This window comes from Vicia villosa, linkage group LG7 (genome assembly GCF_029867415.1).
Source record: "Vicia villosa cultivar HV-30 ecotype Madison, WI linkage group LG7, Vvil1.0, whole genome shotgun sequence".
In the NCBI taxonomy this organism is placed as follows: domain Eukaryota; kingdom Viridiplantae; phylum Streptophyta; class Magnoliopsida; order Fabales; family Fabaceae; genus Vicia; species Vicia villosa.
The window spans coordinates 135626207-135698295 of NC_081186.1; the positions used below are offsets into that span (position 1 = coordinate 135626207).

The following is a 72089-nucleotide window of genomic DNA, read 5'->3' on the forward strand; positions in this document are numbered from 1 at the left end:
ATCACTCATTATAGGGTTTATCCTTCTTTGGTGTTCTCTTGAGGGTTTTGAATCTGCTTCTAGCATAATCTGATGCATGCATACGGATGGGCTTATTCCTTTTAAATCAGAGATTTTGTACCATAAGGCTAAGAGATATTTTAGTAAGATATCTAAAAGCTGATTTGTTTTATTTTTGTTTAGGGTGGAATTAACTATAATAGGGTGATTCATTTCTTCATCCAAAAACTCATATCTTGGATTCTTGGGTAGTTCTTTAAGTTCTAAAGATGGCTTTTTAACACACGGCATAGGATCGGGGGTAAGGGCTAAACATTCATAGAGATTGTCATCAATGTAGGGTTCCATTCTCTTAAATCCATCATCCTCCAAAATGGGGGTCGAAGTCAAATTAATTATAGATTCGTCTCGCTCAAGTTTATTTATGCATTCGTCAATGATATCGATTGCATAACATGCATCTCCAATCACTAGTTCCATTAGGAATTTTGAGAGAATGAATTATATCTTTTCATCTCCTACTTCAAAAGTTAATTTTCCTTTCTTAACATCTATTATGGCTCCTGCTGTCGACAAGAATGGTCTTCTTAGGAGAATAAAAATTTATTCATCTTCCTTAATATCCATTACTACGAAGTTGGTTGGGATATACAACTGACTTATCTTGACTGGTATGTCTTCCAATATCCCCATAGGGTATTTGACAAATATATCAGCTAATTGTAAGGACATTTTATTCGGCTGAAGTTCTCCTAAGTTTAACCTCTTGCAAACCGCTAAAGGCATTAAACTTACGTTCTCTCCTAGGTCTAAGAAAACTTTGTCGATCATATGATTTCCTAGGATGCACGGAATGGAAAAGCTTCTAGGGTCCTTTTCTTTCTTGGCAATTTTATTTTCAGAAATGAAGTTGCATTCTAAAGGTTTAGGATCGTCGATTCTGCGTTTGTTGGACAGAATGTCTTTTAAGAACTTAGCATATGATGGTATTTGGGTGATTGCTTCAGTAAAGGAATCTCTACATGGAGTTTTTCTATCACCTTGATGAATTTTTGGTATTGACTTTCTATTTTGGTTTGTTTAAGTCTCTGCGGATATGGAATTGGTGGCTTATACGGTGGCGGTGGTGTATAATCTTTATCTTTCGTTTCTACTCCTTAGTTTGGTTGCTTTTTAGGTTCTTCTGGTTTCTCTACTTGATTCGTGAGTATGACATTTTCCTTAGGTTTTTCAAGCGCGCTTGAAGTAGGTTTCTCAGGTCCATCATAAGTTATTCCGCTTCTTAAGGTAGTGGCATTTTCTTGCCCTCTAGGATTGGGTTGAGTTTGTCCAGCGAATTTTCCTCCAGGTGTAGTTTGTCAAGCATCTTATTATGGGTTATCATCTGGTCAAACTTGGTTCCTAGTTTTGCGATTAGTTCATTTGTATGAACGTTTTGGTTGTGGAACTCTTTATTTTGCTGAGTTTGGGCCAAAATAAAATTGTCCACGGTTTCCTTAAGACTGGGTTTTGGTGGTACCACCTGCATAGGCTGATTTTGTCTTTGAGCTTAAAAACCTTGCGGTCTTGAAGATCCAGGATTTTGGATTGGGTTGTTGTTTTTATACGAGAAATTCGGGTGGTTCCTCCATCCAGGATTGTAAGTATTGGAAAAAGGTTTTCCTTGGGTGTAGTTAACTTGTTCTGAGCTAGGCTCATCCAGTAGGTTACAATTAGAAGTTTGATGTCCTTAGGTTCCACAGAGTTCGCATTCCGATTGGACTACAGCTACTGTGGTAGAGTTATGAGACATATTTTTGACTTTTAAGGCTAGGGTGTCCACTTTGGCTTGCATTTTGTCCATGCAACTTATCTCATGTATTCCTCATTGGGTCTCCTTCTTCTCTACTGTTTCTCATTCTGCTCCCCATTGGTAATGGTTTTGGGCCATATCTTCAATGAGGGCACAAGCTTTAGGGTAAGGTTTGTTCATCAGCGCACCACCAGCGGCAGCGTCGATGGACATCTTAGTATTATAATGGAGTCCATTATAGAAGGTGTGTATGATCAACCATTCCTGTAGGCCATGGTGTACACAAGATCTCAAAAGGTCTTTATATCTCTCTCAGGCTTCAAAAAGTGATTCACCTTGGTTTTGAGTAAATCTAGTGTCCAAGTTCCTAAGGACAACGGTCTTGTTTGGGGGAAAATACCTAGCAAGGAATACTCTCCTAAGGTCTTCCCAAGTTCTTATCAAGTTGGCAGGAAGAGAGTCTAACCAATCGTGTGCTTTACCTCTAAGGGAAAAAGGGAATAGCCTTAGAAGAATTGCTTCAGGCGAAGCACCATTTGCCTTCAGGGTGTCGGCTAACTGGATAAACACTTTTAGGTGTTGATTCAGGTGCTCAGTAGCGAGACCAGCGAATTGGTTTTGTTATACTAATTGTAATAGTGAGGGATTTAGTTTAAAATTATTAGTTGTTATAGCAGGGTTTACTATACTAGAACTAGGCTCCTCATTAGATGGTTGGGTAATTCCTTAAGAGGTCTTTGGTTACGGCCTTCGACCATAGCTCTTCTTAACCTCCGGATAAAAAGGCGTGCTCGAGTGTAACGTTCGGGTTCCACTAAAGGATCTATGAAGTTTCTGGTGCTACGATTCTTTACGCATCTACCGGTTAATAAAGCCTTAGTCTAAACGGGATAACAACAGGGTACAAAATTTGATGAAGTTTGGTCCCCAGAAACGGTGCCAAAAACTTGATGGGTCTGTCTATAGAGTCTAAAATAAAATTGCAAGTGCACAGCCTATCGAAGTAATATATAAGATTATCTAAGGCGGATGAGAATAGTTGATATGAGTGCAATGCAAGAAAGTAAATGGATAAAAAAAGTGCAGATAAAAGCAACAGGTTCGAATGTAATTCATGTAAATCAGACATTGTTCCAGTCATATATGGATAGAATTACTTATGGGGAAATATTTTCTACTTATAGAAATGAACAATTTAACGGGAACTTGTCGCTTTCGCGTACTAAGAATCGAGTTTACTCTTCAATCCTATCCTTTTATTGTCACTTATAAAAGGTGCCTCAAACCTTAAAGTAGTAAACCTATTTTTAAGAAATTAGTTACTTGTCTTAGTATAAAAGTGATTTTAACTTGGAAAATTTAACTTAAAGAGATTCTTGGCTTTTGGCCAAGAATCAGATTTCAAACCCAGAAACGCGTCCAAAAATAGTTTCAAAATCATTTTCTAAAAATGTGTCAAAGATTCCTAATTAACCAGGCAAATTGCTTTCGCCCTTTTTGTCCGGTTAAAAAGTAATCATGTTTAATCTTAAGTATGGACGGCTTTCGATCTTACCCATAAACATTTAAACATAGTAAAATTGAATTAAAGGTTAAAACATCCCCAATAGTATTTCTATTAATATAACATTTGGAACACGATCGTGACAACGATACTTACATTCTAACCCTTATAATTTATCCACACATGGAAATAAAAGTAAGCCTATCAAAGCGTGTAGGCATGGTAAGAGCGGGAAATAAATAAAGTAAAGCAAGACAGTAGAATAAAGCAATTAAATAAAAACCTTCTCCTATCGGAGTCTTTAAATATGATACAAGCGGAAAGTAAATGGCGAGGAAATATAAATGACGGTATGATTAACTTCAACCAAAGTGCTCCAAACTCGATTAGAGACTCAATCTACACTGTGACAACTCTTCGATTTGAAGGGATTTTCACACTACATAAATTGATAGTATATGGCTTAAGTAGTAACTAAGCTTGGATGAAAACGAAAAATGAAATGAAGTTGCTATTTATAGAGGTTCCTTGGGCTGTGTAAAGAAAGGGATGCCCCTCAACTCATTCTGAGCGGGAAAGAAAATACAAAGACCGCGCCCGCGGTGGGGGGTCATAGGCTGCGGAGCAGGCCAAGGTGGAGATTGTAGGGACGTGGCAGTTATCCTCCTGGTTAAAGCGGGACACGTCACCGTGCTCCCTTCAGCAGGCGCTGAGCTAGACGCCATGTGTGCAAAACTACAGAAAAATCTCGATTTTTCTGGCTTTTTCGCTCGTTTTCTTCAGAAGAGTGAATAAAGGGGAAATTACTTGCAAATGAGCCAAGAACAGACATAACACAAAAAAATAACCTAAAAACTAATGAAAAACATGTGCAAATCGAGTCAATTATATGGTGCGTTTTAGTGTGATCACTAATATAGGTTGAAATAATGTTTGGGACAATCAACTTTTTGCCAATTGGGAAGGACCTTATAGGATCAAGACTATAACAGGTAATGGAACATACACCATGGAGACCTTATCTAGGGAATCATTCTTAAGAACATGGAGCGCTACCAATCTCAAACGATATTTTAGCTAAAATATTCTTCTTATTTGCGCCCATGCAGATAGAAAATAACTCTCTAGTGTAATAATACATTTGAAATAAATAATTCAATAAATCCTAATGAGGCATATGATTATCATTTTAATATAGAATACGACACACGACCAACACGAAAAAACCCAAAACTAGGCGAAGGAATAAGCATTCAACACCCCTCCTTTTGGTAGCTAGCCACTCCATAGCATAGGCGGTGGAACCCTAGATATGTCTGCCTTGAAACTAAGTTTTTACCTGGGGGCAGAGAAGGAGAAACGACCTTTGGTCGGAAACGGTCCTTAGAAATGTCAAAGAAAAATGGACGCTTCGCTCGTCTAATGCACGAATATGATGAAATAAAATCATATAAGAAAATATGATGAAATAAAATCATGAAAGACTATATGATAAAATAAAATCATGAAAGACAATGTCATGAAACAAAATCATGAAATACTATATGATGAAATAGTCATGAAAGACGATATGATGAAATAAAAGAATTTAAGTTGTGAAACAAAGATCATGCAAAGAAAAAAATGGCATTAATCATGAAATGAAATTACATAATATTCATTGGAAAGTATTGTTACAAATACATAACATTTAATCCTCATAAGCGATCGGTTTCCCATCTGTAACTTCTTTCTCTGCATCTAGTTGATCCCATGGAATCTTAACACCAGGAAACAAAAGATCCACCTAACTCGGGGTGTTTTAGAAGGAAGCATGCATGGTGTTGTTTTTTATTTCAAAAGACTCTACATGTTCCTTCCACAAATCAGCTAGACCGCCCTCGTAAGCTTTGGCCTTTTTTGGGGCAGACGTCTTTCTCCTTCTTTAAGACATCTTCCATCTTCTCCATCTTGGTCAAGGAAGAAGCAAGGGTACCCCAGGCATCAGCCAAGTCTTTCTCATCCCTACTAGAGCCTTCTCCGCTTTGGTCAAAGAAAGATCTAACCTCCCCATGGGTCTAATCTTTTTCTGCATAGGTCTTATCTCTTTCTACCATCGACCCTCCAAGAGAGTCACCTTATTAACAAGATCAAATGGGACGTTGTGCTTCTATACATCCTCGTGACTCTGCGGGATGGCTAGGAAGTATCTATCTTTTAAATTTTCCATGCTATCAACATAAACATCAAACACTTTCTAAAAGGTGACAGAGCGAGAGCAACCTTTGCCTCTATTCTGCTCTAGAACAAGTGTGTGTTACACTGAACAAATTGAAAACTAACTTTGAGGGAGAAACTCCATCCCGGTACTTCCATTAATATCGAAATATCTTCACATAGGCCCAACTCACAAGTTGCACTTGGGAAGGGAAAATCCTTAATTGGTTCAGCACTTCTACTTCAAAGTCATAGAGAGGAAGCTAGAATCCCAATCTAGAAAATGGACATCCATGGAAAGGCTTGAAACACCCGTCGAAGGAATTACACAACCTTTTGTCGGATTCGATATGGGAGATCGACCAATTAGAAGAAGGTCTGACATCTCGTTAAGTACTATCCAACTTATATGTATCGCCAAACACTAAAGCGGTCCCCACCACTTCTAAATCTACCAAGTAATATTGAGGAGCATATACGGGAAACTCAAGGTCTTGTTGGTCTTTACAAAATTTAATCTTCTATGAATCCACCACCAAAAATCCTTCACGTGAGATAAACCAATTTCATTTAAAAATTGGAAAAGATTGTCTACAAGCTCAAGCTCTTAAACCAACTTGATATTTTGAATGTTTTTTAGTAAAATTATTTTTAAGTAAAAGTTATTTTAATTTGTAAGTTTAGTTTGAATATATTTTTCAATTTTACTTATAATAAAAATTAATTTTTGATAATTAATTCATTTAAATTTTTCATATCTATATATATCTTTGGTTTGAACATGAAACTCTTCACTTTCAACTACTTAAAATGTCTGAGTTTAAACGCTAAACTATTTGACTAATAAAATATAATTTATATCATGGCAGAACAAGCACATACTCAAATACCTCTTGCAATTTATTTATCATATCCCGTTATTAGTACTTTTCCATTCACAACACATCAATATCAACAAAATTTTAGACTGCTAAGCATGTGATTGCTCTCAGTGGCAGATGGGATTCTGATGAAAACTTCCATGTGGAAGAAATTTATTATGGTGAATTGAATGCTGCTTACAAAGAATTATGCATTAAAACTGAAGAGTTATGTCAACTAGGAGAAAAACAACAAGAGATCATAACCCAGCTGCAAGTTGAAAAAGAGGATTGTCTAGCTGAAATTTGTGTTCGGCATGATGAAGTGACTTTGCTAACATTTAAACTTGAGAATATGACCAAGTCCATAAGGATGTTGAACAATAAATCTGATGTGCTAGTTGAAATACTTCAAGATGTGGAAGGAGTTAGAAGATCTACTGGTATAGATTTTAATTATCAAACTTTGAAGAATAAGAAGAACTCTGCGATGAAATTTGTTTCTGCTGAAGTAAAGGATAAGAGCAAAATGTCTAACCAAATGTTACAACATCATACTAGGTATCAGGAAACTCAAATCAGAACCAAGCATCAGTCTTGGAAATGTCATCATTGTGGGAAATATGGTCACAAAAATCCATTCTGTTATAAATTGTATGGTTATCCAAAACATTCACCTCAATCTAGGGTTATTCCTGTAAGGATTAAAACTAGAAAGGAATGGAGAGTGAAGAATGATGTTACTAGTCTCATATATCATACCTCTCTTAGGGTATCGTCTAAAGAAGATTGGTATTTTTACAGTGGTTACTCCAAGCATATGACAGGAGTGAAAGACTTCTTGGTGGACTTAAAAAATCCCACCACAAGTTATGTCGCTTTTGAAGATGGTACAAAAATATAAATTAAAGGAGTTGGAAGAATGGCTTGTGAGGTATCTCCTAAACTTGATAATGTTCTTTTTGTGAAGGGCCTTACTGCTAATCTGATAAGTATCACTAAGCTATGTGATTAAGGTTTTAAAGTTTATTTCACTAAGATTGAGTGTGTGGTGACTAATGAGAATAATGAAGTTTTAATGAGAAGAGGTAAGTCTAAGGATAACTGCTACATGTGGATACATCAAGAAAATATTTGCTCCTCCACATGAATGATGTCCAAGGATGATAAAGTCAATTTGTGGCACCAAAAACTTGGTCACTTACACTTGAAAAGTATGAAGAAAATTAAGTCTAGATAAGCTACCAGAGGTATTCCTAAGCTCAAAATTGAAGAAGGAAGAATCTGTGGTGAGTGTCAAATTGGGAAGCAAACCAAGATGTCACACCAGAAGACTCAAAATCTAACCACCTCAAAAGTTATGGAACTGCTTCACATGGACTTAATGGGGCATATGCAAGTTGAAAGTCTTGGTGGAAAAAGTTATGCTTATGTTGTTGATGATTTTTTAAAATTCATTTGGGTGAGTTTTATCAAAGAAAAGTCAAATATTTTTTAAAACTGTAGTAAAAAGGGAAGCGGCACTCAAGTTGTATCACAAGGACTCTAAGTTTAAATTAACCAAAATATAGAACAAATTGGGGGGGGGGGGGTTAGGTTTTTGGACAATTGAAAATAAAGAAAATAGTTACAATTATGATTGACGGATTAATCTACTGGTTAGGTAATTTCAAACCCAACATTGGTTATTATATTATCAATTCCCTTAGAGGATTCGATTCCTATTTGATTATAGTATCGATTAACAAGAGTGAACAACACTATGTGTATTATATTCCTATTTACCACATTAACCACGGCGGCTGAAGATCGGGCGAAGCTAACGAATAAGCTAAGTTAACACGCAAAGTTAAGGAACATGCATCGATCAAATTTAATCAACACTATTATATGCAACTCGAATTAAGCATAAAAGAATACACAAAATAGAATCGAAAGGAATTGAAGAAAAACTGATAGTATAATAACCCCTAAGTCTTGATGAAATTATGAATCATTAGATTAACCTTGAAGTTTAGCTGACCATATAATTCTAATGCTCTCTCTAAATAATATAAAATTGAATTCATGCCCTAAGGCCTCTAAAATTGTTTAAATAAAATAAAGCAAATCGGGCCCTAAGAGTAACTGACCCATAAAACATGAAAATCAACCCAAAACGATTTATTTTATTAAGTCTGGAAGTAAAATGAATTATTAGATACACTTTTAATCCGAAATAAATTTTTAATTCAACACAAAACTTGTAGATCTTTATCTTAGCTTTCCAACGCATATTAGAACGCGTCAAATCCGATTCTCGTAGCTTAAGTTATGGTCTGCACAATGAGAAGATAATTGCAAATGCTGAAAATAAAATAAAAAATAATAATTAAAGGACAAAGATAAACTTTATTATAAAAACATGATAAAATAGTAAAATAAAAAAACTAGGAAAAGGCCTAACTATAATAGTAGAATAAAGTGCATCAAAATGCACTAATCAAGTCTTCAAAGAGTTATGTCAAAAACTTCAAAAAGAGAAGGAAAGTGTTATTGTAATGATTAGAAGTGATCATGGTAACAAATTTGAAAACAGCCACTTTGCTAAATTCTACTCCTCCGAAGGTATTAGCCATGAATTTTCTTTTTCCAACACCCCTCAATAAAATGGAGTTGTTGAGCACAAGAATATAGGACTGTACAAGAATCAGCTAGAGTCAAACTTCATGCTAAGCATTTGCCATATCATTTTTAGGCTGAAGCTATGAATACTGCCTGTTATATTCATAACAAAGTCACCTTAAGGACTGGTACTTCAGCTACACTCTAAGAGTTATGGAAAGGAAGAAATCCTACTGCCAAATACTTTCATGTCTTTGGAAGTAAGTGTTACATCTTGGTTGATCGTGAGAAAAGAAGAAAAATGGATCCCAAAGGTGATGAAGGGATATTTATGGGTTACTCAGAAAACAACAGAGCTTATAGAGTTTTTAATTCAAGAACCAAAGTCATGATGGAATATATAGATGTTGTGGTGGAAGACTCAATCATAGAGAGTGGACATGATGTTGGAGCATATGTTGGAACATCATTACAGATGGATAATGAGTCAAAAAATGAGGTGAATAATGATACTGATGTTAACACTGCAGATGTTGAGCCTGATGAAAATAAAGTTAACAAAGGTCCCTCAATCAGAATTCATAAAGATCATCCTAAATAACTCATTATAGGAAATCTTAATGAAAAGATTACTACTAGATCAAGAGAGGTACTTTAAAATTCTTGTTTTGTCTCTAAGATTGAACCCAAGAATGTGAAGGAAGTCTTAATTGATGAATTATGGATCAATGCAATGCAAGAAGGACTGGGTCAGTTCAAGAGGAATGAAGTGTGGGAATTGGTTCCTAGGCCAAATGGAACAAATGTTATTGGAATAAAATGGGTGTACAAGAATAAATCTGAAGAAAATGGAGTTGTCACCAGAAACAAGGCTAGACTTGTGGCTCAAGAATATACGTAAATTTAAGTATTAGATTTTGATGAGATTTTTGCACTAGTTGCTAGACTTGAATCCATCAGACTACTATTCGGAGTGGCATGTTTACTAAAGTTCAAGTTGTTTCAGATGGATGTGAAGAGTGCCTTTCTAAATAGATACTTATATGAAGAAGTGTATGGTGAAAAAAAAGGGTTTATTGGTCCTACTTTTCAAGATCATGTATTCAAACTGAAGAATGTTAGAACAAGAAATGTTCTGATCCATATTCTTAGTTTTGATGATAACATTAAGTATGAATTTTGTATAAGACAATATGGTACTCTAATCCTTTACGTTTTCCATTTCAGGAAAAGTATAAAAGAGTATGCACAAATCAGCGTTCAGAAGCACTGACTCAGAAAGTTCTGGATGGCTTCATCAGAACATGCTCTGGCAAGGCATTAGAAGATGGAAGTCAAAAGTAGAAGCTCTAAAGCTTTGATGGTATCACGCTCAAAGCTCTTCAAAGTCAGAAGACAGAAGATGCTCTGCACCAAAGCTGATGACTCTGATATTCAAACGTTGTTATCTACAAATCTGAGTCCAGAAGATAGTATAAGATGAAAGGCTGTAACGTCAAATCTCTGACTGACAAAAGGAACGTTAGAAGCTACAAAAGGCAAAGTCAGTAAAAGCAGCAAAAGCATGGCTCGAGGTAGTTGACAAAAGTGTGAAACATTAAAAGCAGTGTTGTACTATTCACGCAAAGCATTAAATGCATCCCTGTCATACCTCAAAATTCCCCCCCTCTGTTCATCTTCACTGGCTCAAGGTTCAAGGGTTTATTCAAGCAACATGCTCCTAATCGAGGGCCTCTCAAAATTAGGGTTTGCAGTTTATCAAAGGATTTCGAATCTCTGAGGCCTTAAATGGATCTCCAGGTGTCACATATGTATCAAAGCATATCCATGTCAAAAGTCAAACTTCAATTCCAAGGAATTCCCACTCAATGGCTCAGATGACCAATAATCGACTATGTTGACCTAAAAGTCAACTATAGTTAAAATACAGTCAGACTTCAAGATTTTTGGTCGACATCAAGTACGTGAGGTTATATCCATCATTTGATCAAAGTTTGATCATGATCCATCAATAAAAACTCAGAAATGAACAAATGCAAAGGTTCAAATTATGGTTTTTTATAGGAGAAAGTCAACGCAACTTTGACTGGTCATAACTTCCGCATGGAGCATCAAAAATTTCCCAACCAAAGCCTATTCTCAAGGAAATTTCATCCTCTACAACTTTGATGTTGGGCCCAAGATCAAGAAATACACCATTTGGGAGATATGGACAAAAACATTACAGGTCCTTTTGAAAGTCGGTCAGAAGTCATCTTTTTCAAAAGCTCATAACTTGAGCATAGAAGCTTCAATTGAGATGAAACCAGAAGGATCATTTAGAGGACACTCTGAGCTTTCTAAAATGATAAAGAACATCTTCATACGACCAAAATTGAGAGAGATACGCATGGTTGAAGTTGAGCAATTTTCAAGAGATGCATGAAACCCTAAATGACCAAAACTTGATTTTTGGGCTAATGGGCCTAGAATTTTGATTCCAAACACACTCATGGCCCTAATGAGAACCTATAAATCCATTCATTTATTTTTGTAGCTTTTATTCATATTTATTTGGATTTTATGCAAATAAAAGCTAAGTAAATTAATTAAAAGTACAAAACATTTGAATTAATTTTCATGGTTTGGTTACTAATCCTATAAAGGCCCATATAACATCATAAAATAGTCAAAATTTCGTTTGCATGGTCCATGAGGGAGATTTACCAAATTTAGAAAGAAACTATATAAGTTTCATGTCAAATTTTCTCCCTTGGAATGAACCTAAAGATCCAAGCCCAAAGAAACCCTAAAGACATCTACATATATTCTAAAGTATTCAGAAAAGAAGGGGGACGGATTTTTGGAGGAAAGGCAACCAAAGAACTAGGGTTTGCATGATCAAAAATTCCAAACTAAATTGCACCATCGAATTTCAAGTTTGAGCCATCCATAGGCAATTCCAAGCGCTCAATTGTCCTCCTGAAGTCTCCAGGATCTGATCCCTATCTTCATTGAAGCCCAGAGCACGTAAAGGAAGTGCATACAGGGACAAGTTTCTCACTCACTTTTTCAGAACCAGCGCAAGAATTACAGTGCACCATTGTTAGGGCACTGAGATCGGGAAGCATCGAAACCCTAGATACAGGGCGTTTCAGCCTAAAGTGACGGTTCCATTGAGATCGCAGCCCTTCATTTGGTGGGTCTGGGTATTCTTTTTTTGCGTTTTGATCGATTTTGCAGGAATTCGTAATACACCCTTGCCGGAGAAGATGACCGGTTTTATTCCGGCCCGGCGGCCTTGATTTGCAGGTGTTTTGGGATTTCTCTCCGCATGTGTGGCACCTCCTTAGTGGATAGTCAACAGAACCATCTTCTCTCTCAGCCAATGATTGGTGGTAGCAAAGCCAAGTGGGCCCGGTTTGACATCGTTTATTTAATTTTTCAATTAACGCGCATGTATAATATTTATTCGTATGGGTGGATTCCACTATCAATTATCACGCGCAGCATAGTTGGTAGTAGGCAAACAAATGAATCTCAAGGGCCTGGGTTCGATCCCCAGGTTCCAACATACATTTTTATGAATAAACATTTTCTTGATCCAGTGCATAGTATCAACAGGAGACATACGATGCACCTCTAATCTGGGCCATAGGATTTCCTTCGGCACAGATCCAACACATCTAAAAAGGAGGCGCATGCTATAGATCCATAGAGCTGCCACACAAGATAAAAAACCAGGTTTCTTTTATATTTTATATTATTTACATTTTATTTACATATTTGTTTATTTATCTTAATATATTTTTAGTATATAGATATATATAATTTAATTAGAATTAGGATTAGAAATTAAAATAGGATTAGGCTAATAATTAACATTAGGATTATTTCCCGACTATTCGATTTAATTAATTTAATTATTTTTAATTACCAAAATCACAAAAAACCCTAGAATGGTTATATGCATTAGGGTTTGCCCAATCCCACTGCCATTTGGCAAAACATTAACCCTTAATTAATTCTCTTCTCGACCCGACTAAACTTATTAGTCGCATTAGAAAAGAGATAAAAAATATGAAATTTAAAATACATTCAATTTGCTGCCCGCGACGATCGAATCTATCGATCAGAGTAACCAGCAATGCCCATTAATCCGTTAACTATAATGATCAAATCTATTGATCATCGCATCTAACGGTGACATATCAAACCAGGGTTGTACGCCCAAAACCTTCAAAACACACACTAAACCACGACACTACAGATTTTGATCTCTTCAATGCTACGATGTTCAAACTACGATAAGGTAATTCAAAATACCTTGCGAACATTTGCATTTCAAAACTACGATAGGCCATTCAAAAAGCCTTCCAACACCTCCATAATCAATTCTAAGGCGTACAACCCTGTGCCCGAACTACGTTGACTCTGATTCTCCCTAAGGAGATACGTAGGCACTTGGATAACCAAGGCGAGTCCCCCTCCCTAAAATCTCAATTGACTTAAAATCTCAATTTTTACCCTTTTCACTTCTTTAGCTATTAACCTTAACTTTTAGCCATACACTGTTACCTTAGATTCAAAGTCATAGGAAAGGGTTGAGGGTGCCTAACACCTTCCCTCGACCTGATTATAATAATCTTACCCCGATCTCTTAACTGCGTAAGGTTTCCTATTCGCCTTGGTAGAATAGGTGGCGACTCTAAAAGTCTAATTTTTAGGGCAGGTTGCTATAATCCCAACGGTCATTTCCTCTCAAAGCGCCTATATATAGAAGTTCTGATCATAAGCAACTTACAACACTTGCGCAAAACTTACAAAAACGCTGTCAAATTCAAAAGCTAAAGAACTTCATCTTCAACCTCACAAACTTTGTAATATTTAGTGAGTGTTAAGTTTAGAACTTAAGAGAAATATCACAGTTGTGATTACTGAAGGATAGAAAAAACATTTAGAAAGGGGGGGTTTGAATAAGAGTAAATTTAAAAACTCTTAAGATAAAAACAATTGCACAATGATTTTTATCCTAGTTTGTTGTTAACGAAACTACTCCAGTCCACCCCCTTAGAGTGATTTACCTCACCTAAGGATTTAATCCACTAATCAACCTTGATTACAATAGTTTTCCACTTAGATACCTTCTAAGTCTTCTAGAGTATTTTGATCACACCTTGATCACTCTAGGAACCTTTTACAAATTAATGTAAACAAATTCTTACAAGAGTATTACAATGCTTCTTAATAAGCTATAATCACAACTGTGATATTTCTCTTAAGTTCTAAGCTTAAATCTCACTATGATATTACAAAAGTAATGTGAGGTTGAAGATGAAGTTTGAGAGCTTTTGAATTTGACAGTGTTTCTGTATTTTTGCGCAAGAGTTGTGTTTTCAGCTTCTCATTAGAACTTCTATTTATAGGCGTTTTGAGAAGATGACCGTTGGGAGCATTTAATGCGTTGCGTGATTCGTACAACATTGCATTTAATGTTTCACTCTTTTGTCAACTACCTCGAGCCTTGCTTTTCCTGCTTTAACTGACTTTGCCTTTAATAGCTTCTAACGTTCCTTTTGTCAATCAGTGTAGCCTGCCATCTTGTACTCGCTTCTGATCTGATCTTTATAGATACAATGTTTGAATTAATCAGAGTCAAACAGCTTGGTGCAGAGCATCTTCTTGTCTTCTGACTTTGAAGTGCTTCTAGCGTGATACCATAAGAACTTCAGTGCTTCTGCTTCTGAACTCAAGTTCTTTTGATGCTTCAATAGACCATGTTCTGATTCTGCTTGACCATCTTCTGATGTCTTGCGAGAGCATGTTCTGATGTTGCAATCCTGAACCTTCTGAGTCAGTGCTTCTGAGCGCTGAATTGTGCATACTCTTTATATATTTCCTAAAATGGAAAATGCAAAGGATTAGAGTACCACATTGTCTTATACAAAATTCATATACATTGTTATCATCAAAACTAAGAATATTGATCAGAACATTTCTTGTTCTAACAGTTTCCCCCTTTTTGATGATGACAAAAACATATATATTTGATATGAATTTGCTATCAGAATATCAGATGACTAAAGATAATTACACGGTTATAGCATAAGCATATAAACATAGTGTGTGAATATATCTCCCCCTAAGATTAACAATCTCCCCCTGAAATAAATACTGGAAGAATTTATAAATAAAAGAATTCCCTGAGTATTTTCCATTTCAGTCGAGACATTCACATTTTCCTAGAACTTCAGAACATTCAGAGCTTCTGCTTCTTGCTTCCATAGGACAGCTTCAGAGCTTTGAATTTCTTCTTGAATCATAGCATGCTTGATTGTATCAGAACATTCTTGAATGTATTAGAGCATCATCAGAGCATCTTTACATCCTGAAATGTTTCAGAACAAACTAGACGACAAAAGTTAGAGCATGAATGAATCAGAACATTCTTTTAAGAAAGAACATGTATCAGATCAATGCTAGAAAAAACTATCAGAGCAAACTTTGATAAGTTCTTAAAAAGAATATGTATCAGAACATATGAGGGATAAGAATGTGTTACAGCATATTTTGCCACGAGAATATCAGAACATTCTTTCTTCTTGCTTCTGATCTTGAAGCTTCACAGCACTAAGCTTGCTTCAAATTCCAAGAACATGTTTCTTTATAGAATTGCTTTTCCTCATGTATTTGCTTCTCATGTTGAGCTTTTTCAGAATATCTTCAATCCTGCAAAAAATCTCAAAGACATAGAACTTGAAAATATTGTTAGGAATGTTGAGACTTAATCCCAGCAACTGATATAGTAAACCAAATTAATTATCATGTTTCTCCCCCTTTTTGTCATAACATCAAAATGCATATAAAAGATTCAGATGAAAAACAAACAATATGAGAGAAGAAGATAATATTTCATTGATTCAACAAAATATCAGAAGATACAAAGATAGAAGCAGATGCAAGAAACAGATGCAAGAAACAAGAAAACAACTAAGACCAAAGGACTACGACTAGCCTAGCTTAGAAACTATTTTGGCCAGAAGGTGTTGAATCTCAGAAGTGCTTGCAGACTGCGTCTTCATGAATGAGCGAAACTCATTGTGAGTATCTTCATGTTTATCCAAATGAGAAGCAAGATCAGCTTGATTCTTTTGAAGAGCCTTCATGGCGTTCACCAGAACAGAAGGTTCATCAGAAGAAGCTTCACAGCTATCATCCAAAGGAATAGCATGCTCAACAGCAGCATCAATCATGAGAACATCATCTTGATTTTCCTGAACAGGAAGTTTCTCAGCAGGATGATTCTCAGCACTTTGCTTCTCAGCATCAGCTTCTGACATAGAAGCATCTTCAGCATAATCTGGAGTAGGGATATCAGAATCTTCATTCTCAAGAGCCTGAAGAATCTCAGCCAGATTCTTTGGAGGTGTAGGAGCAGCAACTTCTGAAGGATATTCAACAGCTGGATATACCATATCTGGTGCTTTCTCTAAGGGATTCTCCCTTAGCCAGTTGAATAAAGACTGAAAGTCTCCAGTCAGAACAGTGAATTGAGGCTTCCACACAATCATAGCAAGGCATGGTTCATCTTTCATCTCGTCTACAAACTTTTCCTCCTCAAGAGATCTCGAATTTCTAATTGGATGATAGTACTTACCATCATCAAGCTCCAAGCAGTAACCAGAAGAACCAGATGCCTCAGCCATGCATTTCTTCTGGATGTTCATAGCATCAAACTGAAAGTCCTTCTTAAAAATTTTCCATAAGCCTCGAATAGCAACATGATCCAACTGGGAGTCATGAGCAGCTCTCAAAGTTTCCATCCTAGTTCTCAACTTGAGCTTGAATAAGTCAAAACAGACATCAAGAGAAGGTTCAGGAGGATTAAAGGTGAAACGATAATCAGGGTACAGAAGGCAATAGGGTTTGGATTTTCTTGAAGGTAAAGAATGAGTTAAAGGAGATGGATTCTTCTTACGTTCTTCATCTCTTGATTCTTCAATATTTGTCTTCAAATGTTGAAAGAGAATGTTAGAGAGATTAACTTGTATACCTTTTCCAATGCAGAAAAGTACATACTTCTGATCCTGGTTTACATATGTTGCAGTAAGAGATCTCTTTCTATGATAGAGGGATCCCAGAATAATCTCAGCCCAAATTCTATAGGAAGGCTTCAAAGAAGTAGTTTGATGAGATGCAGATCTAGAAGAAGACAATTCTCTATCAACTTTCTCCCATTCAACTCTACCAGGAAGAGCTCCTGTGATTCCATCTGAGTCATCAAGACCATACAGCTTCCTTATGATCTTCTCAGTCACAACAACTTCATGCCCTAATACGAAGGAGATGATAGCAGTTGGAGTAACTATTGCATGAGTCCAGAAATCCATAACCAAAAGAGGATAAACTGGTCCAACCAATCTTTCAAAGTAGTTTGACCAACCTTGCACCAGCATTGCAGCCTTGGTTTTGAAATCATGCTCCAACAGTTTTTCAAAATCCACCATTGTTTCACATAGAACTTCCAGTTCATCATGTGGAATAGAACAAGTCTTCAGGGGATGATATCCATATTTGTGTTGAACAAGATGTGCTGAAGACATTTTGTGTTGAGTACTTGAGGATGAAAGCATGAATTCACTCTGAGATTCGATTTAGAAACTAGGGTTTATGCAAGAACGAGAAGGAGAGAGAGATGAATGAAAGAGACAATGAATGAAGAGAGAGAATGTAAAAAGATGAATTGTTATGAAGATGAGTTTATATAGAGACGGATTTGAAATGGAATGCAATATGCGTTTGAATGAATATGATTACAGAAAAACATAGAATCAAATGATTTAATGAGAAATGAAGTTAGGAGAGATAATGTAATATTTGAAATGATTTGCACAGTTACCTAGGGCGGCGTCTCCTCAACTGCACGCGTACTTGTCCAAATAGAGTGAACACGTGTTCAACTTCTGGAAAAGTTGGTGACAACTGTTTTGCTTTAAAATAGATTCTGAATCAACTTAGATAATGAAACGTTAGTAATAACAGAATCAGAACTTCTAATTGATCAACATCAAAACTTCTTATAAGAAGATAAAACAACTTCATTTCAGAACTAATCCATGCGTCAGAACTTCTCATCTTCTCATTCTGGGCATAAATCCATACTGATATTCTTCAGAATGAACTTAAACCTATCTTCAAAGGGGTTTTGTAAAGATATCAGCCCATTGATGGTCTGTATCAACAAAGTTCAAAGATAGAACACCCTTCTGAATATAGTCCCTAATGAAATGATGTTTGATCTCAATATGTTTAGCTTTGGAATGCAAGATTGGATTCTTAGATAAACAAATAGCAGAAGTATTATCACAGAAGATAGGAATTTTACTCTCATATATCTGATAATCTTCTAGCAGACTCTTCATCCAGAGCATCTGTGTACTACATCCAGCAGCAACAACATATTCTGCTTCTTGCTGTACCAGGAGATCAGATGACTTCCAAGAAATTGACAACTTCCAGAAGTACTCTTTCTTTCAATTCTATCTCCAGCGTAATCGGCATCACAGAATCCTACTAAGTTGTATTCTTTAGATCTTCTGTAGACTAAACCAACATTAGTAGTAACTTTCAGATACCTCGGAATTCTCTTAACAACTGTTAAGTGAGATTCTCTAGGATCTGATTGGAATCTTGCACACAGACAAACACTGAATAAAATATCAGGTCTAGAAGCAGTGAGATATAGAAGAGATCCAATTATACCTCTGTACAACTTCTGATCTACCTTCTTACTTACCTCATCCTTACCTAAGACACACGTTGGATGCATAGGAGTTTTTGCTTCTTTCCTTTCAGAAAGATTAAACTTCTTCAGAAGTTCTTTCACATACTTTGTTTGATGAACATACGTTCCTTCTAATGTTTGATTGATCTGGATCCCAAGGAAATACTTGAGTTCTCCCATCATGCTCATCTCAAACTCAGCCTGCATAGACTTAGCAAACTCCTTTCCAAGTGTAGCATTAAATGTTCCAAAGATAATATCATCAACATAAATTTGGCAAATTAAAAGATCCTTTTTAAAGGTTTTACAAAAGAGATTAGTATCCACTCACTAGTAGAAAAAACGCTTGTTAAGTCGGTTAAAATTGACTTGTTAAGTCGGTTCCGAACCTGACCTAAGAACTCCTGACATAAAAAGCTTTGTCTTCTTAAGTCGGATTTAGACCTGACTTAAGAAAGCTTTATTAGGTCGGTTAAATAGCACCCGACTTAATAAGTCAAACTTTCAGAATAAATTTAACCGACCTAACAAGTTGTATTTTTTTTTTAGTATTCTATTATTTGGATTATATAAATATTAAGACTAACATCAACAACAACAAATCATCACACAGATCAATGTAGCACAGAAAATATTAATAACACAAACGCCATATAATCTTTTTTTTCCATATATTTCACCCATACTTCAAAATAAAACCATAGAAGTAAATATATTATCAAAAACATCATTGTAATCAAAATCAAAATAGGTACATAGTCATTGTGCTAGCGGGAAACATCATCTGTACTAAAATGTAAACTCTAAAGAAATAACACTATACTTATATACAAGAGTAACTAATAAGATGGAACAACAACTGCGTACTTATCAAAATACAATTAAAACAAGAAACCTTAAAGACTAGTCAGAAAAGCTCATATCATCGTCCGAACAACCAACCGCCAACATCCAACACAAAATTGCACCTAATTCATATCATTGTCTGCACTTGCTTCAGTATGTTCCAATATCATTTTTGCACAACATTCTTGAACGTTTTTAATTTCATCTTTTTAAAATGGATTTGAATTCCAAAATATCTGAATAAATAAATATTGACATAACATTAAAATATTATATCAAGATTTAAATGTAATCCAAACATACAGTACCAAATACCAATTAATAGACAAGTCATCATCCAGTGGCTAACTTAATATTTCTAATGTCAAATCAAGATCAACGGATTTATGTAAAAGAAAAAGGCACCTCGTGTTCTGGCTCTATAGTCTCATCCAATCCAGCTTTGATAGTATCTGTTATTTCGGTTGATGATATCTTGAATTCGGTTACACCAACTCCTCAATGTGAACGTTTTTTTGGAAAACAAGAAACAATTTCTACAAAAAGGGGTGCAGAAGGCTTTCCAAAATCAGCTATAAATTCTAACACCTGAGTACCAAAAAAATTAACCTTTGCCAAAATACATTTAAAATCAATAAATATAAGTTACACAAAAAATTTGAATATGAAGTTCTATGAAATAACTCATAAATATGCTAATTAAAGTAAAATCAAAATATAATATATTTACCTCATTTTAACTAATTTTACAATCTACAGAAAAATGAAGCCCAAAACAACCAGAATACCAAAATTGTGATAAAAAATAGCACCTAATTTACAACACACATGGAATGCAGAAATCATTAAGAAAAGGTAGAGTAGTTGATCTTTCTTATCAAGATAATTGAAATGGTTGTACTAAAAATTATAAATTAAAGAGATATTCTACATAGCACTTTGCACAAGCTAATGTTGTTAGAAATATCACCATTGTCTCCAATATTCACATGAGTTCAATTTCTCTCACATTTATTTCTTCAACCTATTAATCTTTAGAAGTATTGACAAAAACTAATAATTTTTGCAGCACCATTGGGTACAGGGGAATAATTGTAAATAACAAAGGTGCGGGACAAAAGTCTTTCCCCAGAGGAATTGAACCATACTAGTATTTTACTTATACCAAAAAATATGCATCAAGTGCATAAATATGAGATATCGCATAATGGATGCTATATGAGTTTTTACAGTAGACATTTAGAAACATGTGATCGAGCATAGTATTGTAGCAGAAAAGAAGGACTTCATCTCACCTTATATCTTGTATTTATACGAAAATGAAGAGCTGACAAACATATTCTTTTCATCAAGACAATACACAAATCTCGGTATGTTTGAACCTTATTCACTATAATCTACATAAGATTTCAATAAAATGATTAATGGAAAGAAACAGCACACGACACTATCTATTTGCACGTACTAACTAACACAGTAGAGGATACCATGGTAAAAAAACAATTATGAAAGGTAGCAGAATTAGAGGATAATCCCAGACAGCAGCATGGTACAGTAGATTATAAAATGCCAATGATAGGATGGATGCTTTACCAATGCTTATTGATGCAAAATATATAGTTTATACACAAAAAGGTCTATAAAACCATCCTTACAACAAATTGGTGAACTCCAAAATAAATTGACAAAAAAATATAAAGGGAATATGTTAACAATAAAACTAAATCTCTTCATACCTTGCAGAATATATCAATTGAAATTTTTTGAAGCAACTCATGTTGAAATATTTGTGGTGGCTCCAAATTTGTACTACTTCCAAAAAGTTGGAAAAATAGAGTGAAGTAATTTTCTGCAGAAATATCAGGTTGATTCTTGAAGATGTTCTCAGATCCTGGAAATCAACCTAGTACTCTATTGTGTTCATAATTTGAAGCTCTGAGAGTATAGCACGCCATTCTTTTTCAATTCTTGATGCAAGGAACTTTGGGTGGAAGATTAACTGAATGCAACAAAAACAAAAAGGTGTGAGAAAATGCCAACTTTAAATTACTGTAGCCATCTTTTTACCATAGTATCCACTTAACTGCCTCTAAAGATGGCTCAAGTAGGTTCAAAACAAAAGTATAGTATCTAGATCATATGAAACACCCAGTCACATCTAATATATGCATTTCTACAAAATTGTAAGTGGCTTATACGATAAGGAAATAAAGAGTACCTCATTCAGGGCATCCATAACAGATGGAAAAAGATCATCAGAATTCTGACATACAAGATTCACCAATGAATAAATAAGTCTAAAGAATCACAGTGCCTAATCACAAGTATATACAATAAAAGTGAAGGATACTCGTTAGGAAATAGTATGCGCGGTTTGAAAATGTTAATGAAGAAGTTTTAACATGGATATTAACTTGATAAAAATGCAGGAATAGGGAATACAAGTATACTATTAACAACAAGCAACATTAACTTGATAAGATTATACAAAGAAGTATTCTATCAATCACATGATTATTGTTATGTCATATTAGCGAGAATTTATTAAGGTTGCAAAATCCCTAAATTAGTTACATTCTCAGTCAAAAAATGTCACGAAACATAGTTAACCAAACAAACGCGTTAAAAATATCTCTGTAACAAAAACTACAAATACCACAGGAAATTGAAGAATTGTCGCTAGCGTCTTACTTGTATTTTACCGATGTCTTTAATAAATATACCAGTGCTGATTAAGCTACGCAATTACGCAGTTACATAATTTCAAAATTGAAAAAATGACTTACTAATAATGAAAGGTTCGAAAACCCTTTTGAGGTTTGAGAAATTTTGAACAACCAAAGTCTTCAATTGTTAGGGTTTGAGACCTGCAAGGAAGAAAGGGTTAGATTTGTAGCCAAAGAAAAGAGAAAATCGAAGGAGATGAAGCTCATATGGTTTGGAAGAATGGGTCAGGGTTAGAGTTTGTGGAAATAATCGTACCCAGTAGAGCTCTCTTTTGGTTGAGGGATTTTTCAATTTTTGATAGGGTTAGAGTTTGGGATTTTTCAATCTTTGAGAATCACAACTACTTGGCCACGATTTGGACGAGTTTGGGGGAGAAGAATTTTCTTTTCAAGGTTTGAGAAATACATAAAGGTAAAAACCGGAAAATAATTTGTTTAAACGTGTTTTTGGATATATTTTTTTACGTGTATAGTATATGTGCATTTTTTTACATTGTTAATTAATTATTTATTTTATTTTTGATAAATATAATTTAATATAAAATTTTTATGAAGGGTGTCGTGTTCGATCTCTCATGATACTCATTAGAATTTAATTTAATAAAACTACATAAAATTTCTTAGGTCAGGTAGACAACACATGACTTAATAAATAGATTTCCTAAGTCAGTTAATAAACACAAGCGACTTAATTTTTTTAATGTGAATTATTTATTATTATTTAATCTTTTTTAAGTCAGTTTTAAATGCACCTGACCTAATTAAGTTATAAATATTTACGAAATTGCCACCGCATCACTTCTTAAGTCAAGTGGCAAATGAACTGACTTAAAAACTTCTGCTAAAAAGATATTTTTGTACTAGTGACTTTTCCTCTAGTGAAACCATTATCGAGAAGGAAAGAACTTAATCTTTCATACCAAGCTCTAAGAGCTTGCTTCAATCCATATAATGATTTCTTTAATTTAAAGACATGATCTGGAGACTTAGAGTCTTCAAAACCAGGAGGTTGGTGGACATAGACTTCCTCATCTATATAACCATTTAAGAAGGCACTCTTAACATCCATCTGATATAGAGTGATGTTATGTTGAGTGGCAAAAGAAATCAATAAGCGAATAGATTCTAACCTGGCCACTGGTGTAAAGGTTTCTGTATAGTCAATACCTTCTTGTTGACTATAGCCCTGAGCCACCAGTCTGGCTTTGTTTCTTACAACTTCTCCTTTTTCGCTTAGCTTGTTTCTGAAGACCCACTTCATACCAATGATGTTAAATCCTTTTGGTCTAGGAACAAGATCCCACACGTCATTCCTTGTAAACTGATTTAGTTCTTCTTGCATGGCAATTATCCAGTCTGCATCTTCTAGAGCTTGATCAACAGAAGTTGGCTTGATTAGAGAAACAAGACCTAATTGACATTGTGCATTGTTCTTAAGGAATTCTCTTGTTATGATAGGATCATCCTTCTTTCCAAGAATGACATCTTCTGAGTGAGCAGAGATGAGTCTAGAAGATCTTCTGAGAGTTGGTTCTTCAGAAATTCTGAGATTCTCTAAAGAAGCAGCAACTTGATCTTCTGATCCTTTGCTTCTGGGTTCTTCAGCTTCTGATACTTTGCTTCTTGGTTCTTCAGCTTCTGAAATTGAGATATCTATATCTGCAAAATTCTCAAACTGCTTTGGCTTTTCAAGACCAAGCTTATCATCAAATCTGATATTGATTGATTCTTCAACAATCAATGTTTCAGTAATTTATACTCTGTAGCCTTTAAAGCGTTCAGAATATCCATGAAGGAAACACTTATGTGCCTTAGAATCAAACTTACTCAGATGATCTTTAGTATTCAGAATAAAACACACACATCCAAAAGGATGAAAATATGAAATGTTGGGCTTTCTGTTCTTCCAAAATTCAAAAGGAGTCTTATTAAGAATAGGTCTTATAGAGATTCTATTCTGAATATAACATACAGTGTTTATTGCTTCTGCCCAGAAATTCTTAGCCATATTGGCTTCGTTGATCATGGTTCTGGCCATTTCTTGTAGAGTCCTATTCTTTCGCTCTACAACTCCATTTTGCTGTGGAGTTCTAGGGCAAGAGAAATCATGGGCGATACCATTTTCTTTGAAGTAAACCTCAAAGAATTTGTTCTCAAATTCGCCACCATGATCACTTCTGACCTTTATGATTTTACACTCTTTCTCAGATTGGATCTGAGTGCAGAATTCAAAGAACACTGAATGAGACTCATCCTTGTGTTTCAAGAACTTTACCCATGTCCAGTGGCTATAATCATCTACGATGACTAATCCATATTTCTTCCCTCTGACAGATGCTGTTTTGGCTGGGCCAAACAGATCAATGTGCAGAAGTTCTAGCGGCCTAGAGGAAGAAACAACATTCTTAGACTTGAATGCAGGTTTGGAAAACTTCCCTTTCTGACATGCTTCGCAAAGAGCATCTGATTTGTATTTCAGATTAGGGAGTCCTCTGAACAGATTTAGTTTGTTAATATGAGAAATCTTTCTCAAACTAGCATGGCCTAATCTTCTGTGCCAGACCCATTGCTCTTCGCTAACAGACATAAGACAAGTTACCTTCTGATTCTTAAGATCCTGAAGATCAATCTTGTAAATGTTGTTTTTTCTCTTGCCTGTAAATAGGATTGAGCCATCCTTCTGACTTACAGCCTTACAAGACTTTTGATCAAAGATTATGTCATAACCATTGTCACTTAATTGACTTATGGACAATAAGTTATGAGCTAATCCATCTATCAAAAGTACATTAGTTATAGAAGGAAAGTTACCAGTACTTATGTTTCCTGAGCCAATTATCTTGCCCTTCTGATCTCCTCCAAACTTAACTTCTCTAGAAGATTTAAGCACCAGGTCTTGGAACATAGACCTTCTTCCCGTCATGTGTCAAGAGCACCCAGAGTCCAGGTACCATGACATGCTTTCCTTTGTCTTTTTTGCAGCCAAGGATATCTACAACGGGAATAATCTTTTCCTTAGGTACCCACATTTTCTTGGGTCCTTTCTTGTTAGTTCTCCTCAAGTTCTTATTGAACTTGGGTTTAGCATTATAATTAACAGGAGGTACAGCATGATATTCCTTAGGTTGAGCAACATGATATTTTCTAGGATGTCACATGCTTCTTAGTGTATGTAATGTGAAAGCTTTTAGCATGTGATGTGAGCCTAATATCATGGGAGTGGCCATACTTGAACTGATCATACAATGGCTTGTATGTGATTTTCATATCATCTATAGGTTCAAGTTTGTATGGGGTATCACCCTCATATCCTATGTCAACTCTCTTGTTTCCACTAACAGCATATATCATAGAGGCAAGTTGACTTCTTCCAATACCTCTAGATAAAAACTTCCTAAAGCTCAAGTCATATTCTTTAATAATATGGTTCAGACTAGGAATAGACTTTTCTGAGTCAGAAGGAGATCCAACATCTTTGGATAATTTTAAAAATTTTTCCTTCAGTTCAGAATTTTCTACTTCCAGCTTCTTAGTTTCAGATTCAAATAGATTTTTCAGCCTTTTGTATTTGATACTAAGATGAGCCTTGAGTTCCAGAAGTTCTATTAAACTGGAAACTAACTCTTCTCTAGATAGTTCAGAAAATACCTCTTCAGAATCTGATTCTGATGTAGATTATGATCCATCATCAACTGTGGCCATCAGCGCAATGTTTGCCTGCTCGCCTTCAGAGTCTGATTCTGATTCTGATGAATCTGAATCATCCCAAGTTGCCATAAGACCTTTCTTCTTATGAAACTTCTTCTTGGGCTTCTCCTTCTGAAGCTTTGGACACTCACTCTTGTAATGTCCTGGCTCATTGCATTCAAAGCACGTGACCTTCTTCTTGTCATATCTTCTGCTTCCAGAAGATTCTCCTTTTTCAAGCTTCTTAGAACCTTTGAAGTTCTTGAACTTCCTATGCTTGCTTTTCTAGAGTTGGTTTACCCTTCTGGATATCATGGACAGTTCATCTTCTTCTTCTGATTCTGATTCTTCAGAATCTTCTTCTTCAGCCTGAAATGCGTTAGTACATTTTTTATAATTAGATTTTAACGCAATAGACTTACCTTTCTTCTGAGGTTGATTAGCATCCAACTCTATTTCATGACTCCTCAGAGCACTGATCAACTCTTCAAGAGAGACTTCATTCAGGTTCTTGGCAATTTTGAATGCAGTCACCATAGGACCCCATCTTCTTGGCAAGTTTCTGATGATCTTCTTGACGTGATCAGCCTTTGTGTATCCCTTGTCAAGAACTCTTAATCCAGCAGTTAGATTTGAAATCTTGAGAACATTGTTTCAATGTTTTCATCATCCTCCATCTTGAAGGCTTCATATTTCTGGATTAAGGCAAGAGCTTTAGTCTCCTTGACTTGGGCATTTCCTTCATGAGTCATTTTCAATGATTCATATATGTCATGGGCAGTGTAACACCCCAAATCTACCCCGTAATTATAAGCGAAAATCAGAGTGCATTTAAAATATTCATCAAAGATGGGATGTCACAATTCAACTTGACCAAACAAACATACTTATATAGCATTTAATAAAGATACATAGCATTCGGAACAAAACCTCATTCACCACTTACAGCTTAAACTTATAAACATCTTTATTATTCAACTTAACACAAGTGTCATCATGGCATACAATAATCAAGTAATAACGACTAATCCCCCCGGAGTGCTACGTATCAGAGCAATGGACACCGACTCAACTTGCCATAAAGCAACATCAAGACTTCACATCAATAACCTTGAACATCCACGACTAATCTTAAGTACCTGCCCATTTCCCATGGTAGGGGAAATATCAGCAAAGGGGTGAGATATCTTACAATATGAAGGAATGCATGATAAATAATATAGGAGATATAGATCATACATAATTTCACCACTTCGCATCACATAACATCTTACAACAAGTTTCACCGTAAAACAACTTATCAATATAATACAACTTTCAAAACGGCAACAATATCATTAATCAGTTAAGACAACATATTCAAATTCACAATTATGCTATCATCATGTCACGACAACAGATCATCGACTCAACAATTCAAATAACATAATCAACTTATGGAATGGCAACAATGTCAACAATCAACCATGACAATATATGCAATTCACAAGTAAGATCCCAACACATCACGATAAACATCTCATCATCAAGTCAACACATCACCACAAACATAATAAAATAAGACTCAAATGCAATTCACATGTGACTCGACTTATGCAAATGCATGTGGTACCATTGGAGTAAAACTCCCACCGTCTCAAAATTTGCCATTAGGCACACCATCGCTATTTGCCATCAAGGCCACCGTCGCTTTTGCCATTAAGGCCATCGTCTCTTTATGAAATGGATGTGACTCAATAAATGTAACATCCACACAAACACAACACACATAATTAATACATCACAACATCATTTAAATCACCATCGAACATTATCAATATAATGTCGAACTTCAACAACAACAAAATCATCATCATTCATAAGAATGCATCACTTCTCAACCACGTCACTCTGTTGCATCATCATACAATAATAATTCACCTCACAATACATCACAATACAACTTATCAACATTGACCATACGGTCTACGACAACAACAACAATTTCCACATACTAGCGACAACGACAACAAATTCATCATGTTAACAACAACAAATTCATCATGTTATAACAAACATCAACAATTCATCATATTGCCACAACATCAACACATTCATCATATTTCTTAATTCAAGTAATCATCATAATACGTTATATTCAATTTCATATATATTGTTAAGTCATCGCATGGCATCATCGTCGACTCATACATATCAAATACGCACAATTAATTGCATATAGCATACAACATCTTTATTAATCATGCATATCATCACATACATCATAATCTCATTCATCATAAGGAAGATACTTATCATCATCTCAATAACATTGTATCATCATAAGAAAACATACAGCAAGTTATACTACAACATAGTTATGTCAATTCATCGCAAGGAGTATACTTCATATATTAACACAACATAGTTCATCACTTAATCCTAATAAACATAATAGGAAACTATATCATATGGATCATTTTATTACATCATGGTATATTTCATTGCGTTAGCTTTCCAACGCTTCGAACGGCGCCTAAATCGGAGTTACGGATTAAAAGTTACATCATTTTAAAGTTTAGAAAAAGTTCTGCAAAACAGGGCTCGCGGCGCCAACAAGGTTCGCGGCGCCAACTGAATGAATCAAATATTCCCAACTTTCTGCAAAGCAGTTCGCGGCGCCAACAAGGGTTCGCGGCGTGAACTGAGCGAATCCAATTTTTTCTGAGTTTCTGCCAGGGAGTTCGCGGCGCCAACAATGTTCGCGGCGCGAACTGGCGATTTTCAGAAAACCCCAAACACAGAAAACAGCATACGAAACCCATCCCAAAACCCCTAAACTCAACCCAATCAAGTTGGAAAACACCAAGCATCACGAATAACAATAGAATACATGTTATAAACACAATTATAACACCTATTATGGGTCTTCTAACATCATAACATCATCAAACATCAATTAAAACACATATCAAATCATAAATTCATACACTTGTTCATAAACCCTAACTTTTCTAAATTCTTGAAATTGAAGAATAGAAAGCATACACAACATTATCAATTCCACATTCATCAACATTGCAACACAATCATGGATTTCAATTATGAAACCTAATCTCTACCATACCCATCATCATGCCAACCCTTAGAGAGTAAGAACCCCACCCTTACCTTAGCAAAAGCTTCACTTCCTTCAATGGAGCTCTTCCTCTTCATGCCATAGCTTTCCCTCTCCCTTCTCCTCTTTCTCTTCTTTCTCTTCTTTCTCTTCTTTCTCTTCTTTCACCAAAATGAGAGTTATGTCTCTAAAACCCTAACTCTCCTACTATCCTTATTTTCTTAATTGGGCTTAACCCACAATCCAACCTCATATTCTATATTTGTTTCACTTAGGCCCAATTCATAATCTCTCTTTAATTACTCAATTAATCCAAATAACACACATAATTGAATAACCACCTATCATAACAAATATTATTCCCAATAATATTCCCCAACTACAATTGTTCCTTAACTTAATTAATACCAACTCGTAATTGTACATCTCTGACTAATCCGACTTATTAATCTGACCATAACTTAACTACTCAAATCAACATATTAATCCATTACGTTTGTAGAATAATACCGATAAACCTCGACTTCAACTAATTTCAAATGAATAAATCCTCGATCAATTTAATTAAATAATTAATTAAATTCGGGGCTTTACAACTCTCCCCCACTTAGAATATTTTCGTCCTCGAAAATCCATCCAACATAACCGTCCTCAACTTCGCTTCCAACTCTCCAATCCTCAGTTGCATTTAACAACACTTCGACTACCAAAACAACTCAATCTGACTTAAATCCAGTGTCAATTATTCGACATCTCAACAACATACTCGTTAACAACTTACCAACCACCTCAGGAACCTCCCGGCTTATCAATACTTATGGTAGCAACAACCTCAACTCGCTTATACATGGAGATACAATCTCACTTCATTAACTTAGCAACAGAGTCATCACTGCTCAACAATACCTTGACATATGATCCTTAAGGTAGTACAAACCATAACCTTCTCATACTTGGGTGTTCAACACCACACCATCATCGTAATAACATCATTCTCAACACCAGAACACACACGTACCTTCATTCCCTTGATTATACATGATAATCTTCAACAAACACCAACAACTCTCTCTCTGCCTTGTTGTATCACTCCTATAGTGACATCAACATAGCCAACATACTCAACTCAGTCATAGTACGAAATATCACTTCTTACTTACAGAGTCCAACAACAATATCATGACAACAAAAACCAAATCACTATAACATCAACTTAACAAGATTACTCGACGAATACACCCAACTCCACCATCAACTAACATCCCTTATATTATCCTTATAAACTCGGCAAGTATTCACGAGAAAATACCATATCTCCGATACATCGTTCTTATCTCAACACTCACCAAATCAAACATGCAGATCAAAACATATCATCCTCTTAGGCTTCCGATACCTAGTTCTTCACCTCTAACAAACACACACGCATAGCAATTGCGCCACCTTACACATCCGATGCGCAACTCTGATAATCCATCTTAAGTCACTGTCCACGTTATATCTTTCCGTCAATCATATGTTTTACAAGTCTTAATCTAGTTCAGACTTCCTTAAACATCCATCACAAAATCGTTGTTCACTCGACATTCTAAATCCTTCACTTTGCGATGTTATCTCGCCTATAACCAGCTTCTCTGACCTGTTCATTACTTCTTAATCATTCATGGATACTTTTCCGTTAATTCACACCAACTAGAGAGTAACTATCTTCACGACGTAACATTCATCCATCTACGCACTATCAAGCTAGAAAGATACGTCCATGTCATCCAATCACGATTCCGTCTACTATCAACAAGAGATTAAGGGTGATCAAGTCCTCAATTTGTCAATAGATAGCCGACAACCATAATGGAGTATAAACCATCATTACCAACATTAATAATATTCTTTTCCAACTTGTACTCATATCACCAGAAGTACTATAATTCCATAATTCACTAATCTTCCAAAATCATCCGAAATTGCTAACACCGATGTCTTGCAACACCTTCTAAAACACCTCTGACGATACATCAGAATAAAATTCATGTAAACCATTACCCACCCTTCTTATTATTGAAATCATGCTCATCTCTTCGCATTTCCAATTCTTACTCGCGCTACAAAACGTTTCCCAACTTCAACAGCTCTAATACCGCTTCAATCACTTGCAACAATCTTACAACAAGGTCTACATCGATACTTCTTTTAATCACTGGTCCCATATCGACGTCTTACGCAAGGTTGCTCAACCAACAACTTCATAGTCCATCAGCAGCACTGGAACATCGCACTTTCTAAATTCCATCTTCTAGAATTTATTCTCATTACTTACAGTTACCTTCAGAACATCAGGACCTTGCACCATACTCGCATACCAACAACCTCTACACAACTCCTTATCCTTCGAGAAGTGAACATCAAAAATTCCTACTTATCCTCTTCCTCAAGATGCTCCACTTAATTAGCAACAAAAATCTTAAATCTAAGTCATCTTCGATTCAGGAAACAACAAACTCCAACAACACTTGCACTGTCGCCCTCAGCAGCATACTACATCCTTCAACTGAAACATAACCGAGAAGCATAGCTTCTCCCCCACTTAGCTTCAACCAACTCCTGCAGACAAACGATCAGAAGGACAACAAGTACCGACAGTGTTTCACACACTCGTCGCGTACACGGGAATAAACAACATTAGACAATATTGGCCGGACGGACCGACCTGCTCTGATACCACTATTGTAACACCCCAAATCTACCCCGTAATTATAAGCGAAAATCAGAGTGCATTTAAAATATTCATCAAATATGGGATGTCACAATTCAACTTGACCAAACAAACATACTTATATTGCATTTAATAAAGATACATAGCATTCGGAACAAAACCTCATTCACCACTTACAGCTTAAACTTATAAACATCTTTATTATTCAACTTAACACAAGTGTCATCATGACATACAATAATGAAGTAATAACGACTAATCCCCCCGAGTGCTACGTATCAGAGCAATAGACACCGACTCGACTTGCCATAAAGCAACATCAAGACTTCACATCAATAACCTCGAACATCCACGACTAATCTTGAGTACCTGCCCATTTCCCATGGTAGGGGAAATATCAGCAAAGGGGTGAGATATCTTACAATATGAAGGAATGCATGATAAATAATATAGGAGATATAGATCATACATAATTTCACCACTTCGCATCACATAACATCTTACAACAAGTTTCACCGCAAAACAACTTATCAATATAATATAACTTTCAAAACGGAAACAATATCATTAATCAGTTAAGACAACATATTCAAATTCACAATTATGCTATCATCATGTCACGACAACAGATCATCGACTCAACAATTCAAATAACATAATCAACTTATGGAATGGCAACAATGTCAACAATCAACCATGACAATATATGCAATTCACAAGTAAGATCCCAACACATCACGATAAACATCTCATCATCAAGTCAACACATCACCACAAACATAATAAAATAAGACTCAAATGCAATTCACATGTGACTCGACTTATGCAAATGCATGTGGTACCATTGGAGTAAAACTCCCACCGTCTCAAAATTTGCGATTGGGCACACCATCGCTATTTTCCATCAAGGCCACCGTCGCTTTTGCCATTAAGGCCATCGTCTCTTTATGCAATGGATGTGACTCAATAAATGTAACATCCACACAAACACAACACACATAATTAATACATCACAACATCATTTAAATCACCATCGAACATTATCAATATAATTTCGAACTTCAACAACAACAAAATCATCATCATTCATAAGAATGCATCACTTGTCAACCACGTCACTCTGTTGCATCATCATACAATAATAATCCACCTCACAATATATCACAATACAACTTATCAACATTGACCATGCGTTCTACGACAACAACAACAATTTCCACATACTAGCGACAACGACAACAAATTCATCATGTTAACAACAACAACAAATTCATCATGTTATAACAAACATCAACAATTCATCATATTTCCACAACATCAACACATTCATCATATTTCTTAATTCAAGTAATCATCATAATACGTTATATTCAATTTCATATATATTGTTAAGTCATCGCATGGCATCATCGTCGACTGATACATATCAAATACGCACAATTAATCGCATATAGCATACAACATCTTTATTAATCATGCATATCATCACATACATCATTATCTCATTCATCATAAGGAAGATACTTATCATCATCTCAATAACATTGTATCATCATAAGAAAACATACAGCAAGTTATACAACAACATAGTTATGTCAATTCACCGCAAGGAGCATACTTCATATATTAACACAACATAGTTCATTACTTAATCCTAATAAACATAATAGGAAACTATATCATATGGATCATTTTATTGCATCATGGTATAGTTCATTGCGTTAGCTTTCCAACGCTTCGAACGGCGCCTAAAACGGAGTTACGGATTAAAAGTTACATCATTTCAAAGTTTAGAAAAAGTTCTGCAAAACAGGGTTCGCGGCGCCAACAAGGTTCGCGGCGCGAACTGAACGAATCAAATATTCCCAAATTTCTGCCAAGCAGTTCGCGGCGCGAACTGAGCGAATCCAATTTTTCCTGAGTTTCTGCCAGGCAGTTCGCGGCGCGAACTGGCGATTTTCAGAAAACCCCAAACACAGAAAACAGCATACGAAACCCATCCCAAAACCCCTAAACTCAACCCAATCAAGTTGGAAAACACCAAGTATCACGAATAACAATAGAATACATGTTATAAACACAATTATAACACCTATTATGGGTCTTCTAACATCATAACATCATTAAACATCAATTAAAACACATATCAAATCATAAATTCATACACTTGTTGATAAACCCTAACTTTTCTAAATTCTTGAAATTGAAGAATAGAAAGCATACACAACATTATCAATTCCACATTCATCAACATTGCAACACAATCTTGGATTTCAATTATGAAACCTAATCTCTACCATACTCATTATCATGTCAACCCTTAGAGAGTAAGAACCCGACCCTTACCTTAGCAAAAGCTTCACTTCCTTCAATGGAGCTCTTCCTCTTCATGCCATAGCTTTCCCTCTTCCTTCCCCTCTTTCTCTTCTTTCTCTTCTTTCACCAAAATGAGAGTTATGTCTCTAAAGCCCTAACTCTCCTACTATCCTTATTTTCTTAATTGGGCTTAACCCACAATCCAACCTCATATTCTATATTTGTTTCACTTAGGCCCAATTCATAATCTCTCTTTAATTACTCAATTAATCCAAATAACACACATAATTGAATAACCACCTATCATAACGAATATTATTCCCAATAATATTCCCCAACTACAATTGTTCCTTAACTTAATTAATACCAACTCGTAATTGTACATCTCTGACTAATCCAACTTATTAATCTGACCATAACTTAACTGCTCAAATCAACATATTAATCCATTACGTTTGTAGAATAATACCGATAAACCTCGACTTCAACTAATTTCAAATGAATAAATCCTCGATCAATTTAATTAAATAGTTAATTAAATTCGGGGCGTTACAGGCAGTTTCCCTGTTAGATATCTTCTCATATCCAGCGTGAGAGATAGCATTCAGCAAAACAGTCCTTGACTTGTGATGATTTTTGAATTGCTTCTTTTGATCATCACTCATTTCTTGTCTTGTCAGCTTCACTCCACTAGCTTTCACTGGATGTTTGGTAACCATCCACCATAAGATCCCATAAGTCACCATCTAGGTGGTGTAGCCATTGTTACCATTTCCATTGTATTGCTCAGCAGAGCCAAATGTAGATGTAGGTGGTGGAGTTTCAATCATCTTGACTTAGTGTTTTTCTCTTCCTGAATCTTTTCTAAACACGGTTAAGTGCTTGCACCTTAGAACCGGCGCTCTGATGCCAATTGAAGGATAGAAAAAACACTTAGAAATGGGGGGTTTGAATAAGTGTGACTTTAAAAACTCTTAAGATAAAAACCATTGCACAATGATTTTTATCCTGGTTCGTTGTTAACGAAACTACTTCAGTCCACCCCCTTAGAGTGATTTACCTCACCTGAGGATTTAATCCACTAATCAACCTTGATTACAATAGTTTTCCACTTAGATACCTTCTAAGTATTCTAGAGTATTCTGATCACACCTTGATCACTCTAGGAACCTTTTACAAATTAATGTAAACAAATTCTTACAAGAGTATTACAATGCTTCTTAATAAGCTATAATCACAACTGTGATATTTCTCTTAAGTTCTAAGCTTAAATCTCACTATGATATTACAAAAGTAATGTGAGGTTGTAGGTGAAGTTTGAGAGCTTTTGAATTTGACAGCGTTTCTGTATTTTTGCGCAAGAGTTGTGTTTTCAGCTTCTCATCAGAACTTCTATTTATAGGCGTTTTGAGAAGATGACCGTTGGGAGCATTTAATGCATTGCGTGATCCGTACAGCATTGCATTTAATGTTTCACTCTTTTGTCAACTACCTCGAGCCTTGCTTTTCCTGCTTTAACTGAATTTTCCTTTAATAGCTTCTAACTTTCCTTTTTTCAGTCAGCGTAGCCTGCCATCTTGTACTCGCTTCTGATCTGATCTTTGTAGATACAACGTTTGAATTAATCAGAGTCAACAGCTTGGTGCAGAGCATCTTCTTGTCTTCTGACTTTGAAGTGCTTCTAGCGTGATACCATAAGAACTTCAGTGCTTCTGCTTCTGAACTCAAGTTCTTCTGATGCTTCAATAGACCATGTTCTGATTCTGCTTGACCTTCTTCTGATGTCTTGCGAGAGAATGTTCTGATGTTGCATACTTGAACCTTCTGAGTCAGTGCTTCTTGCGTTGAATTGTGCATACTCATCATATATTTCCTGAAATGGAAAATACATAGGATTAGAGTACCACATTGTCTTATACAAAATTCATATACATTGTTATCATCAAAACTAAGAATATTGATCAGAACATTTCTTGTTCTAACAATTACAGCTTTATTAGAAGCATTCAAACTCTTGTAAACTTTATTTTACATTGATTGTAAAAGGATTCCTAGATTGATCAAGTTGTGATCTGTAGACTCTAGAAGACTTAGAGGGTATCTAAGTGAAAAACCATTGTAATCAGTTGGATTAGTGGATTAAATCCTCAGTTGAGGTAAATCACCTCGTTAGGGGTGGACTGGAGTAGTTTGGTTAACAACGAACCAAAATAAAAATAATTGTGTTCTTTGTTTTTATCTTCCAAGTTTTTGAAGTTACACTTATTGAATCCCCCCCCCCCCCCCTTTCTAAGTGTTTTTCACTCCTTCAAAGAAGGCTCTTTATGGACTAAAGCAAGCCCCCGTGGCTTGGTATAAAAGGCTAGCCTAATTTCTTGTCAACAATGGGTACAGGAAAGGAGGAATAGACAAGACTTTGTTTGTTACAGAGAAGGATGGAAAACTCATTATTGCTCTGATATATGTGGATGACATTGTGTTTGGAGGGATGTCAGACCAGATGATTCAACATTCTGTTAAGAAAATGCAATCTGAATTTGAGATGAGTCTTGTTGGTGAATTAACATATTTTTTGGGACTTCAAATAAAACAGATGGATGATTCTATCTTCATCTCTCAAAGCAAGTATGCCAAGAACATTGTAAAAAAAATTGGTATGGAAAATGCTTGTCACAAAAGGGCACTTGCACCTACTCATTTGAAACTATCTAAAGATGAAAAAGATGTTAATATGGATCAAAGTCTATACATAAGCATAATTGGTAGCTTGTTATACCTTACAGCCAGCAGACCTGACATCACATTTGATGTAGGTGTTTGTGCAATATATCAAGCTGAGCCTAAAATAAGTCACATCAACCAAATCAAGAGGATTCTAAAGTACATCAATGTTACTAGTGACTATGGCATGTTATATTCTCATGGTTCTAATTTTATACTGGTAGGGTATTGTGATGCAGATTGGGCAAGGAGTGCTAATGATAGGAAAAGCACATCAGGAGGTTGTTTCTTCTTAGGAAATAATCTTATATCCTGGTTCATCAAGAAGCAAAATTGTGTGTCTCTATCTATTGTTGAAGTAGAGTATATTGCAGCATGGAGTAGTTGTTCTCAGCTAATTTGGATGAAACAAATGCTAAAAGAGTACAATGTCAAGCAAGATGTCATGACATTGTATTGTGACAATCTTAGTGCTATCAACATATCCAAGAATCTCATTCAACATGGCAGGACAAAGCATATTGACATCCTTCACCATTTTATTAGGGATCTTGTTGAGGAAAAAATTGTTACCCTAGAGCGTGAGGCTATTGAAAAAGAACTGGCTGATATTTTCAACAAAGCTTTGGATGAAAATCAATATGAAAAGCTTAGGAGTGAACTGGGCATCTTCCTTTTTGAGGAATCATAAGTTCCATCTGATATTGTGTGCTTCCAACTTTATTTGTATATTTACTTTATTTTTGTCAATTTTTTTCTAAAAAGGGAAAGTAAAGTGTTGGTCTTTTAGGAGTAAAGAGTGTTGCCATGTCAAATGTCTTGACATGTTGATAAATGATAGGACTGTACTACTGCTTATGAAGAGAAGTCTTTGTTGTTGCTTGCTATGTATGAAACTATTTAGGAATAGCGTGATTGTTTGTCATGCTTGATATGTCTGCTTGATCTATGTTGTTCTTAGAGGAATTGTTTCTGTTGCTATAGCTGATATGTGTGAACTTGAACAATTCATGAATATTTGGATGTTCTCTTGAGATGGAGTACTATGACAGGGGTCATAGTGCTTGTGTACTATGTTGTTGGTTCTATGATATGAGACAGGATGTCATGACATTTGGTATCTATAATTTTATGGATTTGTAATCTCGTGTGATATGTGTGTGAGGCTGGGTCTCTCTGTAAGAGGTTGGTGCATATAACTCTGAATGTTTTTGTTTGCCTCTGATTCTGTGAACTGATGTATTTCATATTTTGTTTGTGCATTATTATGAAAATGAATATTTGAAATACTAATGATTGTGTATCTCTCCTAGATTTTTTGGATGTTTTGTGCAAAGATTGTTTTAGCCAAAATATTGCTAAATGGGGAGATTGTTAGGTTTTGGTTTGTTGGCTGCATTTTGGTAAAACAATTAGTTCAACAAGATGTTGGACAAGATATCGTAACATGTTGCTACGACATTGTAGCCTGTGTTGTTTTTATTTCTGGAAGATTAGTTACTATAGTTCCATAAGATTTGTTTTGTTATTTGTGAATCAAGCAGCGCATTAAAGATTGGATTCTTTGGAGATTCGTTTCAAAGCTGAAGAGATAATAGAATATTTGATTTGCTTGATTGGATCTCAAAACCTTATTCCTTGCATTTGAAGACTTGATTAGATTTGATATGATCTAATTTTATTTGCAGAAGGTTTTAGCCAGATTGAATATCCAAGTCCAATGGCTATATTGGCTTATAAAAGGAGGAGACTAAACCTAAGAAGAAGAAACAAAGAAAAATAAGGAGAATTATTGTTGCAGGAGTCTTACGGTTTTGGGAGTCTTTTTAGAGTATTGTTTTTTTTTATGTCACTCATGTATCATGTTGATACATAGAGTTTGACTGATTGTTCATTGTTCATTGTGATTCACTCATGAACTTTTAAGCAAGAGTGTAATTTGTGTAATTGGAAGTTAGTCTTCTATCAATTGTTATTGTTGTTGACAATCACAGGGGTGTGCTGAGGGAAGTTAGACGGGGATCTCATATCTAAGAGTGTCATAGGTAGAAGTTGCACAAGGTAGTAATTAGCTTATAAGTTGTAAACTAGGGTTATTAAGCTTTGAACTAATACTATCACAGTGGATTTCTTTCCTGAATTGGTAGCCCCCATAGTAGGTGATTTGCACCGAATTGGGTTAACAATTGATTGTGTCTTTTACCTTCTGCAATTTACTTCTGCATAATTTATAGTTTTGATAAAAGTATTATATCAACAAATGATGTCTTAACATCTGTCTAGACATTATATTTTGGTGTTAGGACATCAGCCTTGACTTTTATCCTAAGTGTCAGAATTTCAAACTCTCTAGAAGGGACCAACTTTTAACCATGTCAACTAAAAAGCGTACACTAGAGGATTGCAGCTAAGTCACAAGTGACAAATATGTGGATAGAAATCTCTCTAAAATTGTTTATAGAAGACATAGGAAAGCCCCTCAAGATCCACCACCGTGAACCTAGATCCTCTACACTCACATAGGACTGCAGGGCCATGCATTTAGGCAAAATTGACTAAAAATTGTGAAAAGAGATAAAATTGAGTTATGTAATGACAACAATTTGACCTCCAAAATATACTAACAACAAGAACCGTGTGATTTCATGACTGTAGAGGATTAGGATTCCACCACCACCACTCGTACAAAGAATTTGACCTCATGGATATTCTATCTAAAGTAATTGTCAAGATAAGACATTTACTTTGGAAAAAGTCTAATTTTTCCAATCAAGCAGTAAGAAAAAAATGTAATTTTCTATGAATCCACCACCGAAAATCCTTCCGGTGAAACAAACCAATTTCATTCAAAAATTGGTAAAAATTGTCTACAACTCTTAAAACCAACTTGATATTCACATGTTTGAATGTTTTTTTAGTAAAATTAATTTTAACTAAAGTTATTTTAAATTATAAGTTTTAGTTTGAATATATTTTTCAATTTTACTTATAATAAAAATTAATTTTTGATAATTAATTAATTTAGAAATTTTCTTTACCCACCTCCCTATGGGGGTCACCCCCAGCGAAAAACTCATTTTACCCCGCTTCGGGAATGCATTTCCGAAAAAAAAAAATTTTAAATTTTTCCAAACTTCGAAAGTGGATTTCCGAAAAAATCCCAAAAATTGGGATTTTGACTAATTCGGAGATGTATCTCCGAAACAACAAAAAAAATCTAAAAAAATCTCAAAAATTAATTTTAGGATATTAATTAATTCACATATCATAAATTTGATATAATTTATGAGTAATGAATAATAATAATTATATATTTTGATATAATTTATGAGTTATGAATAATAGTTATTATATATTTTTATCCTAATTCATATTTTAAAATTTAAAATAATTTTAATTAAAAAAATTAAAATAATTTCACTTACAAAATAAGTTATAATTTTTTATTTATATATTTATAATAATTGTTATATATTTATAAAAAAAATTAAAAAATGAGTGTTTTAATTTATATATTTATATGCTAATTATAATAATTATTATATATTTATAAAATTTATTATATATTATATATTTATATAATAATTATAAAAATTAAAGAAATGAGTGTTTTAATTTATAATAATTATTATATATTTATATATTTATATAGAGGAGGGCTCAAATTACACCAATATGTTACACTTATAATTACACTCATTTATAACCTTTGATATTATTTTAATCCAATGGTTAGAAACAACAAGTTAGTGATTCGTGATTCTTACTTAAAATAGTTTTTTCTACTTTTAGTAATATATAATTTTTATCTTATCAAATCATAATTAATTCTTATAAAATTAAATAAATCTCTCCAACTTTTTCTAACACATAAATAAATTTTATTTTTATAAAAAATACGTGATTTTAAATATTTCTGAAAAATCAAGATTAATCTTTATAAAAAAATAACATATTCTTATTTTAAAACAAAACTCACGTTTTTATTTTCTTTAAAAAAAAATCATATTCAATTAATTAAAGTAAATAATAAAATTGTTTCAATTTTAAATAGAATAAAAAATAATGCTCAAAATGTGCATAAATAATGAATAATAAGCACATAAATATGTAAAAATAAAAAATATATATAATATTTTTTAAAATGTTTAAAAATGATTACAAAATATTATCAATTTCATTGTTCACTTTATATAATATTTTTGGATTAATCATTAATCCTTGTTTGTTTTATTATTTACTGTTTATATAATTTTAATATTTTAACGCACTATTTAAAAATATAACAATTTTTATAGTGTATATAAAGTATATATAATATAAGTTTATTTAAATAAAAATAACAAAATTTGATTGAAGGTCAGAATTTTTTTTTTATTTCAATATAACGTTTATTAAAACGTGTATTCATTATTTGAAAAAAATTTCACAATTATTTAAAATACAATTATATATTTTTTTCACAATAAAATACAATTATATATTATATATTTATATATTTCACTTACCAAATTAATAATTATGATTATATATTTATATACTTCTATTCTGATTCATAATTAAAAATGAGTTATAATTTTTTATTTAGTTTAAAAAAATTAAAAAAAGATTTTGTCTTAATTTTATTTAATGAATAAATTTTATACTTAATTTTATATAATTCAAAATTTACTTATGAAATTAAGATGTTTTTGATTTATATAAGTTAATAATATAATTTTTAATTTTTTAATAATTATTGAATTATTTCGGAAGTGTATATCCGAAACATTCCAAGACTAATTTGGTCTTGGAATATTTCGGATATGCATCTCCGAAAACACCTCCCTCTCCAAAAAAGGGGTGTTTTCGGAAATGCATCTCCGAAAACTCAAAAAGGGGGTATTTTCGGAAATGCATATCCGAAAACACCTTTTTTTCGTGTTTTCAGAAATGCACTTTCGAAAACACCTTTTTTTTCAATAAAAAGTACATTTTCGGAAATGTATTTCCGAAATAAGGAGTATTTTGATAATTTCGTCAGAGATGGGTAAGAAGTGGGTAAAGAAATTTTCATATTTGTTCATATCTATATATTTTGTTTCAATAAGAAACTCTTCACTTTTCAACTACTTAAAAGTGTCCGAGTCTAATCATTAAACTATTTGACTAAAAAAAATATATAATTTTATCATTGCACATACTCAAATACCTCTTGCAATTTATTTATGATATCCCATTATTAGTACTTTTCCATCCCCAACACATCAATATCAACACCATACCTCATTGGTTAGAGGCTTTTCCCACACAATCTTGCCCCTTCCAATTAACCGACCCTAACAAGCAACAGACAAATCTCTCTATGTCTAAGCCATTGGGTCCTTCACATGTAGGGAATTGGATATAGCCATGAGAAAGACTTCAAAGCTTGTACTTTACCTTTTTTGTTTTATTGCATTCTATTATTCTTAATTCAATGGTTGAACTGATCAAATGATATACTTACTATAATATTTTCACCGTGATTTTGAGAAGTTGTTACTTATAGTTTCTAGTATGTGTAGTTTGACCGTAATTTTGAGAAACTTATATATATATATATATATATATATATATATATATATATATATATATATATATATATATATATATATATATATATATATATATATATATATATATATATATAGTTTTTAGTATGTGTAGTTTCACCAAGCTGGTATATATGTTTTTTAGTATGTGTAGTTTCTGTTCCTTCATTGTGATTTTCAAATTGTCCAAATACATACTAAATAATGAACAAAACAGAAGCAACTATTGAACACCACCAATACAATAATGAACCAAACACAGAAAAACAGAATCGACACATTTTCTTTAATTCTTTAAGATTTATACAACGATAATTATGAGCCTCGAATTTACAGTTACCACTGGAGCTTTGAGCAAAACTAACAGATAGCAACAGCGATGTTGCTACCACAAGAGGTTTTCTGTGCGCAAACACGCTCCAGGAAACTTCTTGGAATGTTTTCAAAAAACAAAAAACAAATCCAAAAAACTAACTGTATATTATATATAGTTATAGCTGAGTATGTTCTCTTCTATACACTATATATGGCTTTTTAAGGGGCTTGACTTCCAAACCACAAGTGACTTCAGAAATTCCATGACCTGCAAAAACACAATGTCATCGTAAATACGAAAAGTCATGATCCCGTAGTAATCGTAAATATGTACAAGTTTAGTTAAAATGTAAATTACCTCGGACGGATCACGAAGAGAGTAAGTTGCATTGCTTTCCTTTGGTGCAGAAGACACTAAAATCCCGTAACCTTTATCTCCCTCTCTCAAAACCTGTTACAGTTAATATCATAATCAGTAAGTGAAACTAGAAGAACAAGCCACGACCTCTTCGCTGCAAGCTCGATGTTACCTTAAATGCATCTTCATCAGTTCGATCATCGCCGATATATATAGGAAGCACATCGTCGCAATTGTTAAGTCCTAAAAACAATATTTCTCATGTCATTTACTGCATAAAACAAAGAACTCAGAACCATATACTAAAGAAACACAAAATGAACTCACCAAGTGACTCAAGTAAAAACGTGACGGCTTTTCCCTTATCCCAGTTAATCACAGGCCGGACCTCTAAAACCTACACAAGACAAAGCAAACAAACCTTTAGATGAGCTTCGAAGATTGATTGTCCTAAAGGAGTCAAAAGATGGCTTTTACCTTGCGACCATGAGTTAACCGCAAACGTGGAAAGCCCTTTAGAACATCATTAACTCGTCGCCCCACCAAATCCCAATTCTGGATATTAAAATACAAACATAACATGTAATAAGTTGATGAAAAGGGTGATATAAAAATCAATGTTGCAGAAAATTTATCGAACGCAAGAACGGAAGCCTATACCTTCTCATCTACATTGCGGTAATGAACAGATACACAAAATTTATTATTCTCAATTGTCGATCCTTTGATGTCTTTCGTACACTCAATGAGAGATTTCAGTACCTGCCAAAACACAAGTCGGTCAGTATATAACATTCCAATAAAAAGGAATACATTAAAAAAAATGATTCCTAGTAGTATTTCTCGAATAACCACCTCATTAATCATAGGAAGGAACTCAGCAGCAGGCTGGAATAAATTAACCTTTTTTCCCTGAAATTTTGAAGATCGTAAGAGAGGCTTCAAAATATTAAGAAACTCGAACAGATTCATAATTGGATGAGAGGTAGAAACTTTGAAGTTTAACCGCAGTACCTGCTTGTTATGTGTTACAGATAGAGATTGTCTAACAGGGCCAATTATGTCCATTCCATGACTACCAGCATAATAGAGTTCTGTTAGTCCTACAAATTCATGCACCTGAACCAATAGAGGGTAGTAAGAAAGTTAGCAAGTTGTGAAAAAAAAAAGCTCTCGGCGCTTTTTGAGATTCGAGGCCTGGCTGACCCTGATGAGCTCCCAAGGACTCAACTCACCTAAACTTTTTGTTACCCAAAAAAAATTATGAGAAAAAGAAAATCATGCTAGGTAGAATTATTTTACTACCTTGTCGCGACTTCTTCCACTAATTATTGCAGTTGGAAAATACTCAGCCACCTTTTTAACAGCAGTGCGCATCTGCGGAATTTACGTAATCAGAAACAGGGTAGGAAGAATAGAAGTAATGAAAGGTAAAATGGATGAGAATATCACATACATTCTCCGACATGAAAGCACAGTCAGGGTTATCGACAATTGGTGAAAGAGTTCCATCATAGTCCAAAAACAATGCAATTCTTTTTCCTTTTGCATAGTTCGTAATTTGATCAAAAGATGTAAGGGCAGATGGATATTTTAGCTGCAAAATTTACAATATTAAAGAAGGAAATAACATAAATAACACAGTAGAACTCGAATACTAATCGAAAAGGAGTGTATGCAATACCAGCCAGTTAAAATAAGGATCAGTTTCAGATGATGCAAACCCGTGATTAACATCCTTTGTTACATTCTTCGGTGGAGGTGAAGATGATTTCATGGCATCCAACCAATTGCAACAAAGAACGTCTTCGAGAATTCCCGTCTTCTTCCTTGGGATATTCAATAGCATACCATGTGAAAAGGTTGCACCGGTATGGGAATAAGGCAACAAACTGGAATGCACGTGTAGCCTAGAATTTGTTATCGGAGCAGTATCCGTGAGAACAGGAGTATGATTCGAATTCATGTCCATAGGATCCAGGTTTCGCAAGCCAGCCAACTCACACGTAGAAGGAATAATGTAAGAAGAAACTAATATTTATCAAACTTCTACTTTCACCCAACTCGTTTATCGATAAAAAACCACCTTTTCAATGTTTTCTTGTCACTACTCTTGGGGTAGCAGTCCATCAACCGTTGAGCTCCTGAAATATCGATCGTATCATAGATTTTAGATTAAATTAAAGTTGTATTGTCAGTCATGAATCACAGAAAATCGAAACACGTTCAAAGTCTGGTACGATAAAGCGTCTGATATTTTACAACGTTAGATTAAAATCACAGAATACCGAGAGACAGAATAAATGAAATCAAGTTTGAGTCCACTTTTTCATCTTCCTATCAACTAACAAAACGATAAACGGGTTGCAAATAAGAACCAGCAAACATGAGTTTTTAAAATAAAAAAATGTTGAGTTGTAAATGGAAATGGAAAAATAGCTTGCATGGCCGATGGATGTGAGAACAAACAGTGCGGCGATAATGACTCGGTCAACATAAATTTAATAAAATCAAAGATGCTATAAATATTACACTGTAAAACACCTGAAGCAACCTGAAGCGAAACCAGGGAGCATGGAGGGAAAAGTAAGGGAGACAGCACTAAGAACTTCGGTTAACAAAAGCATAACAAAGTATGACATTTTATTAGCCATTTATAACAATAAAAGCGGTAAAATTTAAAAAGTGAAAAGTAAAAAAAAGGAACGATGTGTAACAGGATTCTTCCAATTATTGATTGGTCCAAAAATTCAGTTCGCTAAAATCCAAATAAAGAGGCTTATCCTACTTGGAGTGACATAAAGATATGAAACACACAAAGTACAAGTTGGCGTTAATTGACAACTATACATTATTGAGGTTGGCCTTGAGCTATAATTGAGTAATTTACGAGTCGTTGGATCGTGTAAATTCAGGTACTAGTATGAGAAAAGAATGACAGAGAAAAAGCATCTTTAAAATATCTGTACTAGAAAGTTGAAAACTTTTGCTTGCTTTTAGCAATTGCACTTAACTATGGAAACAAACAACTTTGGGATTGTATACTCAATTATTATTTATAGAACTGTACACCACAACAGCTGCTAAAAAACAAGGACTAGTTAGTTTTCATATCACGTAGAGTATGATTATCACCGGTATAGTCAAGATCGAGTGCTAGATTGTAAAATCGTAAAATCTTACGTGCTAAGGATGCCTGAGAGTGCTACGATCAGAGAAAGATCGTCAAGATTGAGCTTTTTGAAGCAAGATCGTAAAAAAAACATGTTAGGTTTTTTTGCATATATTATAACTTTCCTGTTTTTGTGTATGTCGTGTATATATACGTATGAAATTTCCATTTTCCCTTCGATAGGATCTTACATACCGTGCTCTAACGATCCGAGTTTTACGATCTTTCACAATGAATTCATTATTACAACAAAGTTGCATTGAATTCACTATTACAAATATATGATAATAACCTTAATCATTAACAGACTAACTCGGCAACACAGGTAAATAACATGAAGCAGAATAACTTTGAAGACCCACCAAAGTACTTAAAGAATCACGAATAAAAAACAAACGACGATGGAAGAAAATAATTTTTCAACATCTTCAAGAATTCGTTAACGAAAAACAATTAAACTAATGTTGATTTTCTGCATAATGTAAAGTAGTACTACCCCACCAAGTGGACACAGAAAAGAAAAACAAAATCATATACAACCATACAACAAGGGCCTACAAAGCATGGATGTTAATAATAGATATGGACCCCTAACAAATTAAATAAAGATTCTTTAACTAAATACACAAAATGACAATAGAATAACAATAAAACATTGTTGTATGGAATAAAAAAGTTGTCTAAACTTTGTATACCATCAATTATTCAAAATTAAACTCTAAAGAACAAGTGAATACCGGTAAATTGAACAATCAATGATGAAGACTTCATAATTTGACTTTATATACTCATTTTTCTTTATGTTGTATATACTTACAATCTAGATGATTCAAAAAAGCTAACATGATGGAGACATCTAACAATTAGACTCAAAATAATCAAAGTGTGAAAACAATAACATCACATCAGCTTAATCAAAAACAACTCCTATGCAAAACGTAAATCAGAATCAATCCAATAACTGAATTAACCAATCACACAACTATTGGTCAAAGTAGATAATTATACCATTAGGAAGAAAATAAGATGATTTTTTCAATTAAGTTAAATTTATGTTATCTGTCTTTTAAGTTTTTTTGACGCAGATTAGCACAGTCCAACCATGACAAAATAATTAAAGGTTTTATATAACCACGGTTTAACTGAGAGACCCTCTTTAGCTACGTTTTAATCATGACAAAACAAATAAAGGTTTTATTTAACCACGGTTTAACCAGAGACCCTGTGTAGCTACGTTTTAATCGTGACAAATTTGGATCAGGTGCGGTAACCCGTTTTGCACACCCTCAAATACAGCCCGGGTGGCATAGATTCGACATAGATTCTGAACTTTCCGCTAAACCTTTTACAATACTAATACGAAATTGACTAATCATTAAAGAATAAAGGTAACACGAAACATTCACAAGTCAAAAAGGGGCACCAACCCTTTTGAAAGTTGAAGAAATTAACCAATCATCACCAAACAAAACACAACATTGAATAAATTTGAATCCAAATTACATAATAATCTTTTCATAAGAAACAAAAACAAAACCAATCATATACGATATACCTTTTTGAGAGTTATGAGAAAAAGGGGAAACAAAAAAGAGAAAGAAACAATACCATACCTAAAAAACGAGCTCCAACCACGGGAAGAAAGAAACGAGATTGGTCATCAATCAATCTTCACAATGCAATTTCAAATATGATTAATCTTAAAACCCCAAAATAAATCCAATAAAAGGGTCACGGAAAAATGCAATTTTTTTTAGTTAGGTTGTCGAAAAATAGAAAACCCAGAAAAAGACAAAAGGGGAAAATGCGTTTTGGGAATGAAATTATTGCAACCAAACAAGCGTAGAGAGAGAGAGAGGGAAGGTAATGTGAGGTGTTGAGAGAGAAACAAGAGGAGGGGAGAAATGGTGTGAGCTGTGAAATGGGTTGAGAATGCGGCGAGAAGAGGGAAGGAAAGGAATGGGGAAAATGGGGGATTGGGTATTTATAGGGTTTTGAGAATCACCCAAACGTGCTTTACAAGGAAACTGATGAAGGTTGTTGAATTGGGAAACACCACCAATAAAAATTAATGAAAAATTGAACTTCAATTTGTAAAATAAATGAATAAGTACAACCTCAAAGTCATCAATTTGATTCCCATTCTCATTCACGCGCTTATATAAGTACTCTATAATGTACTCTCTCGGTGAATATCATAATGGGCCAGTTTGTTTCAGCTTTAAAAAAATGGATTTTTTCTTTGTATTTTTGAAAATAGATTTTTTAAAACCGTTTTTTAAAATATTACAAGTTTTTTTATATTCGTTTTTTTTAAAATGAAACACTTAATTTGACATCCTATAACATAGAAGTACATAATTGAAAACCAAAACTTAGTCAAAATCATAATTTTTTCAAAAAGTTGTATTTCAAAAATGATTTTTATGAAAATCTATTTGAAATAGCTTCAAAATTAAGTGATTTTTTAAAATTTTGATATCCAAATTTTTTTCCCACAAATAGATGACATACCTAAAATCACATTTTAAGAATAACTATTCAAACAAAATTTTCATTTGAATCTTTTATAAAAAGTTTCTTTGTAAAAAAAAAATTCACAAAATTTAGTAACACTATAAAAATCATTTTTAAAAAAAGCCAAAACAAACGGTACCAATATTACAAGCATTTCATTAATTTTATTTTTAAAATAAAGTGTTATGGCACGGCATTGCGTCCAATGACAAATAGATTCAATTATTTGATATTGAATTAATCGATTAAAGGTGCATCTATGAAAAGGTTGAGGTTCAATGCACTTATATCTAATTCACTCTACGAGCGACTACTAGCTATTAGATTTCTAACAGACTCTCGAGTTTCAGCTTACTCGAAGAAGATGATGAATATCAATCCAACTACTAAATACATCACAAGTTTCTCGTCCTATTCGTTTATTCAATCAATGAAAGATCATTTAGCAAGAATGAAACTCTACCACGAAGCTCTCTCAACTCACTTATCGAAACGAAAGGTATGAAGATATAGACTTATTTTAGAGTTTCAAGACCGTGAGAAAATGGATAAGACTCCCAATGCAACACTTCCACTGGTTGTACCTAGAATCCTCAATAATGACGGGAGCTCCTGCGATCTGATGTACATTAGAGTCTTCTTGAGACAATGGTTACATGATCGAGATTTAAAGTCCCATGAAGTCGGTGTCTTTAGCATTAAATTATTCATTAACTCTTTCATGTGGAATTATCGAGCTTTCAGTCACTTTTAGAGAACAGAATGACGAGATGACCGTGAATGTGTATTTCCTCGTGATCCCTTGTGAAAGCATCTACAATGGCGTCCTTGGGAAACTGTTCTCGCGGCATTAGATGCAACGGCATCTACGGACCATTTTAAGATGAAATATCATAATGATCCCGAAAAATTGGTTTTCATTTTGGTCGATCTCCGTAAAGCTTGCCTCATATATGAAACCATACTAAATAGCCTCCTCACGATCATCGCTACTTTAGAAAGAAAAGGAATAAGATATGTTAAGTCATCAGTACGGTCAACTTTGATGTGTGAGAAGACAAAATAATGAAACGATGAACTCAGACTACCGATAAAAGCTTAAGTGAGAACCTTAAGGCTAATTTCGGATGGCAACGTTGAGATCGTCTAGCTCAATAATAATCCATCAGAGTCGGTCCATATTAAAACTTAGTTACTGTCTGCACTGAAGTATGGGCTTATTAAGTACCTCAAAGAAAATGTTGATCTCTTTGCAGTTTGTCTTAACGAGGTCCCCGACATAAACCCTAGTGTGGCTTGCCATTAATTGAACATGGATCCCTTTATCTGATATGTGTCTTCACGAAGAAGGCATAAAATCTTTTGACAAGGTTGAAGCAACTACGAAGATAATCCAAGGTTTACCGTATGCCAACGTTGTTTTCAAAGTAAAGTATATTTAATGGTTTTCTATTGTTGTATTAGTCAAGAAAGCTTTGGGAAGTGGAGAATGTGTGTTAACTACACGGAACTCAACCAAACATGCCCTAAAGATTTCTACCCACTTTGCACATAGACAAGCTAGTAGATAATTTAGCGACTATAAGCTATTGTTGTTCATTGATGCGCACTCTAGCTATAAGCAAATACATATGTACAAGGCAAATATAGACATGACAACCTTCATGATTAAGGGAGCCAAATATTTATACAATGTCATGCATTTTGAAGTTCTGGTATTCAGATCTCAGATGTCCTAAGAGATGTCGAGACACTAATCTCTGCACAACACACAATGACAAGGTAAATACAATTCAAAACAGTACTGAAAAGTAAATAAACACGCAGAATTGTTCACCCAGTTCGATGTACAACAACACCTACTCTGGAGCTACCAAGCAAGGGATAAGTCCACTATGATATTATCAATTCAAAGTCATATGTAAACAACCTCCGGTTTACTGTCTTCTCACTTAATCATTACTCATGCTATACTTCTACCTAAGACTCACCTAGGTATGAGGCCCGTCTCAATCCCCCTTAATCACAACCGAGATAATCAGTTTAAAAAAAACTTTAGAAGACACAAGTCAGTGACACACAATCACTCAATGCTTAAAAGCTTATGAATGATCAACACAACTTACAACTCAATTGATACAGTCCAACTCTTCTATCAATATGATATTAGAGAGGCTCATAATTGACAAGACTGCACAAAAACTAAAACAAAAACACATGCTTAGTTCCTCCCTTCAATTAGGTTTACTGCTTTTTATTTAAAACAATCTTCTGGACTGGATTGGGCTTCAAAAAACGCAGCAGGGCACTACTGAAAAAAACTCCAAGATCCTATCTGTCATACCCTAAAATTTGCCCTCAATATTTCAAAGCATTTTGTTCAAGCATCCTCCTCAAGCTCACATGATCTTCAACTGCTCAAGACTACACAAGAACTGGGCACACTTATCTTTCTCCTAAGCAAAAAGTCTCTAATTAGGGTTTTACTTCGTTTCTGGGAAATAGGACTTCTGATACCTCAAGTGGACTTCATGGCTTCCCATATGCTTCAAAGAATCCTCATACCAAGTTTCAAGCTCTGATTCACAAGATTGCTCAGTCAACAAGTTCAAATGATCAACAGTCGACCAATTTGACCTAAAAGTCAACTATGGTCAGCTTATAGTCAAAACTCCTGATTTTTTGTCAACATCAACATTGTGAAGTTATATTCATCATTTGATCAAGGGTTGACCGTGATTCATCAAGAAAGGATCCAAAATTATCAAAACTCCAAGTTTCAAAATTAGGGTTTTTTAGGAGAAAGCCAACTGAACTTTGACCAGCCATAACTTTCACATGGTTTATCAGAAATTCCCCAACCAAATCTCATTCTCAAGGAAATTCAATTCTATACAACTTTGATGTTGGGCCCAAGCTCAAGAAATGCTTCATTTGAGAGATATGGACCAAAACATTACAGGTCCTTTTAGAAGTCAACAAAAAGCTGTTTTTTGTCAGGACCCATATCATCAAGATAAAATCTTCAAATGCAAAAAATGTTCGAAAGTGGGTTGTAGAGGACATCTTGGGATTTCCAAAAAGTACAAGATAATCTCCATATGATAAAAATTGAGAGAATTATGATTGTTAGAAGTTGGGTAATTTTTGGAAAGGGCATGAAACCCTAAGTGAGGAATTTTGGATTTTTAAGCAATGGGCCTATACTTTTGAAACTCCCACGTGGTTATAAGCTTACAAGAGGCCCATTAACCAATTATCATTTATTTCTTGATTTTATTTCATTTTTATTTGAATTAAATCACTTAAATTCAAATAAAATCAAATATAACCATAATCAAATGATAAATGATGATGAGAATAATTTTCCAATTATTTTTAATCAATAAAAAAATAACCTTGAGGGCCCATAAAACAATCTCATGCAATTTTGTGATTTTATTCCTTTAGCTTTGAATTTATTCATTTAAATTCAAAATTAAATCAAATAAAATCATGATTTAATTGTCAAATATTGTGAGATTGATTCTTTAGATCCAATTTGATTCCTAAGACCAAGAAAAACGTGGAAAGCAAGCATGGAAATAGATTTGGATCAAAAAAATAAAGTTTTCATGCAATTTTCAAATCAAATATTTTCTCAATCAAAGGAAATGTTTATTTTCAAACTTGTTGACCTAATTCCTTCCTCCATATAAACACAACACTTTCTGCATCAAAGGACACGAAGTCTTGCCTCAAAAAAATACTCTCCAAGTTTCGAAAAATTCAAAGAACCTAGGGCATACGAGATCTCCTATTGCAGCTGCTTCCAGTCCAAGCCAACCATCCAATACTCCTCCTGAGGTGAGATAGAGTAGGTTTGCTCGATTACTAAGCTTCCATGACCCTTATAATATGCATACCAATTTCCTCATATTCATGTATTTTTTGAATTCTTATATCTCACGATTTAATTTGTTTAAATGGAATCTAATCATGCATATGAGTTCATGATGATGTTTAGAACAAGTTTGAACCATTTAAGCAAAGCTTAGAAATCAGAACGTGCATCACCATTGTTAGGGCATGAGAAATCTTAGCTTTCGTTTTCGTACCTACAAGTGTTTATAGGCCAAAACGACTCCATATTCATGATCTGGGGACGATTTCATGTGACTTTGGACTCTTTATATTCTTTCATGCATCGTTTTTGTGAAGTTTTGATTTTTGCAAGAAATTGTAGCAAAATCCGCAAGAATATTCATAGCAAAATCCGCAGGAAAATTGGAGCAAAAGCTTTTGGAAGACGATGAACAGTGCATCAGTCTTTGAACGCGCGCGTGTTCGCTCCTTATTGGCCAGTCAACCAATTTCGTTTCTCTCCCTATTTTCCATTGGTCCGCGCGTGTAGTAGTGGGTCCAGGTTCATATTTCTTTTACTCTTTTCCATTTAATGATTGTATTTTATATTTGTTATATCCAGACCATTTCATTAACGATTAATAAACGCATCGCAGATGGCAAGGCATTGGTTTGGCAACCTTAGGGTCACGAGTTTAATCCATGGGTGAGACACATTTGTTTTTTTCCAATTCTTTTGTTCCTTGCAGATTCCACGCGGTCAACTTGCTCGCACCTCCACCGTACACCTTCAGATCTGAGCCACTGAATGGTCATCCGTCCAGATCCAAGGGCCCAGATGAGTGCAGCACCATGAACTCCCAGGACCCCATCCACAAGGGATCCAACGCCCTTGGTTATTGGTTTTTTTAGTCTTTTAATTGCATTATTATTTTTTCTTTAAAACTAACATAATTTCTTTTTTAAACACAACATAAAAAACCAAAAAGACCTTAGGATTAGTATTTAATCAACTTGTGTTTTTTTAATTAATTTGATTAATTGATAAATAATTAATTTTAGGGTTTTTAAATCGATTAGACTTTAGTTTTTTTTACCAATTTAATTTTGACATAATTTTTTAATTAATTGATAATTAGGATTAGGGTTTAGTTAATTCAGTCATTAGGGTTTTCTAACTAAAATAAATAAATAATTTATTTACACAATTAAATTAATTAGTTAATTAGGTAATTAATTTAGAATTAGGTTAATTTAGACTTAGTTTAATAATTAATTAATTTAGGTTTTTACTTTATCTCCCCAAACCTGATTTTCTTCAAACTCTAATTGCTCCCGATTCTCTTCTCCTCTCAAACTCCTATGATTATCGCATGCGTGCTTATTTATTGTTTTTTATTTAGAATTCTAGAAATCAATGTATAGGTCGCAAGGTTATTTTTGTAATAGTGTAGTTTTTATTTTCTGCACCTTTTTATTTTCCGCACTCCCCCGATTTTTTGGTTATGTAATCCTCCATCCCGAAGTCCTGTAATAGTGTAGATTTATTTTTCTGCATTTACTTTCCGCACCCTTATAACTGCTATACAACTGTTTAGATGTATGTTAATAGGATTGTATGGCAAGACTAAAATCAACATAGAATAACCCTAATTTTCAGGATTAAATAAATCAATTACTTTGTTTCACACACTCATCTTTAGGGTAATCCTCTCTTCTGTTGCCTTTCGAATAATAGTCAAGTCCCTCGAATGTGGGGATACCTTAGCAAAATGTTGCCTCCGATTTAAAATCATCATAAAGATCATGGTCCCTTTGATGTCGCATACGATATAAATGATCTTGTCCCTCGGTTAAATGATGATAGTCCCTTCGAATGCTAAGGTATCCTTACTTGTTGCCTTTTATGACTATTCACATCCAATGCATAGGACTTCCTACCCTCTTTATGGTATGGATAACCCCTATGACTATTCGATGACCCTTCGATGTCCCTTACATCCAATGAAAGGACTTTCCAATAACTAATGGTGTGGATAGCCTCTTTCCCTTAACGAAAGACTTTAAGAACAAGAAAGACTTTAAACTTAGGGTAGGTAGTTCCTAATTGCTTGCTCAATCCAAACAAATCAAATTACTTCATACACTTCTTTTCAAAACAATTTCAAAGGCTACACTTTATTTACAAAGTTAAAGTCCTTTTTCAAACTGTTTTTTCTAAACACACATTGCACTCTTTTCAAACAACTCAAACAAAAAGTGAGCTAAGCAATTAAGAGCCAGGGATAACCATGGATACAAAGGGTGCTTACACCTTTCCTTTGTATAACCTACCCCCCGAACCCAAATATTTAAAAAGGTCTTTCCTGTTCTTTTTGCCTTTCCAATTGGATAAGATAAAAGTTGGTGACGACTCTAGCTATCCACATATTTTAAAAGTCAGTTCTCCCACCGTATTACACTCTCCATAAAGATAGGGCTTCAATAATTAGTTTCCTAAATAATCTGCATATTTAGAAACTAAGAATACATCATGAAAACAGATAAAATCTTTTATCCTTAAATTGAGCGCCACATAGGATTGCATAATTTCCCTGAATATTTTGCATCTTTAATAAACTAACAGATTCCAAAAGTCCATATGATTACAGACGCGGTGTCGTATGATCGTGTATAGAACATCTCACTCGACATGTTTCTCCAATTGATAGAACATCTTGTTTGACATGTTTCTCCATATAGTTTTATCAAACATAATGTCAATCATAAAAATAGAGAATTAATAATCTCCCCCCTTAAGCTTATTTTGGCTAAAACAACTTAATACCCCTTGCACATATAAACAGGAGAACAACTAAGGTTTGAATATAAATCAAACACATAAAATTATCAGCCCTGCAGAGAACAAACGTACATCTGAGATTCCACACAATTAGAGACACTAGCAGCAGAAAAAAATGTTAGTCAGTGGAATATACAAGCACAACAACATTGAGAAGCCAAATACCCAACCGGTAAATTTTATGTCAAGACATTATGTCTGACATCTCTCCAACACATTCCAATCCAGAGAAGGTACTCCCCGTCAACAACTGCTAAGCAACACTTCAGAGAATCAGAAAAATCCCCCCTCAATAGCAGTAATTAGTCAGTGGTTAGTGATTAGTGCACACAAATATATTACATATTACTCCCCATTTTTAGCCATAGTATGACAAAGGCAAGTAACTAACCAAAAACATAAACATAAACAACAAATACACAAAACACTACAGTCAAACAACATCTGCATTGGCATGCTCGTCTTCTTCATTTTCATCCTGTTCATTTTCACCATCGGAATCATCACCATCAGATACCATATGTCATGAAATTCTGTCTGTCATCACAAAAACAATAACCCGGCAAAAATGCCAACTAAGAAAAATTTAACCTCAGCACACAAACAGCAAACAACCATATGCTCCCTCTATCACAGTAAACTCCTCCTCAAGGGTACAAACTTTTTAGAGAAAGCACACAAATAGGATCACACATCCCCCTCAAGGTAACAACCATAACGGTTCACACAAGATGCTACACACAGGAACACATAAAAATTTTGCAGAGAAAAATAAATTCTCTCAGACAAGCTACTAGTAACCTAGAAATAAACACATAGAAATCATGCTCCTCCCACTGAGCAAAGCAACATAAACAAGCAAAACTTAACTAAGTTCTACTAACAAAACAACAACCATACCCCACTAACATGGAATTTCAATCATAAGAATAAAACATTCCATAGTCACATGTATCATTCATATACTTTAGAATCATTTAACAGAGTTCTTTAAATACTTCAAACACTTCACACTTCTCTTTGATGAAATTCACCCAAGTGAATCTTGAGAAATCATTAACAACAACATAGGCATATTTCTTTCCACCAAGACACTTATGGGACATCCTTATTTGCTTCCCAATTTGGCATTCACCTCATATTTTTTCTTGATTAATCTTCAGCTTAGGAATACCTCTAATAGATTCACTTGATAAAACTTTCTTCATACCTTTCAAGTGCAAATGGCCAAGCTTTTGATGCCACAATTTAGCTTCATCTTCATTTGTCATCAAACAAGTGGAGAGACATTTAGATTCTTGAGGACTCGATAGATAATAATTATCTTTTGATTTGGTTCCCTTCATGATGACTTCACCTTCCTCATTACTTACTAGGCATTCAGATTTAGTAAAGTTAACTTTGAGACCCTGGTCACGCAGTGACTAATACTTATCAAATTAGCACTTAGCCCTTTAACAAACAACACAACATCAAGACTAGACATTCCTGTGCAGTCCAGCTTTCCAACACCTTTTATTTCACATTTTGATCCATCTCCAAAAGTGACATAGCTAGTGGAGTGATATTTAATATCAACCAAGAATTTCTTGACACCAGTCATGTGTCTAGAAAAACTACTATCAAAATACCAATCCTCTTTGGAAAAAGCTCTGAGAGAGGTGTGAGCAATGAGTCCAGAAGTCCCATTTTTGGGAATCCACATTTTCTTTGCTTTAACAATAATATGTTTTCTTATGGGTTGTGCAATAAGTTTGGGATAGCCATATAATATGTAACTTTAGGGTTTTATGTGACCAAACCTTCCATAACAGTGACATCTCCATCTTTGGTTCTTGCTTCCTAGGTGCTTATTTTGATGTCTTTGCTGATGTTGGGATATTTTATTTGACATCTTTTACTCCTGTTTCTTTGGATGGGCGAACTATACTTCAGACCCTTTTTCTTTGTTCATCACAACTTAATTATCATAGCCAAGACCTTTAACATTTCCAGCATTCTTTCCAGTTTAAAGAATCTCATCCAGCAGACCATAACTACTATTAAGCATTCTTACAGATTTAGTCTTATAGTCAAGTTTTAAATTGAGCAACACAAATTCATCCTTCAGATCATAGATGGTAGACAAATGCTTCACTTTTCAGCCTGTAGTTGAGCAATAACTTTCTTTTAATCTTCTCCCATTTGACAGACTTCTTCACTTCTTAGGCATAACTCCTTATAAGACACAGCAAGTTCCTCAAAAGTGAGTTCATCATAGTCATAATCTTCATCAGAATTGTAACGCCCCAGACTGCTTTCAGGATGATCGGCTGACCCCACAAACCAACATAGGTCCTCACTCACACGCTTTTCGGGAAACTTCCTAGAAGGTCACCCATCCCAAAATTGCTCCAAGTCAAGCACGCTTAACTATGGAGTTCTTATGGAACATGCTATCAAAAAGAAGATGTATCTTGTTGGTATAGGTAGTACCCATCAATCCTTATAAGCTTTCCTTCAACCATGAGGTCTCATACTTGCATGGACTTAGGATCCCTCTCATTCCGATGTGGAGACCTCCCTTGCCCTCTTCGGCCTCAGGTGTTACATGCGGCGCAACCACCCCTCGCCTTCTTCGGCATGGTTCGTCCTCGAACCACATCGTACTGGGAGAGGTATGGCTCTGATACCATTTGTAACACCCCAGACTACTTTCGGGATGATCGACTGACCCCACAAACCAACACGGGTCTTTTCAACATGATTTGTCCTTACTCACACGCTTTTTGGGAAACTTCCCAAAAGGGCACCCATCCCAAAATTGCTTCAAGTCAAGCACGCTTAACTATGGAGTTCTTATGAAACAGACTACCGAAAAGAAGATGCATCTTATTGGCATAGGTAGTACCCATCAATCCTTATAAGTTTTCCTTCAACCATGCAGTCATATACTTGCACGGCCTTAAGATCCCTCTCATTCTAATGTGGCGATCACCCTTGCCCTGTAACACCTTTCTAAACCCCCGCGGAATACAAAATAATTTCATAGTAAAACATGTAAAAGGATGCTACAATTTCAATAAAATTTTAAAACCATTGTCATGCTTTTCCGAGGAACATAATCAACATTATTCAACAAAACATGTTTAACGTAACAGAATAGAATCTTATAACTTGAATAATGTAAAACACTGTTATCAGCACAAAAAATCACCGGTTCATAATTCAACCAAAATTATCCAAATAAATAAAATAAGAGTTTATTAAATAACTCTAAAACAAATAACGTCCCCCAGTGTTACAAGACCAGAACATGACACTCGATACAACTGAAACTAAACGGATTAGCTTTACGAGTTATCCTCACCAAGCACACAAGCTGCTACTCCTTAATATGAAAATGGTCAATAGTAAGGGTGAGACATATTCACAATTAACATATATTTATGAGTTCATAAACAACAAAACATCATAAATAAATTTTTCTCCCTATTGCAACATAATTTAGATTTTAGAATATTCACTCAACCATTCACAAATACAATCAAACATAAGTCACAACACCACATTATAACACTGGAATTCATCCACTCATGTTATAATGAACCTACGTAATAATGCAATGAGACATTATGCATGTGGTACCAAATCATAGGATTAACCCATCTCACCGATCCAAACACAACCGGGATACGACCACCGCCAACTCACTAATTCCACACAATGTGAATTAGCTTCCACTGATCCAAACACCACCGAGATACAACCACAATTATGATTATGAATGCATGCACACATCTAGCATACTAATCATCAACACTAATGACGATGAACAATATCATCACAATATAACGCACCGATAACAACACCGAATTTAATATATTCAAGCTTCAACATGATCAAATAATCACACCATACATAATTCACACCGAACATAACATCAACATCACAGTTATGTTACTACAACATCACCACATTGTCACATTTATTAAAATATGCACACAATGTACAAACACACCATAACAAATTAAATTGATATTTTTAAAATAAAATCGGACTACTGTCCGTTAAACCAATTTATTAGATAGAATACTCAATTTCCTTTTCAACTCCCAAAACAACGACTATAACGGACATACGGTTTGAAAGATATGAATTTTTAAAATTAAAATATTTTTCCAAAAAGTTTCAGTGTAACTGGTTACCAAAATGGTGTAACCGATTACACATACGAAAATCATTTATTTTTTTCAAAAAGGCTTCAGTGTAACCGGTTACCAAAATGGCGTAACCGATTACACATTGACGTCAACCAATTCTCTATTCTCAAATTTAACTTGTAATATGTTTCGGCCCCGAGCGTAATCGGTTACGAGACACCAAAAACCCCATTTTAGCTATTTTCCGCTTCTGTAATCGGTTACGGCTCTGAGTGTAACCAATTACAGCGTATCAGTAGCAGAAAACTCCATTTTGATAGCACCTCCTCTACTCCAACTCCCTTTATTTTATGGAAAATAGAAATTAGCTTAGTAAGGTCCATTTGCTTACACCTCCCCTTTACTAATTATCACACTAAGCCCAATTACTCTAATTTTCACAATTCTCCAATAAATCACCAAAACTCCAAATAACCCAATTAATAATTCAAATTCCAATTAAATTAAATAATGGAAATTATGGGGTGTTACATGCCCTCTCCGGCTTCACGTGTTACATGCGGCGCAACCACCCCTCGTTTCTTCGGCCTCGGGTGTTACAAGAATCACAAATTCCAATCAGGGCAGTAACCAGTTTGGCAGACTTCTCTTTAGGGTCACTTTCAGAATCATCTTCTGACCATGATGTAGATAGGACATTCTTCTGCTTCTTGAGATAAGTGGGACACTCAGCTTGAATGTGTCCAAACCCTTCACATCCATGACATTGGATTCCGTTTCCTTGGATAGTCTTTTCTTCAGTTTTGGCATTCTCCCAAAATCCTGATTTTTGTTGATGTGGAGTGACTTGTCCTTGACATTTGATCTTGATTTCCAGTCCATTTTTTTCATCACTTTGTTGAATTGTCTTTCAAGTAACCCAAGAGAATTGGATATCCCTTCAACTATATCCAAATCACATTCATCTTCTAAGACCTCAATATTAGAGACAAAGGCAATGTTTTTCTTCTTTCCAGACTTTTCATGGATCCATAATTCAAAAGTCTCTAGAGATCCCATAAGTTCATCAATTTTCATGTTGTTTATTCTTGGGCTTCTTCAATGGTAGTTACCTTCTTGTCAAACCTCTTTGGAAGAGATCTGAGAATTTTTCAGAACAACTTAGCTTCTGACATCTTTTCCCCCATGGCACTTGAGGCATTAGCTATTTCAATAATGTTCATGTGAAAGTCATGAATGCTCTCATCCTCCTTCACTATTAAATTCTCAAACTTGGTGGTAAGAAGTTGAAGTCTTGACATCTTCGCCTTAGAGGTTCCTTCATGAGAAGTCTTCAAGATCTCCCAAATTTGTTTAGCAATAGTACAACGACTTATTAGTCTGAAGATGTTCTTGTGTACGCTATTGAACAGGGAATTCAATGCTTTGGAGTTACCCGGAGCTAGTTAACCATCTTCATCATCTCAGTGTTCCTCAGACTTTAGCACATCAGTAATCTTCCCATCCCTATCTCTAGCCATTGGTGGATCCCATCCCTTAACTACAGATATCCAAGCCTTGTTTTCCATGGATTAAATAAAAGCCACTGTACGGGCTTTCCAAAAGTCATAGTTGGTTATATCAAGAATGAGCAGTCTGTTCACAAATCCTCCTTCCCTGTTCATTGTACTAGAAAGTATCTTCCCTAAATCTCACCCTAATACATAGCAAGATGCCTGCTCTAATACCATATTAAATTCTGGTAATCATATCTCAGATGTCCTAAGAGATATCAAGACACTAATCGTTGAACAACACACAATGATAAGGTAAATACAATTCAAAGTAGTACTAAAAAGTAAATAAACACACAAAATTGTTCACCCGGTTCGGTGTACAACAACACCTACTCTAGAGGCTACCAAGTCAGATATAAGTCAACTATGATGATATCAATTCAAAACCCTATGTAAATAATCTCTAGTTTACTTCCTCCTCACTTAACCACTACTCGTACTATACTTCTACCTAAGAATCACCTAGGTATGAGACATGTCTCACTCCCCCTCAATCACAACCGTGATAATCAGTTTAAAAAAACATTAGAAGACATAATTCAATGACGCACAATCACTTAATGCTTAAAATCTTATGAATGATCAACACAACTTACAACTTAAATGATACAGTCCAACTCATCTATGAAGATGATATTAGAGAGGCTCACAATTAACAAAACTGTACAAAACCTAAAACAAAAACATATGCCTAGTTCCTCCATTCATTTAGGTTTGTTTCCTTATATTTAAAACAATCTCCTGGACTAGATTGGGCTTCAAAAAATGCAGCAGGGCTCTGTTGAAAAAAACTCCAAGATCTTCTCCACAAAGATAGGGCCTCAATCATTAGTTTCCTAAATAATCTCCATATCTAGAAACTAAGAATACATCATGAAAATAGGTAAATCTTTTATCCTTAAATTGAGCGCCACATAGGATTGCATGATATTCCCAGAATATTCTGCATTTGTAACAAACAAGCAGATTCCAAAAGTCCATCTATTCACAAACGCGATATCGTATGATCCTGCATAGGACATCTCGCTCGACATGTTTCTCCAGTTGATGGAATATCTTGTTAGACATGTTTCTCCATAAGTTAGTTTTACCAAACATAATGGCAATCATAAATATGTAGAATTAACACATTTTGGCTTGAAAAATATGGGGACATTGTACTAGAGAATGATGAATAAAATCTTCATGGAAGTGATAGGAGAAATGTTGGAAGTCTATAGGAATGACATGATTGTTAGGTCTAGCATCTAAGAATCTGTTAGCTGAAGATTTCGTTTGGGAAGAATATCTTTCGAAGTTTGAAATTCGAAGGAAGATGGTTACTGATGACCATCTTTGAGATCAAAAATGGCTACTGATGGCCATGTTCGAAAATGTTGGTTTAAGTTGGAACGGAGGTAGTTCGTACTGAAGCTAAATTCGAAAGGAATTGTCTTTGGGGACTTAAACGTTCTACGAGATATGCAAAGTATTGAAGCTTAGCGTATTTTCGTGGTATTATTGATTCTGATTATGTTGCCACGCGTCGAAAGAAGATTCAGGCGGGATGATTTGAATTTCGAAGTAGTTTATGTAACCGCACGAAGACAGATGGCATCCCTGGATTTTCTGCGGGCAACGTGGCATTAGATTAGTGTAAGACCGTTAGGGTCGAAACTAGTATAAATAAGGGTCTTAATGTTAGGATTCTGTGTGTTCATTTTGTACAAATCACTCACATATTGCTCAAGTATCAAGTGTTAAGAGAACGAGTTTCGCTGAGAAATGTACGTATGACACCACCATCAATTTAAATACATTTGTATTTTCCTTTATTCAAGTATCTTTTGATATTACTGCATTTCGTTTACTTCCTGCCATTTACATTCCTGCACTCTTTATTTTCGTCCTATTTAGTTTCGAAGCATTTAAGTTTCTGTACTTTAAGATTCTTGCACTTTATAGTTTTGTCTTATATTTTATCTTTATTTTATCTTTCGCTGATGTTGTATTTACGTGTATAACAAAGTGATTGTTAATCTTTATTTCTTTGATTAAGCATTTCTTATTTCGAGACAAGCCAACCATAGACATGATTCGAACTATCATGAATAACAACCTTTTTGACTATGTCCTAGGATCAATCTAGTCGATCCTGCAAGTAACCAAATCATATTTATTATAGTTTGGAAGACTAGCGGTTGTTTACCGGAAATCACCGTAAACAAATTGGCACGCCCAGTGGGACGGTGTCAAACAGATTGTTATTAATTGATTGCTTTGTTTTGTCTAGAAAATATCAAGACCTTGTATGAACCTTAGGAACGGTAAATTAACCAACAGTGCACAACCGATTCCTAAACGAAGGTACAACAAGAAAATGGTCAATGTGGCCAGTGCAGGGGGAGATCAGGATCCCCCACAAGGGTCAGGAACAGTAGCGACAAGTTCTTCACATGTTTCGACTTCTGCTCCAGAAACCCAGGCTATACCGGTTTCGACGGAATCTGATCCTATAGGTAATTCCCAGGCGATACCTGAAAATACTACAGGGACGACAGGAACGCTCCCAATTTCGAGTTCGACTGCTATCCCTTCATTAACAGGTACAAGCGAGATACCGCATTTCGCAACTAATACCACAAATCAGATGTTTACCCCAAGACCACCACCTGCCTCAGAGATGTGGAGATCCCATTTCCAATACGGAATGCCACCTTCATACTTGACAGGATTAGGAGGAGCGGGGCCTACATACACTACAACTAACCCAACAACGTTTTCGCCTAATGTTGGTTCGATAGGTCGAAGCGGGCAGAATACGGCTTTCTCTGCCCAAGTACCCCCTTTCACCACAAATAGTCAAGCAGCATTTCGACAAGAAATGGATGCAAGTAACCATGATATGTTAGTAAATCTTGCCAAAGAATTGGGGTCCATTTTGAATCCGTTAGCAACAAACATTGCTAGGACTAACCACGATAATGCGGAAACCTTCCAAAAAATATCATCTCAAATGAATCAAATGGCAGATTTTCTAGGAGTTCCACAAAATAGACGAAGGAACAACCAATCAACTTATCAGGAGGGGCAGCCCGTTCTAGAACAAGTTAGACCCCCAGTACCGCCACCTAGGCCAACATCAGTCGAACAAAATCGAGTCGAACAAAACCAAGTGATAGACTTAGAAGCTCGAAGTCAAACGACTAACGTTGGCCAACAAGCAGTTACCCATCCACAACCTAATTTAGTGGTGGTAAGAAGAAACGAACATCCTGATGAAGTGGTACATAGAGTTAGGAGAGATAATTTGGCAACAGAGAACAACCTCACTGCCATGATAAAAAGAATAATAGCTAATAACGGCCTTAATACCGGGCTTCGACGCCCAAACTATACATCCCCAATAGCAGAATATATTATGCAAACGGAATTGCCAAGGGGTACCAAAGTACCAAAATTTACTAAGTTTTCAGGGGACACCAATGAATCTACCGTGGAGCACATAGCCAGATATCTGACGGAAGTAGGGGATCTAGCAGGGAACGAAGAATTATGGATTAAATACTTCCCTAGTTCGCTAACAAAGAATGCTTTTGTTTGGTTCACTACGTTACCCCCAAATTCCATAGATGCATGGGCACACTTGGAGAGATTATTCCATGAACAATTCTACATGGGTCAAACCAAGATAAGCTTGAAAGAATTGGCTAGCATCAAGAGGAAATTCACGGAGTCTATAGATGATTACTTAAACAGGTTCCGTTTGTTGAAATCAAGATGCTTCACGATTGTCCCAGAACATGAATTAGTTGAAATGGCTGCAGGTGGCCTAGATTATTCAATTCGAAAGAAACTGGATACTCAATACCTGAGAGATATGGCCCAGTTGGCAGACAGGGTTCGATAGGTCGAACGGTTAAAAGCAGAAAAGGCCAGAGCAAGTAAGAGTTATAAGAAGGAGAGAGTAGCATACGTCGAAGCAGACGACGGTGATGGCGAACCTTTCGAAGATTCATACGACATGGAAGAGGTCGAAATAGATCTTGCTGAGTTAAAAGAAGCGCCACCCTATTCTTGCAAATTGCTTACCCCTTCTAATGGAAAGAATCCAGTAGAGAATGACAAAAGCGATAGATTTCCTAAGAAAACTTATACATTTGACGTCACTAAATGTGACGAAATATTTGACTTATTAGTAAAAGATGGCCAAATGATAGTACCTCCCAACTCAAAAATTCCTCCGTTGGAACAACGGAAGAAGCGAGGTTTTTGCAAGTATCACGGTTTTTTAGGCCATAAAACTTCACAATGTTTTCTTTTCAGGGATCTAATTCAGAATGCTATCAAGGATGGACGTCTGAAATTCGCTGACAAAAGCAAGAACCCTGTGAAGGTTGACGCAGACCCTTTGAATGTGGCTGACACTAACTTGTGTGAACCATTTGACGTCAACATGGTGGAAGTATTTGAAGTTGATGCTGCTGAATCGAAGATAATTGCAGGTGGAAAGCAGGCTACTGAAGGCCTAAATGCCAATTCGATCTTCAATACTGATGTTGAAGGATCCTTTGATGCGGAAATGACTGAAGATCTGAAAGGAAAAACAAGTGAGGCCACTGAAGACCTCACAGTAAAGCTTCAGCAGATACGAATTTCTGAGGTTCCTCCGGCAGGTGTTAACATGGTCAATGTTAGACGCCCTTTATCTGAAATAGAAGAACTAGAAAAATGGCTGATAAGGGAGAAAGGAAACATTGAAATCCCGCCAAGGGGAAACAGTCTAAAGGATTATCTCTGGGATTGCCATGTGAAAAATGGTGGAAAAAGGCTGATGTGCCCAAGATGTTCAATGATGACAAATCGAAGGGTTCAAGCCAATTTCGAGAGGGCCCTGCGAGAAAGAGTGGAGCAACCTTGGAGAGGAGGAAACTTGCTGCTGAAAGTATACCCAAGGTCTGAAGAAAGCTTGGTTGGTTTCTTGGTCAGGTGTCACAACGACAACTCTGAAGTTGCACTGTGCCCTAGATGTGGTGCAGTCTATGACGAACTGCTAGCAGGATCATTCGAAAGGGTGTATCTTTATATGGGTCGGGAGACTCAGGGACTTCGTCCTAACTTGTATGGTTTCGACAACCGGACCCCATCAAGGAGGCCTGACAGCCCACACCCTAGAGCTCGAAGGGTCACATTCAAAGTTCCTACAAACATACCCAGGGATAGATGGATGCAAGCTGGTACCAGAACCAACAAATGGCAAAGTTGGGACCAAGGAGGAAGAACTGCAATGGCATATAGGAAGCAATTCCAGACTTCCAATCGAGAGATGTACAGGTTGGAAAACTACAAAGGCAAAAATCCTATGTCTAGATCCCAATGGAGAAGGCACCAGAGGATGAAGAAAGCCCAAAGGGAATACAAACCAAGGGAGACTAGAGAATCAAGTAGCAATCAGATCCCAATGCAGGGGGCAAGGACAAGTAAACCTCCAGTGGAGCGTAAGTTGTTCGATTCTGAAAATGAGAAAGAAGAAGAAAAGATGCATTCCAGCCCTTGGAAGGAAGACGATAGGCTGACGAATGACTTCGACTCAGACGGAGTATCGTCTATAAATCTCAATTGCAATGTTGTGTCAGTACTCCCTCATGAGTATAACCAAGAAACAGAAGTCGAAGATTGTGAGGAAGCTGATGAGGAAGAAATGGCAAGACACAGACCTGTGTGTTATTATGTGCTGAACAATGGGGCAGTCGAAGAGCAGAACACTTTCTTCGAAAGGCCTGATGAAGGTATGAGGAATCATTTGAAACCACTCTACATAAGAGCCAAGATTGAGAATGTTGGCATTAACAAAGTCTTAGTGGATGGGGGAGCAGCAATGAACCTAATGCCCCAGTATATGCTGAAGAGAATTGGCATGTTCGATACTGATATAAGACCACATAACATGGTTCTATCCAACTATGAAGGCAATACCAGCCAAGGCTAATTATAATCTGTTGCTTGGAAGAGAGTGGATCCATGGAGTGGCGGCTGTGCCTTCGACGATGCATCAAAGACTAACCATTTGGAGAGAAGATGGAATAGTAGAGAACATCGAAGGAGATCAAAGTTACTACATGGCTGAAGTCAATCAGGTCAATAAAACTAGTTTCGACAGGAATCTGGCGAACATAGGACCTTGTCATGCTGCTGAAGACATATACACTCCAAACAAAAATGCTTTGTACTATTTTTCTTTACATCCCAATGGATTCCAATGGAATAGAGAGATAATGGATGGTCCAGAAGATATCCCACCAACGGAGCATTCACCAACAATACGGCCAACAGGCTGGGACGACGACGTTGATCATGTCTGAAGCATCTTTTTTCGAAAAGATTTCGGCTTATATAGCCGAGAATAAAAGAAATACGGCTCTCGAAGCCGAGTTATCACACATGGCAATAAGTACGGTTCAAAGAGAAGCAGAAACGAGGGATTCTAGAAGACATCCTACCCCCCAATCCCTCGAAGATCCAGTTCAAGCCGAAGAGATCTCAGGGGAAGAGATAAGTCAAAAACTGGATGCAATCTACGACGAAGAGCCCTTGGGATTCGAGAAAGACCCAATGGGGGCAAATATCAAAATGTTAGCCCAATATCCACTCGAAGAAGTAAATCTCGGAGATGGAGATCAGAAGAGGGTAACATACATCAGTGCGAAACTGGCGCCAACGCTGAAAGCAAAAGTCATCGCGTTGTTGAAGGAGAACAAAGATTGCTTTGCATGGGACTACGACGAGATGCCTGGTTTGGGGCGAGATTTGGTCGAATTAAAGCTGCCCATAGAGGAAGGGAAAAAGCCCATCAAGCAAACTCCTAGGAGGTTCGCACCAGAAATTCATTCGAAGATCAAAGCAGAGGTCGAAAGACTTCTACGATGCAAGTTCATCAGAACCACGAGGTATGTTGAATGGATTGCTAATATTGTGCCGGTTATTAAAAAGAACGGTTCATTAAGAGTATGTATAGATTTTCGTGATCTTAATGCAGCAACACCTAAAGACGAATATCCAATGCTTGTGGCCGAAATGTTAGTAGATTCAGCCGCAGGCTTCGAGTATCTAAGCTTGTTGGATGGATATTCTGGGTATAACCAAATTTTCATTGCAGAAGAAGATGTGTCTAAAACAGCTTTTCGCTGCCCAGGGGCCATAGGCACCTATGAATGGGTTGTAATGCCTTTTGGTCTAAAAAATGCTGGGGCAACTTATCAAAGAGCAATGAATTCTATATTCCATGATTTTATAGAGACTTTCATGCAAGTATACATAGATGACATTGTGGTGAAATCTGTTTCGGATAACAGTCATCTTGACCATCTGAGCCAATCGTTCGAAAGAATGAGAAAACATGGCTTGAAGATGAACCCCCTTAAATGTGCTTTCTTTGTGCAGGATGGAGATTTCCTAGGTTTCGTGGTTCACAAAAAGGGAATAGAAATTAATCAAAATAAAACAAAGGCTATTATGGAAACGAAGCCTCCATCCACGAAGAAAGAATTACAGTCTTTACTGGGGAAGATAAACTTCTTGAGAAGATTCATTTCCAACTTGAGTGGACGCACGCAAGCATTCTCTCCCCTACTTCGAATGAAGCAAGGAAAGTTCGAATGGAGTGCTGAACATCAAGAAGCTTTCGAGAAGATAAAGCAATACTTGATGCATCCACCAATCTTATCTCCCCCAAATGGGAAGAAACACATGCGCCTGTATATTTCAGCGTCAGATAATACAATAGGTAGCATGTTAGCTCAAGAAGATGATAATGGCATCGAAAGAGCCATTTATTACTTAAGTAGGGTACTCAATGATGCAGAGACTAGGTATAGTGCAATAGAAAAACTCTGCCTTTGTCTATATTTCTCTTGTATCAAACTAAAGTATTATATAAAGCCAGTTGATGTTTATGTTTCGTCTCATTGTGATGTGATTAAACACATGCTATCAAAGCCTATATTGCATAGTCGAATTGGCAAATGGGCGTTGGCCCTTACTGAGTACTCTTTGATATTTCAACCCCTTAAAGCAATGAAAGGTCAAATCGTATCGGATTTCATTGTTGACCATGCAGTGGTTGAAAGCCCTCAATAATACGTAGAATTGAAGCCTTAGAAGCTATACTTCGACGGTTCAACCCATAAAGAAGGAACTGGCGTTGGAATACTAATAATTTCTCCTGATGGAATTCCAACAAAGCTCAAGTATAAGATCAAAGGTCCTTTATGCTCCAACAACGAAGCTGAATATGAAGCATTGATTGCTGGACTTGAGGCTTTGTTAGAATTGGGGGCAACCAGAGTCGAAATTAAAGGAGACTCTGAACTAGTGATTAAGCAGTTGAAGAAAGAATACAAGTGTATCAAAGAAAATTTGATCATGTATTTTGTCATAGCAAATAGGCTGCTCAAAAAATTCGAGTACGTAGATCTAAATCACGTTTCCAGGTTGAAAAATCAAGAAGCGAATGATTTAGCACAGTTAGCTTCAGGATACAGGGTATCAAAAGAAAAACTAGAAGAATTGATCGAAGTAAGAGGCAAGGCGATGGCTACCAGGCTCTCCCCAAGTGACTTGGAGAACTCACAATTAGGTTTTTCCAACAAACAAGAGTTTGAAGTTTTGAATGTAGACTCCTTGGCAGACACAGACTGGAGAAGTCTAATTGTGAATTATTTGAAAGATCCTTCGACAGACACGGATAGAAAGGTAAAATATCGAGCCTTATCATACTTCTTAATGGGAAATGAATTGTTTAAGAAAACCCCCGAAGGAGTTTTAGTAAAGTGTTTGGCCGAAGCGGAAGCGTATTTGGCTCTTTCAAATGTGCATAGTGGTGCATGTGGTGCACACCAAGCAGGGCACAAAATGAAATGGCTTTTATTTCGTTATGGAATGTATTGGCCCTCTATGTTGAAAGATTGCATAGAGTTTGCAAAAGGTTGTCAAGAATGTCAAGAGCATGCAGGTATTCAACATGCCCCTGCAAATGAGTTAAGTTCAATAATAAAACCATGGCCTTTCAGAGGTTGGGCATTAGACTTAATTGGAGAAATTCACCCCAAGTCTTCTAGAGGTCAAAGGTACATTTTGGTAGGAATAGACTACTTCACAAAATGGGTCGAAGCGATACCACTTGCGAATGTGGATCAGGAGGCTGTAATTGAGTTTATTCAAAAACACATCATATACAGATTCGGAATCCCAGAAAGTATAACCACAGATCAAGGATCAGTGTTCACTGGGCGAAAGATGCAAGACTTTGCCAAAGAAATGGGGTTCAAATTATTTACCTCTACACCTTACTATGCTCAGGCAAATGGACAAGTCGAAGCAGCAAATAAAATAATAATTGGTCTCATAAAGAAACATGTAGGGAAAAAACCCAAGAACTGGCATAAGACTTTGGACCAAGCACTTTGGGCTTGTCGAACATCTCCAAAAGAAGCTACAAACACAACGCCTTTCCAACTGACGTTTGGACATGATGCAGTACTCCCAGTCGAAATATACTTGCAATCAGTCAGAATCCAAAGGCAAGCAGAAATTCTTCCCAACACTTACTGGGAATTGATGATGAATGAATTAGTAGATTTGGGCGAAGACAGACTTCGAGCATTGGAGATGATAAAAAGAAAAAAAGAAAGATTGTCCAGAGCATACAATAAAAAGGTGAAAGGTAAAACGTTTATTAGTAATGACTTAGTTTGGAAAGCTATTTTACCTATAGATCGAAAGAATCAAGCACTTGGTAAATGGTCCCCACATTGGGAGGGACCCTTTTGAATCTTGAAAGTGTTTTCAAATAACGCTTATGAAATAGAAGAATTGGCAGAAGATCGTAGGATTTTAAGGGTAAATGGGAAGTATCTGAAAAGATACAAACCAAGCATGCATGAAGTAAAGATTCTTGCAAAAACGTAGATATTCGAAGTACGTAACGTAGGCCAAAATGGTGGAACTAACACCAAAATGGCTGTATGTTCAAACAAACATGCATGGTAAGTACAGTGAGAAGACTAAAGAAACATCAAAATATTTTTTCATTAATACCAAAGGAATACATGCGTTATAGAGAAGTTGGTTCCCAAAAACATTGAAGATTACAAAATGCAAAACATAAAGCCTAAAACAACCCAACTCCTAGTTGATCCTTTGATCTAAACCCTCTAGAGACAGCAGGGGCAAGCTTTCCGCCTCGAACATGTCCAAATATCCAGAGCTGCGCATCCTTCTCACAATCCCTTTTTTAAGGAACATGTAAGATAAGAGTCTTCCATATGGAAGGCATGTTACTACGCCTTGTCGAGCAGCAGCCATGGAAACTGCTTCAACAAGTCCTTTAAAGATCATTAGAGGAAAGTTAATCTTCTTCCCACGGAGGGCACAGAGTATAAACTCCAAATCCTCCACCATGATGCTATTTTGATCATGGTTTCATGGACGAAAGTTGCCCACGAGGAGTTGGTGCCAAACCCTGATGACCTTGGCGCTGAAAGGATCATTATCCATAAGAGTCCTCAACATAAGATGAGTGGTCATGTTGAAGGTATTGTCGTCAAAAGTCTCCCTAGAATTGTTGCATCTCAGCAGGTTGGAGATGGTGGAAGGAGTGATAGTGATATGGGCCCTTCGAACCTCAGAGACGATAGTGGTTCTTCCTTCCGGATCTATGCGCAGAGACGCAAACATCCAAAAGTCCGCTAACATATTGGGATAAACAGATCCCTCCAGCATTTCATAGTAAGACTCAAGATCTTGGTTAGCAAAGAGAGCGCTAAGACTTATGAAGTTTTCATCAAGCTCTTCTTCAGAAAGTTTGAATTCTTTCTTGATGCAAGCCCTGATGTTAGCATGAGTTAGGGGTAGTGCCATTTGGAGAAGAAGAGTTGGAAAAGGTTTTGTCTGATTCTGTGTTTGAGAGA

At 35.5% G+C, this 72089-nt stretch overlaps 2 protein-coding genes across 11 annotated transcripts; both read right to left on the reverse strand.

Annotated features, from left to right (window-relative positions):
* Positions 1-12657: 12657 nt before the first annotated feature.
* LOC131616833 (uncharacterized) lies at positions 12658-22719 on the reverse strand. 7 transcript variants are annotated; one of them, XM_058888280.1, is made up of 6 exons: positions 22548-22719; positions 22352-22432; positions 21784-21828; positions 21302-21564; positions 19971-20962; positions 12658-19801 (listed from the first exon to the last, which is right to left on the reverse strand). In XM_058888280.1, exon 6 carries the CDS (start codon positions 17566-17568, stop codon positions 15946-15948), a length of 1623 nt encoding a protein of 540 aa, XP_058744263.1. In that variant the 5' UTR covers positions 17569-19801; positions 19971-20962; positions 21302-21564; positions 21784-21828; positions 22352-22432; positions 22548-22719; the 3' UTR covers positions 12658-15945. The 7 variants fall into 7 exon arrangements, with proteins under 7 accessions (XP_058744263.1, XP_058744268.1, XP_058744264.1 ...); XM_058888285.1 differs by lacking the exon at positions 21784-21828; XM_058888281.1 differs by having other exon boundaries at positions 19971-20101; positions 20861-20962; positions 21302-22432.
* Positions 22720-42659: 19940 nt separating this feature from the next.
* On the reverse strand, positions 42660-48284 carry LOC131616835 (trehalose-phosphate phosphatase A-like). 4 transcript variants are annotated; one of them, XM_058888286.1, is made up of 12 exons: positions 47857-48284; positions 44756-45215; positions 44528-44668; positions 44377-44448; positions 44086-44190; positions 43927-43983; positions 43732-43833; positions 43549-43626; positions 43399-43468; positions 43244-43314; positions 43072-43164; positions 42660-42981 (listed from the first exon to the last, which is right to left on the reverse strand). In XM_058888286.1, the coding sequence occupies exons 2-12, from the start codon at positions 45041-45043 to the stop codon at positions 42919-42921; spliced, it is 1140 nt and encodes a 379-aa protein (XP_058744269.1). In that variant the 5' UTR covers positions 45044-45215; positions 47857-48284; the 3' UTR covers positions 42660-42918. The 4 variants fall into 4 exon arrangements, with proteins under 4 accessions (XP_058744269.1, XP_058744271.1, XP_058744270.1 ...); XM_058888288.1 differs by lacking the exon at positions 47857-48284 and adding an exon at positions 45616-45732; XM_058888287.1 differs by lacking the exon at positions 47857-48284 and adding an exon at positions 45604-45724.
* Positions 48285-72089: the final 23805 nt, after the last annotated feature.

Coding starts and splice junctions, on each gene's coding strand:
- LOC131616833 (XM_058888285.1), bottom strand. CDS start 17,568: ATGCTTTCATCCTCAAGTACTCAACACAAAATGTCTTCAGCACATCTT.
- LOC131616835 (XM_058888286.1), bottom strand. CDS start 45,043: ATGGACATGAATTCGAATCATACTCCTGTTCTCACGGATACTGCTCCG. Junction 43,834..43,926: donor TCCTTCCTATGATTAATGAG/GTGGTTATTCGA, acceptor GTGTTTTGGCAG/GTACTGAAATCTCTCATTGA. Junction 43,315..43,398: donor GTTTTTACTTGAGTCACTTG/GTGAGTTCATTT, acceptor TATTGTTTTTAG/GACTTAACAATTGCGACGAT.